The sequence below is a fragment of the Lolium perenne genome, chromosome 3 (assembly GCF_019359855.2).
Source record: "Lolium perenne isolate Kyuss_39 chromosome 3, Kyuss_2.0, whole genome shotgun sequence".
Taxonomy (NCBI): Eukaryota; Viridiplantae; Streptophyta; class Magnoliopsida; order Poales; family Poaceae; genus Lolium; species Lolium perenne.
The window spans coordinates 349,768,695-349,837,303 of NC_067246.2; the positions used below are offsets into that span (position 1 = coordinate 349,768,695).

Here is a 68,609-nt window from a genome sequence, read left to right on the forward strand (position 1 = left end):
TTCTACTTTCATGTTGAGTCAGTTTACCTACTTCCTTCCATCTTAGAAGCAAACACTTGTGTTAACTGTGCATTGATTCTTACATGCTTGCTTATTGTACTAGTTATATTGCTTTATGTTGACAAATATCCATGAGATATACATGTTACAAGTCAAAAGCAACCGCTGAAACTTAATCTTCCTTTGTGTTGCTTCAATGCCTTTACTTTGAATTTATTGCTTTATGAGTTAACTCTTATGCAAGACTTATTGATGCTTGTCTTGAAAGTACTATTCATGAAAAGTCTTTGCTATATGATTCAGTTGTTTAATCATTGTTTTTACCATTGCTTAGAATCGCTGCATTCATCTCATATGCTTTACAATAGTATGATCAGGATTATGTTGGTAGCATGTCACTTCAGAAATTATCTTTGTTATCGTTTACCTACTCGAGGACGAGTAGGAACTAAGCTTGGGGATGCTGATACGTCTCCAACGTATCTATAATTTCTGATGTTCCATGCTTGTTTTATGACAATACCTACATGTTTTGTTCACACTTTATGTCATTATTATGCGTTTTCCGGAACTAACCTATTAATGAGATGCCGAAGTGCCAGTTCCTGTTTTCTGCTGTTTTTGGTTTCAGAAATCCTAGTAAGGAAATATTCTCGGAATTGGACGAAATCAACGCCCAGCATCTTATAATTGCACGAAGCTTCCAGAACACCCGAGAGCCACCAGAGGAGGGCCCTGTGGGCCCCACACATGTGCCCGGCGCGGCCAGAGGAGGGGGGCCGCGCCCCCCTGTTGTGTCACCGCCTTGTCAGCCTTCCGACTCCACCTTTTTGCCTATTTAAAGGTCCCTGACCTAAATCTTCGATACGAAAAAGCCACGGTACGAGAAACCATCCAGAGCCACCGCCATCGCGATGCCAAGATCTGGGGACAGGAGTCTCTGTTCCGGCACGCCGCCGGGACGGGGAAGTGCCCCCGGAAGGCTTCTCCATCGACACCGCTGCCATCTCCACCGCCATCTTCATCAACGCTGCTGTCTCCCATGAGGAGGGAGTAGTTCTCCATCGAGGCTAAGGGCTGTACCTGTAGCTATGTGGTTCATCTCTCTCCCTATGTACTTCAATACAATAATCTCATGAGCTGCCTTACATGATCGAGATTCATATGATGAGCTTGTAATCTAGATGTCGTTATGCTAGTCAAGTGAATTTTACTTATGTGATCTCCGGAGACTCCTTGTCCCACGTGTGTAAAGGTGACAGTGTGTGCACCGTGTGGGTCTCTTAGGCTATATTTCACAGAATACTTATTCACTGTTATGAATAGCATAGTGAAGTGCTTATTTATATCCCTTTATGATTGCAATGTGCTTTGTATCACTACTATTCTATGTGCTACTCTAGTGATGTTATTAAAGTAGTCTATTCCTCCTCCACGGTGTAATGGTGACAGTGTGTGCATCGTGTAGTACTTGGCGTAGGTTATGATTGTAATCTCTTGTAGATTATGAAGTTAATTATTGCTATGATAGTATTGATGTGATCTATTCCTCCTTTCATAGTGTGAAGGTGACAGTGTGCATGCTATGTTAGTACTTGGCTTAGTTGTGTTGATCTATCGTGCACTCTAAGGTTATTTAAATATGAATATCGAATATTGTGGAGCTTGTTAACTCCAGCATTGAGGGTTCGTGTAATCCTACACAATTAGTGGTGTTCATCATCCAACAAGAGAGTGTAGAGTATAGCATTTATCTATTTATTCTGTTATGTGATCAATGTTGAGAGTGTCCACTAGTGAAAGTATAATCCTTAGGCCTTGTTCCCAAATACTGCTATCGCTGCTTGTTTACTGTTCTACTGCATCTGTACTGCCTGCAATATTACCACCATCAACCACACGCCAGTTGTAGCATCAAGCTATTTTCTGGTGCCGTTACTACTGCTCATATATATTCATACCACATGTATTTCACTATCTCTTCGCCGAACTAGTGCACCTATACATCTGACAAGTGTATTAGGTGTGTTGGGGACACAAGAGACTTCTTGCTTTGTGGTTGCAGGGTTGCATGAGAGGGATATCTTTGACCTCTTCCTCCCTGAGTTCGATAAACCTTGGGTGATCCACTTAAGGGAAAACTTGCTTCTGTTCTACAAACCTCTGCTCTTGGAGGCCCAACACTGTCTACAGGAAAAGAGTGGGCGTAGACATCACTTGCCCTGCTCCTCCTTGCAAGCTTGTGGTGCTTGATTAAGTGCTGTTGCTGTTTGAGCAGGTTGAACAGCAGTGGCTGTTCTTCCTGTTCTTGTGTGCTTGTGTTCTTGGTGACTTACCCAGTGAAGTCCTGTCAATGGAATGACTAGGGTTTACTGTGGAGGCTTTTATATGCCTGGCCCTTTTCTTCCCTGGTCGACAACACTGCCTGGCAACTGGTTGGTGACTCACTGGCTATGTGGTGCTGTTGTGCATGCACACTAGCTGTGTGAGCAGCTAGTGTGTGTGTGTCCTGGTTCTTGGGACTTGGGCTGTGAGAGGATCAGCTCGGCAGAGCTGTGATCATATCCTCTCCAATAACCATTTTCTTACTTACCTGCCAAGTGGCAATGCCACTTGGCATAACTTGTGATTTGCTTTGTTGGTGTGCAGGGATCAAGGTGATGGTCAAAATGAAGTTCAAGATCATTATGCACAAGCATTTCCTGAAGATTATTTTGTAGTTTAGGAATTTCATTAAATTGTAATCTTCTTTCTGTTTCTTTTTCCATTTTGCTGATTCTTGTAATGTGTTGTAATATCTTATATTCCAAATCTGAATATTGTAAAGACAATGTATCTTGTGTGATTATCAATAAAGCTCCAATTTTCTCTAATGAGCTTTACTTTATATTTGTATTGTTCATATTCTTTATTATTTATAATTTGCTTAATGAATTACCTCACATTTAAATTATGAGATATTCATTTGAGGTTTGAATTTGAAATTCAAATGCAACTTAGGTTTGAATTCAATCATGCAACTTAAGTTGTAATGCACATACTCTCCTCTCTTCTCAAAACCCTAACTTAGTTGAATGAGAAGCAAGTTTGTCGCACTCTCGAAACCCTAACCCTGTAAGGTGTCGATAGAGAAACTTGTCCCCCTTCGATGCAGTTTTGTTTTAAAAGCGCGAAATTTCCCCAGAATTTACGATGCAGTGCACATCCCTTTCTAAAATCTACCCCTCGATCGTCTCTAAACCTGGGACATTACAGATGGCATGCTGGAAACCTTCAGACCCTAGCCAACATGGCCATGCGACAATTAGATGCCCAAACTACCACAATTTGGTCAGGATCCCTTTAGCCCAGTCAGGACGGGCCCAGGCCCTCCAAGTCGGGCGAGTAATTAGATAATAAAAAACCAAACATACGCGACATGCGACCAAACAGATGGCCACATCAAGATGATGTGACCCTTCGACATGGCTACACCCTATAAATACCTCACCTCTTCCTCTAGGAGAAGGGACCGATCATTCTCACACGTGGAGATTATAGTCATTTTGCTCTCTTTCTACCCCCGGCATAAGAGAGATAGCCTAGAGGGCAGAGGCCAACTAAAATCACTAGTTGGCGATCCTTTTGTAGCACCGAGCACCTTACGTCGGTTGAATATATACATCCCACCTGATGTAAGTCTATTACCGGGGATATACCTTGGGGCATATATAATAAGACTATATAATATTTTTGTACCTAAGGTTATTATCCCATCTGATTGTGACCACACCCTGCATACTAAAAGATCACTCGATCAGAGTCAAAACCCCAATATTGACCACAATGTTTAATTAGGGAGCGGAGAACAAAATCTTACGTGTACCGGACTCCATCCTTGCCCTAACTTGACAGAGGATGAACAATGATGTAGCGTTGGTGGGTAAATGCCCAAGCCCCAAGAAAATCATTGAGTATGAGAAACTGAGGATGGAGAAGAGTCTCGAAAATCGAAGGGGTGAATATTGGTGGGTCCGGAAGCGCTCTAGGCAATGCTAAATACCTAGCTAGTTAATAATTTGATGTATTGGTACTAGTACTCTTCTTCGTCATGTGCCAAGTATTCGGAAACATTTTCCTTCTTGTTCTTTGCTAACTATCTTCATTATCCCACACTTAAATTCCCCACAAAGTTGGATGTGGCTACTATTCTACAATATCTAGCCTTAATTTTTTTTACAATATTGCTCTTTTGCATGCCCCTCGCCTTTTAACAATAGTACCCACCCACACTGTTTGGGCCGATGAATGATTTTGGTTGCCCAACAACTAATCTTAGCCACTGCATGCTAGTGCGTGTGTGTGTGGGGTTAGGGGGTATTTTCCAGAGGCATTGACGACGAATGATCAAGCCCTTGCATAGCCCGAGTCTATGTGAAGGTGACATATGAAAGAGATCACCTACTATAGCGTGACTAAGTGTTACCTCGGCACGCCGACACCAATGTTGCAAACAAAAAATAGGTTGAACCAAGAAAATACATGGAAACACTAAAAAGGGATAAAAATAGAAAAAAAAGTTCTTGAGAGTGGGACTTGAAAAACATATTTTGGAAAAATGATATTCCCTTCATCTATCGACACTTCAACTCAAACCTCCTGAATGAGTTGGTCGAAGCTTGGCATGATCTGGTAGGTTGATGGCAATCGATAGAGCATAACCTAGAGAGGTAAAGAGGAGTGACATAAGACAATTTTCATGGAGATATTTGTGATGGCGGCCTGAAACATTTGGAAGGAAAGGAATACGAGCGTTTGTGACCGACGATTTAGTCGTGTCTCAATGGAATACGAGTGTTCCATATAAAAAAAGTGTTGACACCCCCTCAAGAAAAAATACTAATCTTTGCCACTGCATGCTAGCACGGGTGTGGGGGGCCTTTCATAGCCCAAAGGTAATGTGAAGGTGACGGATAAAAGCGATCATCTACAATAGAGTGAGAGAGGTTTGTCTAGGCACGCTGACACTAATGTTGCAAACAAAAAATAGGTTGAACCAAGAAAAGACATGGAAAAACTCGAAAAGGGAAAAAAATAGAAAAAATTGTTCTTGAGAGTGGAACTTCAAAAATATATTTTTGAAAAAATGATATTCCCTTCATCTATGAACACTGCAACTCAAACCTCGTGAATGAGTTGGTTGAAGCTTGCCATGACCTGGCAGGTGTAATCGATAGTGCATAATCTAGAGAGGTAAAGTGGAGTGACATAAGACAATGTTCACGGATATCTTTGTGGTGCGGTCCGAAACATTTGGAAGGAAAGGAATACTCTTCCTTTCAATGGTGTCATACCGGATGTTATCTCTTGGCGACAAAGATTCAAAGAGGACTTTCTACTCCTAGTTCACAAAACTAGAGAACATCTTCATCCTTTTATTTCCGAGTTCACGGAAAACCTATAACTTTACCCTAGAGCCTTGCCTCTATGTCTCTACGCACATAACCTTGTTTATATGCTAATACATTAAGAGGCAGTAATCGCCTCAAAAAAACCTCCTAAATGAGCCAGAAAGAAGAGTGTTGGAACCAACCAATCAGGTAGGCCGGGTCGTCTTCTTCCTCAAACGGCTAGCTCGACTCGGGCCCGATTCTCATCAAAGGCGATGTTAACATTAGAGATCTCGTGAAGAATGTTGATGAATGGAGTTGGCTGCGCAACATGTAAGCGTGGCCACTACATGACAACACGGGAGAGTGGCGATTTCCCGAGGAATTGACAACGAGTGATCAAGCCCTTCCATAGCTCGAATCCATGCCAAGGTGATGGATGAAGGCCGTCACCTATTGTAGCGTGGCGGGAGAGTGTTTTCTCGACCGACACCAACGAAGAATCAACTGTAAAACCAAGAAAAAACATGGAAACATAAATAAAGAAAGAGAAAATAAAATAGGAACAATATATAGAAAAAAAATTCCTTATAGAAAAAATATATTCCTTATGAATTGTATACCATAGCAGAGAGAGTGTTGGAACCAGCTAGCTAGGTAGGGTGGGGTCGTCTTCTTCCTCAGACGACCATCCCCCCGACGGAACCACCTTCCTCCTTTCGTGTTGGTCCGATTCGAATCCCTGGAATCCAAGAGAAAAAGCTCACAGCCCCAAAACTGACACTGCCAGCCCCAGCCCCAGCCCCAGCCCCGAATGCTCCGCGCCTTCCTAGGGTTTCGCCACCCATCGGAGATCTCGCCACCGCCCAGATGCCGCTCCACGACGCGCCCTCCAAGCGGCTCACCAGCTCCCGCCACCACGCCGCGCCCGGCGGCGTGGGGCAGCCCCCGCAGCAGCGCCCGCCGCGCTCCATGTCCGCCGTCCCCTCCTTCTCCGCGCGGAAGCCGCCCGAGCCGCTGCGCCGGGCCGTCGCCGACTGCCTCTCGCCGCCCGCCCCGCACTCCCACGGGCCCGCAGCCGCCGCCGCCTCCGCCGCCACCGAGGCATCACGCACACTCCGGGTCAGTTGATCTCCTCCCTTCAATTCCTCATCACATCCTCCGGTTGTTGGTACATGTACTAGTCACACAACGCCCCCAGCTCGCTTGTAGCTCCGGATCATCTGCCCCTTCTCAACCAACTGCGAAATGCTAGATTCGGTAATGGTGCTCGACGCTAGGTGCTGTTCTGAATCCCCGATTGCACAGCCAGCTTATATTTGGTTCAGCTGTCTTCTCATACATCTCATGACAGTACTACCTAGTCGACTGATACACAAAAATGGAGCCTACATTATTATTAATTGAAGCGTGTTCCGGCTTATGTCGGTGGCACTGAGAAACGGTTCATCTCCAGCCTCCACGTGCTTGCAGCGTGCCGGCTTATAGCTCCGCATCATCACGCCGATTTGATCTGCCCCTTCAGTTGTCTTCTCGTATTTTACGGAAGTACGAACTCCGTAGCGTAATGAATTGAGTGATACACGGAATTGGCGCCTATAGTATTAATTGAAGCGTGTTCTGACTTGCTTCAGTGGCACCACGACGTAATTGCGAATGGTTAGGTTTGGCAATGGTGCGCTATTTGTCGTTCTGGAGCCCCAGTTGCGGTGTGTCCAGCAACTTATCTGGTTAGATTGTCTTGTTATATGTCACAGTAGCAACTACATAATGCATTACATGAAAATGGATAGATTAGGCAATGCTGCTCTGGCGACTTATTTAGTCCATGGATGACGTCACTGTGGCATCCGTGCTTGCAACGCCCCCAACTTATAGCTCTACATCATTCCGATCCCCCCTCCCGCCAAGAGAATCGCAAATGGATAGATTAGGCAATGCTGCTCTGGCGCTACGTGCTGTTCTGAGCCCCCAATTGCAGAGCAACCAACAACTTATATCTGGTTCACTTGTCTTCTCCTATGCCACGTCGCGTAATAAGGCATTGAATGATACGCAAAATTGGCGCCTATCGTATGTATTGAACCGTGTTCCGACTTATTCCTGTACACGTATGATGTCACTGCGTAATTTATCATGATCACGTTCTGGTGTGTATGGCTCCATGATTGATGAATCAAACACGTGTCACTTAAGACCACCGCTCGAAATAAAAGGGTGTAACCGTCTTACCTCATTGTTTTCGTGGATGATAGAATCTATCAGATAGATAAACATGTTGACTAGTCTGTTCGCAAGGCCACCTATATGAGGTATACCCAAGGTGTTCGCCAAAGAAACTACATGGAAGGTCCGCTTATTTTTTGGCACATCATGGCACGCAAGTTACACCAATATTATGTCGTGACATTTTATTTATCAATGCGCATCCCTAATGACATGCACGTCATCCAATCTGAAGTTTCTTTTGCAAGTAGAGAATTATCAAGTCCTTTTGACAGTTTGTTAATATCGATGTTTGGTTGCTCAATTTGTTAATTGTTTGATATATCTGCATAGTTTTTTATAGCCCTCTATAGCTCCGCTATAGCTGTTTAAGCATGTTGCCGCTAAATAAAATCATGTACAATTGTCTGCTATAGCTTCATTTAGCTTCGAGCTTCGCTATAGCTGTTTTGGAGGGCTGCCCTAAGTTTCCATAGCCAGGTATTTAAAACATTGATATCTGTCATGATTTATCGCTGCCCATCATGTTTAGCTTCTCTGCTTTCGCTGTTACCACTGTTCGTGTTGTTAGTGTTGCACTATTGGTAGCAAACAAAGTTTTGTAAAGCAACACGATTATTTTACCTTTGTTATCACCTCAACACAACTATTTCATATATATGTCATTTCTTAATGAGGTGATCATACGCTGGCAGGATTATATAGCCAACCCATCAACCATCGATATGGCTTACAATGTCCTGATTGACCATGCGCTTGCAGAAAGAGATCGCAGGTATGCTTTTAGCTTCCATATTTCAATTCCTTTCCTGGCTCTTTTCCCCATTTCCAGGTCAGAAGGGGTAAAGAACTTCTGATTGTTCAGCATAATGTTTTATGTATCTAGCTGCAGTGTTATTCTTGACAAACCTATCTAGCTCGTCTATCATAAGCTACACATCTTTCGCTTTTTTCTATACGACATACAGTAAGTAATTAAGTAGGAATGCGGATATTGAATACTCGAAATTATGGACCATTTCCTTGGTGCATCTTAATTTCTAGAGCTGTGTTCTCTACAGTGCCCCTTAAAATTGAATAGTATGATTTTTCAACCTGTTCCTAACGCTGACGATCTTTACAACCAGCCCAGCAGTTGTCCCAAGATGTGTGGCGTTGTTAAAGAGATATCTTATCCGGTAAGCTGAGTGTCACTTGTCAGCGTCTCGTACTTATTCTTGAAACTTGCTTGCACTAACACTAATACCCTATACAACTTTGCATTGTAAGGTATATCCCAAAGGTGCAAACACTACGTCAAATCGATATCTTTTGTGCAAACACGATAGCAAAGTATGACCCAGGGGCAAGTCACAGAGCATCGTCATTTGGCCAGAACTTTGGATCATCAGCAGCTTTGCCAAATTCCTCTCTTGTTGCCCCACCAATATCGAACTTTGCTTCAGCATCTCTTGTGAAGTCTTTGAACTATGTCCGCTCGTTAGTCGCAAGGCACATTCCAAAGAAGTTGCCATTCCACCCAATTCATCAACCTATTTCATCAACCTCTACAAAACAGTCACTTCCTTCTCTTTCATCGTTTTTAAGTAGGTCCCTAATTCCTCCATTGAATCCAGAAGTTGCTACCAATAGAGATCATCTTGAATCAAAGGAAAGCCATACTGCGCCTGATTTAATATCATCAGCAAGTGAAAAGGTTGACGGGGGAGAGCATGGATATGATATCAAGTATATATCCTTTGACATTCTAAATTGGAGATGGCATGTATACGGTGAACGGCAAGCATCAGGTTCTGCCAAAGAAAGGTATTTCTTTTGTGAACAACAAACATCAAGTTCTGCCAAAGAAAGAATGTTTTACCAGTAGAAAGTGCAATGTGTGCTGCACCTGTGTTTTTGTCATGCTGGAGCATCCCAGTCATTCTGGCTGGAATGGAATTAAAACGTATCATACTAATAGTCTTGCAAACACTGACTGCTTTGTTTGTTTCCTTTCTCACCAGCAGTGATTTTGCGGGCCTTCAAGATTTTCATACACAGGGTTTTCTTGAAGTTGGTGCTGCAGCTCTTCTAGTAGGGGATATGGAGGCAAAGATCAATGATCAACAATGGAAATATTCTGTTATACAGGAATTTCCTGATATCGATTTGTTGCAACCTTCAACTTCTACAGCTAGCACTTTTGCATCATCACAGGGTCATCTGAAAGCAATAACTGCCTCAAAACGCATGAAATCGGGCCCAAGCCAAGTTTGGTAAGTTCTTTTTTTCTTTGGGTTATCATGTCTATCAGTGCTACATTGTGGTGAAACCATATATTTCGTTTCATGCATCATTTTAGTATTTCTTGTGAATCACATTCTACTCCCCTTCCCTGCATTTCATTTCCAGTTTCACTGAGAAACAGTGTTCGGCATCTGTGCTGATGTTTACCATTTCATTGCGAACCAGCTCATTATTTTTTCTAGATTTTTTTGTTAAGATTATTGATATCAATAGTTCAAAAGGGTCTTATGTGTGGAAACATGTACTTTTTGTGTAGGATGAACATACCTGCAAACACATTCCAGCCTCGAGCACGTCCCCTTTTTCAGTATAGACACTACAGGTATTCCCTTGTTTCATTTAAGTACTTTGCGTATGATCTAGCATAGTTTTTTTCTACAGGAACGTTGTTGTACTTTTTAAGGTCACTGTTGCATGAAATATCCAAAGTTGATTGTGGCTGGATATTTTTCTATCACCATATCAAAACAAGATGAAAATAAGTAGACATGCAATTTGATGGGATTCTGACTAACATTACTTGTTTGCCAAAGCCATGAAGAGATTCCAAATTGTAATTTGGGAAGTAACTCTCATTCGCTTCGATGTTAAACATTTTCCTATTTATAGTATATCATACATTAATGCTCCTGTAGTCCTGTGTAAACCATATGGCTAAATAACACCGTGATTCAGTTTGAATTTCACATGCCTTTTGAATGTGTTGCATCATGCCTAACGATGTGCTCACTTGCATCTACTGTTCTTTTTGGTACCCTCTTTCAATAGTGAGCAGCAACCATTACGATTGAATCCTGCTGAAATTTCTGAAGTCATTGCTGAAGTTTGTTCAGAAACAACTTCAAATCAGTCCAATGCTCCATCAAGATTGACCACCCAGAGTCGGCAACCTTCAGCAGATGTGGCATTCAGTGTCCTCATTAAGCTTGTCATTGACATGTATATGATCTTACACCCTTTTTATTCTTTTGCCCTCCAGTTCATACATTGTGTTTGCAAATCTTTTGAGATTTTTTTTTTCTACTGCTGGCTCCATTATTGGTGGTATGGTTGCAGCGTGACTCTGTACTTTTATACCTGATATTGATATCAGGCCTGAACAACCTTTAATTAACTGACACTATATTTTCTATACTAATGGTTGCATTTCATGAGTAAAACATATGCTTTAATGCCAAATATTTTAGTACATGACTATCTTTGTGATCTGACCTGCCACATTCTCATTATTGATCTGAATTGCCTATTGTTCTGCTACTTTTTTTTTCCTTTTATAACCATGTCTCTTTTACTTGGGTTGTCAGCAGACTGCACGCTTTGCTTCTATGAAATGTACTTGTAGGCTGATGCATGCATACTAAATTTCCATGTTTGTCGTATTTCTGTTATCACATTAGTAGTTTGAGTAATGAGTTATGCGGCGTGAGGCTGCGTGCATCAAAGAACAATGACTGCAAATGTGAGCAAATATTTGTTAAAAAATGGAACTACACTTATTTTAGGCTTGGTGCTAATCCCTAAAGCTTTCCTTTGAAACCATAGAACTACAATTATTTAGCGTTTTGATGTTTTCATTTCTTTTCTTTGGTCCAGGTATATGATGGACTCTGAGGCTGCTGCTCCTCTGACACTTTATATGCTTGAGGTGTTATACTCTGCTCAGCTGTATCCGAACAGAACATGTGAACTATCTCTAACATTTATTTACGTGTCAGGGCATGTTAAGTTCTCAAAAATCACCTGCCAGAACGAAGGCTTTTGATCTGATTCTAAACCTTGGGATACATGCACATCTGCTGGAGCCTATGATAGTTGAAGATGCACCACCTGTTGAAAAAAGTGAAACTGCAAGCAACTCTTATTTGAACAATGAGTATGGACCAAGTATGGATGAACAGAAGGCAACAGAACCTGTAGAAGAGCAGAGAATTAGTCCTGCTATTGATCAGTTTGAGTCATGGCTTCTGAAAATACTATTCGAAGTTCTCCTTCTCTTAGTTCAGGTGGTTACTTACAGAATATTGAACTTGATATGCATTTTGGTAGTAATGTGGATCCTCATCTTAAGACCAGGGCAAATGTGTGTGCATTATATATTCATCTATGTGCATGTGGAAGCATCTTTACACTAAACATGTATGAAGACTGCTCGTTTTATGCTAGGCTGATACACATGATAGTTTTATTTGATATTGTCTTGTAGATGGAGGAGCGGCAGGAGATTGTGTGGGCGTCAGCTTTAAGTTGTCTATTTTACTTTGTCTGCGATGGAGGGAAAATCATCAGGAGCAGACTTGGAGGTTTGGACATAAGGGTAAAGACGTGTCTTTGTTCATTTATTCATTAATTTAGTGTGCTTGGACTATATTTGCAACATTGCCAATCCTTTATTCATGTGCCTTTGCACTATGTAACAGTGTTGAAGACTTCACTTTTAATATAGGAGTTGTAGTTGAAGTTGTACACCTATGTGTCCTATTAGTGCTAAGCATATATGAGTTGGGCATGTAGTATGAATTTCTGATTACTAGGCAAGATGTGCATGTTATTATTATTTTGTATTCACAAATGTAAAGTGTAAAAAAAATAGCAGATAGCAGCGCTGCTGAAAAGGTTGAATTTACAGGTTTGAGTATATTGCTGTAGGTGTTGATGTGTTTCTAATGTAGGGGTTTAGCCTGTTTGACAATGTAGGGATTTAGCCTGTTTGACATTCATCTGACATAGTATTTTTAGCATATAGTCTGTTTCCTAGTTTAGTGCAGCTTATGTACATTGTGCTTTCTCCTGCTTACAAAGAAAGGGTCTGAGAACCACTTGTGCATTTTGAAAATCCTGAACAGGTTGTGAAGACTCTTCTTGAGATTAGTGTGGAACACTCATGGGCAAAAGTAGTGCACAACAAGCTCATTTGCATGCTGGCAAATATGCTGTACCAAGTACCAGATGGAACTCAGAGTGGTGCACTTGATACACATTTTGTTCCTGAGCGGATTGATCTTCTTGGTGGAGTTGACTATATTTGTCTTGAGGTTAGTGTTACTCTTATGTTTAGAGAGACTATGCTGCTTCATGCATGGCTATTGATGACCGTTAACAACTGAGTTTCTGTCTATGACTGCGATATCGTAGTATCTTAGTATGCACAGAGTACAAGTAGATCGCTCAGTAGGTAAATAAACCCACTAGTGCATCAACTGTCACGTAGTTATGTAGATTGTTTCTAGGGACGGTCCTGAGATTTCGGGGGCCCGGGGCGAATTTAGGATCCAGGGCTCACAATATAACCATTACAATAATAATTAATAGTTTTTGTGTATACTATTTAAATCTTACTAATAAATATTTCAAGTGCATTCTAGCACATTCTTCGATATACTGTAATAGATATTACATTAAATTATTGATAAATATCTATGTGGCCCAATCAACTCTTTTTTAATTTCACAGCCGGGTTATTATTTAACGACCATGAAGAAATTTGTGAAGCCTAGACGGGCAGATGGTTGATGAAACTGAACTAATGATTTGTTATTTTTCCTTATTCTGGGCAATGGACAAATAACAAACCTTATCCTTCTTTAATCCATGCCCTATAATAAGCATAAAAATAATAATTTTATGCTATATGGAATTTTACCAATAAATACTTAAAGTGCATACAAAAAATATTGCTATCAAATAATTTGTACAAACAAATATTGAATATTTCTTCTAATATCATGTCAACTTTGCCTGGAATCGCCTTGGGCTCTTGTTTAAAAGACGATGAAACAGTGTCGCACACGGTGCCTTGCAGATGGGAAGCTAGACTCTACCATTAGAGAGATCAACACGCCATGGAAAAAGAAAGTGTGTTGACAATAAGCATCGGCTGCTGCCTTTCCTGGAAAGCCATGGTCTAACTACTTTACCCCAGCCCACTTAATCATTGTGCCTAGCTAAATGAAAACAAAAAATCCAATCTTATACCAGAGAAAAGGCCCAAAGCTAACCAAAGGACAAAAAGGCTCAAGCACCAGCACAGCAGAAGCAGCCTAGTGTGCTTCATCCATAACGTTTCGTCCCTGTACCTGTCGACCTGCACTAATGGTGATGTACATGAGTTCATCTGCAGCATAGCTGCTTGGGAATTTGGGGCCCCTTGATTTCGGGGGCCCGCGTCGGCCACTCCACCTGCCCACCCTTAGGGCTGGCCCTGCTTGTTTCCATCTGAAGTAAATCTTACCTATTCCATTCTGTTACTGCTGGAATGTCCCATTCCGTTCAATAAAACTGCCTATCAAAGACTCCATTTCATTTTGTCTCAAAATACTGGTCAATGAACGATCAGTGCATAGTCAGTACTGAGTGGCGAGCAACCTTAAGCTGATTTTCTTTTCTTGTAGTTCTAGGTTCACACTGAACCCCAAATCAGCATATTGCTATGCCCATTATTCCGAAATCCCGGTACCTCAGACAATACTTCAAGATAGATTGGATTTAATGTTTATCTGCATCTATTTTTCTTCAGCGTGGACGACAGGATGGGTAAGCCAGAAAATCTGGTCAGGCGTTGCGTCCTTTATCTGATACCAAAGTTCAGTCAGTCATAAGTCCTTAATATGTGTGCCAATGGTCACTACTACCTCAGACGTACAAATCTTACAAGATAACAGATGGTCCTTAAATCTTAATCTTAATCATTATCATGCAATGCTAATCCATTTTAGAATTCGTTCGTTTTTTTTTCGAGAAAACACTAAGGAATCTTTGTGTTTCATTTCATTGACGAGATAGAGTTTGTTACATGCCTCCTAAGAGGTTTACACATATTATTATTACAGAAGTCTTTCCTACTAGTAATGCTGTTATTTTTCTTCGCCTTAATTGATCAGTTTTCGGTTATGCTATTTTGTTACGTGTACTGTATTATACGTAAGTGCAGCTAATTTATCTGTATCACCTTTTCATTAACAGTATTCACGAGCCAACTCAAAGGAAGAGAAGCGGGATTTGTTTTTTGTTCTTTTTGACTATGTAGTGCATCAAATAAATGAGACATGCTTGTCTGGTGGCCTTTCAGCATATACTTATGATGATGCTCAACCCCTCGCTTCCCTTCTTGCATCTGCTGATGCTCCAGAGGCATTCTATATATCTGTGAAGCATGGTGTTGAAGGTGTTGGGGACATGCTTACAAAAGCTATATCAGCGTCATTATCACAGTCAGCAGAATACGAGCAATTAAGTGTGGTAATGTCTTCTACCCCCTGGTTGTCTTCAATAAGGACAACTATCTATTTTTACAAAGCTAATAGCAGACATTGTTTTGTACGTCAGAGTAGACAGTGTTAAGAGTCAAATTAGTAGTTAGTACAGCTGTGGAGCCTTTATTGATTGGTCTTTTTGTGCCACAAAATAGAACACATGTAAAACATCATGTTCGAATTTGCGCATAGTAAGTTGTATCTACAACATTGAGGGCTCCTGCAATCAACTCTGTAGTGTGTATCTCATGTGATGGTCCATACATGTGCACATAAGTAGCAAGTAGTCATCACCGAGAATCCCCATTCTAATTTTAATTAACTGCTAGATCATGCAACATGTTACATTTTGTATTTATCATGCTCTTTTGACTTCGTTCCATGATAAACAGTATGCAATATATGTCAAAGATTCCCTTCTCTAAAGCAGCACGGGAATTTGCATTTTTTCATTGAAATACTGTTTACTTTATTGTTTCTGATAAAAAATTCAATATTTGTAGCTTCTGGACAAGGTTATCAGGAAACTTGATGGAACTGTGAGCACATTTTCAAGGATTGACAGCGAGTTTGCTTATATGATCCAAGTAACAAAATCCTTCAAGGGTTTCAGCAGCATTAAAGATGGATCTGAAGATGGTGATGTTGCATGTAGAGCAAGGTTTTGCTGGGCTACTTTGCACTCACTTCTTCACTCGCAAATTTCATCATATAGGCACCATGGATATATTTGGTTAGTTGAATTGCTCCTCTCGGAAATCAGTGAAGAAACCGATGGTTCTGTTTGGTCTAAAATCCAAACGCTCCAAGAGGAAATTAAAGATGCCGGAAGCCAAGATATCTCATGTTCAGAAGTTTCACTGCCCGTTTGTCTGCTATGTGGGCTTCTGAAATCAAAATACAACTACATTCGTTGGGGATTTCTATATGTTTTAGAGAAATTTCTGATGCGCTGCAAGTTATTATTGGATGACAGTGACATGCAAGAACACTCAGTTGCTTATCATAGCAAAAACCGCCTGGACAAAGCTTTCGCGGTTATAGATATTATGAGTACTGCTTTGCTACTTGTGGTTCAAAATAACGAGACAGACCATATCAACATCTTAAAGGTAATTTTCTTTCACCCAAGTGCAAGCATTTGACCTTTGCGCTACCAGCTAGCACTATTTCTGAATGTTGAAGTTCCTTTCTTGAAAGTTAGTAGCGACAAACGAAAGGTTTACATAAAGTAACCTATGGTATTAAATCAAGTACTATTAATATCATGATGTGTCTTGATCATTGACAAATGATAGGCCCTCTTTGTTTTCTTTGTGTTAGACATCTTACAATTGATAGCAATGAACTTGCCTGGTTCTAAAGCTTATGCGGTTCCATAGAAATTAGGATTGCTGTGTAAATGTTCTTACATTTAAGAACTTCACAAATGTTTCCTGTGAATATCTCATTTTAAGGTACTCACGGGTAATTGAAACTGTACATCAAGCCTTAAAGTTAGATCTTGCAAAATTTGATGTTAATTTTGTACCTGACTCCCCTGATTAAAGATTATAGTGCTTTCTACATCCAATTAACTATGATCTACAATCATTTTTTAATTTCTGAAGATAGTCCTTGGATCCCCTGTTTAATGACATATGCCATGTTTAAATCAACCATTCTTCTTCTTGATTTTTATGTTTTTATCCTCTCTAATTCGAACTTTCCTCATACAGATGTGTGACATGTTGTTTTCACAATTATGTCTGAGGCTTCCGTCCACAAATGTGATGCAACTAGGAGGCCTTCAATCCCTTGGTCAACTTTTTGGTTGTACAACTAAGAACATGGAGAGCCATTTGGAGACCCAGGCACCACACCAAACTGTAGGAACCAAGAATTTTTGCAGGAGTGAGACATTGCAAGATACAAGCATTAATCAATCTACTCAATCGACTTTGCTTTGCGAAACATCAATGGCAGCACTACTTCTGAAAGGTCTCGCGATAGCTCCGATGCAGCTTGTAGCCCGTGTGCCAACTTCGTTATTTTTCTGGCCGTTGATGCAACTTGAAGGCGCTGCCAGTGACGATATTGCACTGGGTATTGCTGTCGGTAGCACAGGAAGAGGCAATATTCCTGGTGCTACATCAGATATTCGAGCGGCGCTTCTTTTGCTTTTGATTGGTAAATGCACGGCTGATCAGGAAGCACTTACCGAAGTAGAAGGCAATGAGTTCTTCAGGTAATCTTTTGTAAGCTGCATACCTTCTTTGTTTAAAGTGTGGCCCATAGCTAATGCTCGATGCTTGTCCCTTTTCCACTCGACACCAATAGGGGGCTTCTGGATGATACAGACTCAAGGGTAGCATATTATTCTGCAGCTTTTCTCTTGAAGGTATGCACTCGTTGCACTTGTTGATTCCTTGCTGATAGTTCCGTTGCACTTGGCCTTAATAAAATTTGGCTTTACAGAGGATGATGACAGAGGAACCAGAGATGTACCAAAGGATGCTTCAAAGTCTCATTTCAAAAGCTCAACAGGTTGATGCCCCTTTCCTTTCTCCTCTTTTCTGGGTGAAAATTTAAATATACAGGGATATTGTTTGTATGCAGCTGTTATCTAGATAAGTTCCTTTTGTTTTTTAACTGAAAACTTAGAGAGGCCACAAACACTATTTTTTTTGAAACCTTTACTGTAGGGGAAACCCCTACGGTGTAATCAAACAGTAATTTAGACTACTAGGCAGTGCAAGTCTGACAGTAAATTTAAGTTGGCACTGACATTTTAATTTTATGTTGTCTCCAGTGTAACAATGAGAAACTTCTGGAGAACCCATACCTTCAAATGCGAGGAATATTGCAGTTGTCAAATGATCTAGGAGTTCAATAGTCACCACCGGTTTGACATTCCAGTGTACAAAGCTTTCAGTGAGAATTGGTACCATCAATCATGTTTGTTGCAGAAGAAACTGTATGTGTATTCCTCTGCTCCTAATAACAATGAAAAGGTGCGTGCTGTTAACCCCCCTTCCCATCTTCACTCACCCATTCCGCACATTTTTTCTCCTACTTTGAGGTGGTAACAACTTTTGATAACTTTACAGGTGTTTTTTGAGTGGACCATGTAAATTACTGCTTCTCCCAGACGCATGACCATGCTTCTGAATTTCTTTATTCTTTATTAGATCTGAACCATTGGATCTATATCCATCTTGGGGTCACACTGTCATTTGCAAGATGAGTTGAAGATCATCTGGTTTCCTACCCTTGTGGCTATTTCAGCGAGGCGACGACTGAGTTAGGATGAGATGGTGTTTCATACACATGACAAATTGACAGCTGCAGTTTTCCAAAGCAGCATTGAGACCGAGCCGGCGCAACTTTTTTTGTGAGGCATGCTCGGTCCAATAATCGTAGTTCATAGTCTATGTGTGTTTACTTTGCCTGCCTCTCAATAACGGAAGGCATAGAATGTTTGTATGCTAGTGTAATTGCTATCTGGTAGTAAACTGACTGGAAACTTCTAGACAACTGTTGTTCTGGATTCATAATAGATTTGTATCGGGATAAGTGTAAATTGTAGGGTGAACAAAAAAAGATTTAACGTTAATTTGATAGCATCTCTTTTAATTACTCCTTGATGGTTCTGAAACACCCTTCTCAAATTTTTGGAGTATAACATCTTCCTGAACTGTAACTTTACTACTCTGTACATGTTCTAGGTACAAAATGGCGTTGGTTCTGGAATATTCTGATCAAACTTTTTCTTGGTGATCTTTCTTGAAAACTTCCATTCTTCGGCTTGGCGTCCTCTCTATCCATGCTTCTCCTAACCAGCCTGGGGGACCACCATTATCCTGATACCCCCATTTGGGAAGATATAGCTGCTGGGAATGGCGTCTCAACTGCTTTCTGGTTTAATTTCTCTGATCTTTCTGGTTTGACCTTTAGCTTGGGTCTACCCTCTCCATGTCCGCTTTTCCTGCCTCATCTTCCACTCCAACCATCCTCGGGTCAATCAGGTCAATGTTGCTACCATCCTCCACTCTGGTCTTCATGTGGCCCTTGGATCGCGCCTTTTGATCGCTGCTGTGAGCTCCGCGTCTTTACCTCCGAGCTTAGCTCCTTGGATAACCTGGATTTTCGTGATAGCCACCTCACTAACAAAAAACTTTCAAACAAAAATTTCTATGACAATTCTTTCAGGCATCTGCAAACTGATGAGCTGGCCACGGCGATCTGGAGGAGCGCTGCCCCTCTGAAGTGCAAAGTTTTCTACTGGCTTGCTAGGCGCTGGTGTCTCCCAACCAATGAGCGACGGTTCCGGCACAACCTCTCCCCCTCCGCCACCTGCCTCTCATGCCCCGAAGACGAAGACATCGATCACCTACTACTCTTATGCCCTCGAGCCAAGGAAGTTTGGAATTTCTTCCACTAGGACTTCGACACCCGCGTGCTCGCCTACTTTGCGGATATCTAGCTCGCGCACGACCATACCTACGAGGAAGCTACGATCAACACCGCCATCACTTGGACTATCTGGAAAAGGCGAAACACTCTCACATTTAATGGAATTGCGGAAGACCTCCCGCTGCATTGAGGATATCAGGCTTTGGGCCAACGTTGTAACACTCCCTCCTCTACCTATGCTCTTAATTATTGGTGTAACTATGAGCCCCCTGATCACTTCCTCACTTTCTTTCCCTCCACACTCTTAAATTGTTATAATGTTCCCCTGTTTCACTCCTTTTTGGAGAGCTTTAATATAATCGTTTAGCCTGGCGCAAGCCCGCCGTAGCCCAGGTAAAAAAAAACTTCCATTCTAGTTAGTAATTACCAGTAGTCCCCACATAAGCATATCCCGTCCCTAAAATGATGAAACCTTTTCTTGTCCCCAACCACAATCTCCCTCCCTGTCACCTTGGAGATGAACTTAGCGGCATTGTGGCAGTCATATTGCACATCCTGATGTTCTTGAACACCCTCACCATCGTCGTCCCGACCGTCCTCAGCAGCCCGAACGTGATGGCCTGCTTCTCGCTGTGCCATCGCAGCGCCTCCACCTTTTCTTCCTCCTCCAGCTCGTGGAGCACAACTGAGGTGTCAGGAACGTATCAGATCTCGCGGATCCTTTGTTCGAGACCATGCCACATCCTCCTTACCTCGTCCATCTCAGGGAGCAAGTTCTCTCTGGCGACGAAGCTAGAACATATAGAAATCTTGAGGGTGAAACTATGTACCCATCTTTATCGTTGATATAATTTTCATGTGCATAATATTTGTCTTCTGTTTTTTTCAATGGGCAAAACGTTTACACATGCATCCTTGCAGCTTACTTCCAGCTGCGCGCGGCCAGCCTGCAAATCTGTTGGTAAACTCACATGCCGAGTAATTACGTGGAAGCAAAGCATGCGGCGTGAAGGTGACGATGAGATAATTGATGACACATGCACGTTTAGGACAGTTAAACCGGGCGAAATTTATTTAATTTGGGGCGAACATATGCATGACCTGCTGCCGAGGCAGGGTAGGCGCACACATACACAGGCCCTTGATCAGGGTAGCGTTACATGGTGGTAGCAGGCGACCAGTGGCAACAACTGAGTGGTCGACGACCTAGCAAGTGCAGCAGGAGCATCCGCAGCTGGTGCCGCAGTTGCACTTGCTGCAGCTGCAGCCGCCGTTCTCCGCCTCTGCCGACATCTCCATCCCCCCGGCGCTACTGCATGCATCTCAATAACACTCGCGACAGTTAGTAAGTATCGATTAACATATAACTAATTAATGGAACTAGCTTAACACATCCAGTGCATGATTCAGGAAAGAGGTTGATGAGCAAGGACGTACGCCTTGTGGGTAGCGGCGGTGACGAGGAGGACGGTGTTGCTGCCGGCGGCCTCGACGTCAGGGTACATGCCGCAACCGTTGCAGCCGCTGCCGCACTTGCAGGCATCGCCGCAGCCGCACTTTCCTGAGCAGCACGACATTTTCGGTTCGAGCTTGAGACTGGACGACCGGAGATGGAGGCTTTGGTTGGCTTCTTGATTGCTTGCTGGCTTGAGGAACTATGGCAACGCAGCGAGGACTATTTATAGGCCGGCCGGAGGAAGAAGAAGAGATTGGGAGATCGAGTTGAGAGATGCTGCACGGAAACGCGCACTTTGGCAAAAGGATGGAGGGGAGCGACCTAGGGACCACCGCACAAGAGCGCTTTGGAAAGAGGAACAATGATAGGCTCAATTTGATTCTTTTGTTTCTTCTGCTAGCTCTACTTTTTTTTTTTACAATCAATACAATGTATAATTTTTTTGAGAGAATACAATGTATATTTAAAGTAGAATATATGGTATAAGTACATGAGCAGTCTCCATCTATTACAAAATAAACCCTAAAAGAAATGACTAAATCTTCTTTTAAGATATAATCTTGTACTTTTAAAAGGCAGTTGTAGAAAAATGACACCAAATAAAACACTTATTAATACAACTGAGGGCTCTCTCGTAATTTTTAACTCAAGCCACAATGCCAAGGCTACGTGCACACATGCAGTCATTAAATTAATCAACCAACATCGGCAAAAGCACAAACAACAATATTCCAAGAAAAAAGCAACCGAACATGATGGTTGGTGTCGTCGGGAGCTGAGAATACGAATGGCCATTATTGAGGACGTAGCATCCATGAGTAATATTATTCATCCGCCGGTGTCGAGAATACTATTCATCCGCTGGAGCGAGACCTCTTTGAAATCTAACCCCGTGACGTCGATGACGCTTCCCGCAACACCGAGCGGCGATGAATGCTCATCAAAAGGCGCGAGGTCGATGTAACCGAGAGTGGATTTTCAGTAAGGCATGATGCCGATGTGAGAGGCTGCTAGGGGGAAGATCATGCGAGGCATTTAATAGAAACGGATAAATGGTGTGAACATCGCATTTCGAACGAAATCATAAAATCGCGGAAATATATTAGGACCAAAAAATTCACCAAAAAATTGTAATAAAAAGTATTTAAGATGATGCAAAGAAAAAGGAACGATGAAGATAAAGTAATTAATCGCCGCAAAAATATTAAACATGACCCAGCCTTCGTTTTCCGTGTGAGATGACATGCGACAAGGATGATGGTTTTACAATCTTTGGGCCGTGTGTGATACTCACACAAGATTCCAGGATGCTTCCATGTGTCATGTACTCACGGAGAAGCCTGCTTAGGCCACGTACAGACAGTCGAATTTTTGGGGCGTCAACGATGTTTTTATACCGCACATGAAAAGGACCTTCCGTGTGCAATGGGGACTGAGATCCAGTGCCTTGCTTAAGACAAGGCACGGATGAACAGTATCATGCCTTGACCCCCTTTTTTTGCCACTGGATTGAGAATCAATGGCCAGATGACCGCACACAGTGCATAAGCTACAGTACTATCTACAGTGCGCTTGCTACAGGACATCTGCTACAGTATTGTGCACAGTGCACGCGCTACAGTGTGTTGCTGCAGGGCTCAGATCTTGTTCGTCCATTTTCGATCTAACGTCCAGGAGAGCAAGGCATGGTACTGTTCATCCGTGCCTTGTCTTAAGCAAGGCACCGGATCTCAGTCAATGGAGACTTTAAAGGCCTTATATATAGGACAAGGCATTTATGAACCTGGGTGTAGATGCTTTTGGTTTAATAAAAAAATCGGGAAAAATAGTAAAAAATCAAAAAAATCTGATTTTTTTTTTAGGAAACACAGTACAAACGCAGACGCTCACATACACACGCATACACTCACCCCTATGAACGTAATTTTTTTGGACAATGAACATGAACAAGTGTCATCTGCACCAAAAATCTTCGGAAAAAAACATATGTAGTGGTCTATGCAAAAAAGACAAATTAGAGTGATGTAAGAAACAAATCTAGAGGTTCCAAACAACACCCCATTTTGTCTTTTTTGCACAGACCAATATATATGTATTTTCTTGGGGATTTTTGATGTGCAGTTAGAACACTTGTTTATTTTCATTGTCTAAAAATTTCAGATTTTTTTGAATTTATTTACTTTTTATTTTTATTCAATCAGGAGCATCTACACCCAAGTTCAGAACTGGTTTTTCGTGATATATAAGCATACATATGCCATGAATAGTAGCTAGCTCAGCTTAGTATGCCTATTAAATTTTGAACCGGGTACTGTAATTGGATCTGTCTCCTATATATTGTGTGGTTGAATCCGTATTTGAAACTTTTGTGTCAGACATGGTGTGTATGTATCATGTTGGCGTTTTAAATTTGTTTTCATATTCGTAGAAGAATTTTAAGTTTTTTTTGTTGGTTGCTGCAATTGGCACAAGTAGCATGAAAAGGATTCCTCGATCAGATGTATGCATGTCGTTGTCCACTGAGGACTTTTCATTTGTGCAGATCTTCGAATTTGGCAATGCTACTGGCCATTTCCTAATTATTTGTACGCATGGGAAGTATCCATGAATCCATCACTAGTAGCAACTTTCAATCAGCTTTTTTCACAAGATCTGAAGCAGGTGACACTCTGTGCTGAGTTCTGAAGCAGGTGACACTCTGCGCTGTTCAACTCTCACGTGTGCATCGGTCGTTTCTTACATCTCAAATTAAGATCGACATGAAGATGATTAATACGTACGTACTGTAGTATGTAGTTAAACCTGGGGAATTTTATTTAGGCATACAAATCATGCGAAAACATGCAGGGGCGTACAGACAGGTCTAGCATGTGTAGCTTAGACCTCGACCAGGTAGCAGTACATGGTGGTAGTTAACGTAGACCGGCAAGATCAACTCCATGGTTGATGATCTAGCAGGTGCAGCAGGAGCAGCCGCAGCTGGTGCCGCAGTTGCACTTGCTGCAGCTGCAGCCGCCGTTCTCCGTCTCCGCGGCCATCTCCATCCCGCCGGCGCTACTGCAAATCAAGATTAAGTGATTAACATGCAGAATTAATACTTATTGCCCATATGTATATGATTGGCTAGTGCATGCATGAGTACATAAACTTAAACTACGTACGCCTTGTGGGTGGCGGCGGCGACTAGGAAGATGTTGCCGTTGCTGGCGGCCTCGACGTCGGGGTACATGCCGCAGCCGTTGCAGCCGCTGCCGCACTTGCAGGCGTCGCCGCAGCCGCACTTTCCTGAGCAGCACGACATCTTCGAGCTTGTTGGAGTTGGATGAAGGCTTTGACAAATGATTAGCTAGGAGATCTTGTGCTTCTTGCTGGCTTGAGGACCTATGGCAAGCCAGAGAGGGCTATTTATAGGGGAGCGACCTAGCAGAGGACGAAAAATGGAGATGAGTGATGCTGCACGTACGCGCGCACTTTGGGAAAGGATGGAGGGGAGCCAGTCAGGGACCACCGCCGCGACAGCGCTTGGGGAAGATGAATAAGGATGGATAGAGGCCTCTCACTCAATTTGATTCCTTTTGTTTCTTCTCCATGCTTTGCATCTTCTTAGAAAAACTTTTTTTTGAGATGTACAGGAAAAGCATTGAAAGAAAAAGAAAATGCAATCTGGTCTCGTTTAAGCCCTCAATCCTCCCCACTAGGAGACACATGGCCATGGTGCGTAACGTTGTGGCCGAAAAAATAAAGTCAAGAGTCAGGTTCACTAGTTCTCTGGTCGGACCACCAACTTAGCCGGTTCGATAGCGATAGAAAACCAGTAAAATTCGTTACTATTCAGTCTTTTTCCGAGAAAACTTGACCCAAAAGTCTATACCTACCATCAACTTCTATAATACCACAAAATAAGAAAGTCAACTTCTCATCCTTGAACTCTTGGGAGCGCTTTTCGTCTCTAAAATTATTTCTAGTTTACAACTGACCTTGAACTCTCAGAATAGTTCACTTTCATCCCTTTTCAGTTGATCAAACAATCAACCAACCGAATAGGTTTTTAACCAGACTCGGATTTCAAACCCAACATCTTAATGGAACCAGTTCGCTCAGTTTATCTCTCCCAAATCACTTGAAGTGTTGCGTCATAAACCCTCGCTGACCAAAACCCTAGCACCATTCTTGCCCCTCCACCATGACCCAAATCACGCAGGAGGAAGCCGAGCTTAAGTCTCATGCCGAAGCCCTGGACGTGCGTGAGGCAGAACTCCATCACCAAGCTAAATCTACCTTCCGAGAGGTCGATCTACGTTGTTAAGAAGCATAGCTCAATACTCCAGAGGCGGCGCTCGAAAGCTCGTCAGTCATCGGTGCCACTAAGGGCAAGACCATTGATAGCAAAACCCCACCTCTTCCCCTCCCAAATCAATCTACATATGCCACCTCCATCAAGTTGCATGTCTTGATCACCCTTGTTCTTACCACCCCAACTAGACCAACTAGTGCGAATTGTTTCTCGTCGCACTCAGTCGCTATAGCTCGACAAGCCACATCATCGGCGACGCCGGTGCTACTCCTTCCGACACATCACCCACGTCAGATTGGGGTTGAGATGACTTCAACGTGCTCTCCTGGATATATGGATCCATCGCCAGCAACCTCTTCAGCATTGTCATGCGCCTGTCTCGAGGCCGCACAATATTTGGGATTCCACCGAGAGCCTCTTCCACGAGAACAAGAAGCACTAGGTGATTCAGCTAGAGGCGGAGTTTAGGAACACTCCGCAAGGTGGCATGACCATCATCGACTACTGCACCAAGCTCAAGGCCCTTGCTAATACAAGACACACATGAACTAGACACTGAAACAACTAGACCCACTCGAACTTGATGTTGGTTCAGAAAAATAGGTAGACACAAGACATAGAGAGACACAAACTAATATGAGTCAATATCCAAATCGCTTCTGGTGTCCTCAGACGCGGTTGACTCGATGATATCTAGCCACCTCTCGGAATTCCGGTCGAGCGTTGATGACGGTTCGGTGGCGTACTCTGCCAGAATGGCGGCCTTCCTCATCCTCTTCTCTGCCCTATTCGCTCTACTCGCCGTCTTATGCGCCTTATAGAATTGGCGCTCATATTCCACGTCTTAGGGATGGTAGAGCCGCTACTGTGCCATGGCCCACTCGTCTGGCTTGGTGACGACAGGCCGCCACTGCCACCGCTGGTCCTCTTGCGTCACAAAGCGTGGTTGCGGAGTGACCGCATCGGCTTGCTTCCGAGACCCAATTTCCGGGAAGTTCATGTTGCGGGCGGCCTCATCCTTTGTGTTGAAGGTGCCGAGCCACACCCGCTCTCCAGCGGCGGTGATATCTGCCCCGAAATGCCCGCCCCCCCCCCCCCCCCGGCCACAAGCGGACTCAGTCGAAGCCCGTCGAGCTCAGATTGGCGCGGCGATGAGGAGACGTCTCGACGGCGGCTGGAAAACGGCCCTGCGGGGTCGGCGCTGGCGGGGTGAGGGGTTGTGGCGACAAGGAGCCAGTGGAGGGAGAACTGGGCTGTGAAACTTTGCGTTCGATACATGGCTTTATGTAGTGGCGCGAGGGCGAAACGGTGACGGAAAAATACGGCAAGAAGGAATTGGCGGGGAGAAAGTGGAGAAAAAAGTAGGCCGGAAGGACTTTGCCGTGTATGAGAGAAAAGCACATGCAAAAGGTGTGTCTTTGCCGTGTGTATTTGAAATGCACATGGCAAAGGCACACCTTTGCATGTGATTTTCCCCATTACACCGCAAAGAAGACATGGTAAATTCTCCCCTGCGCGAGCAACTTTTGGCGGGAAGAAACAGCACGCGGGGGAAGGGGACGTCGACGTGACCCTAATCCTATGGCATGTGTCCGTTAGAAGACACACGGCAAAGCCGTGCCCTTGTAATGGCTCCGCCAGATGCGGTACGTAGGGAAACATGGCACCTAGCTTTGCCATGTTTTTTTTTGCTCTTTTGTCCTGTACTTTTCTTTGACTTGCGTATTATGCATTTTTGTTGTGCATATATCTTTGTCGTGTGTTTTTGTGCTCTTTTTTTGCCGTGTATCTACATGTTCGGTACATGGCAACGACAAAAGAGTGGCACACGTCAATGAAGGATTTTCCTGTAGCAGAGATGAGCATCATCATGGAGATTGATAAGCTGCCACAGAGGAAGGAGAGCGTACTCCCCATTGGCATCGACATAGTCACCGCATATGTCGCAGGCCATCGCGAGTCACGAGAGCTCGTCAACATCGTCCAAGCGGCACCATGAATTTGTATTGCTTGCATCTTACCTCTGTTCACATCACAAAAGTCTCATTACTTTCTTAATTTGTATTGCACGGTGTATGTATGTCTATTATGTTGATATTTTGTACAAAAGTTTCATTATTTCCTTGGTTGTCCAGCTATGCAATGGCAGCACAAGTAGCTTGAAAATGAGTGGGCTAATTCCTCCATCGGATATATGCTTGTCGTCGTGCACTGAGATATATTTTTCATGTGCAGATCATTGAATTTCTCAAGATTAATTTCTTGAGCAAAACTAACTTCATGTTCCAAATTTTGTGTGTTACGCATGCCAATTACTTACTGTATGGGACAGATCCATCACTGCTGAAATACTGCTGCAACTTCTGTCTGAATTTCCTCAAGAGTTTAATTACTTTGCCGGCGTGACACTATGCGCTGTTCAAAGTGCTTCCGAGGTTTCAGACATCCCAAATTAAGATCGACAAGAAGATGATGGCAAAATTGACATGTAGTTAAGGCTGGGGTTTTTTATTTAGGACATGCATGCATGCAGATAATGCACACATGCATGCAGCTTGGGGCGTACAGACAGGCTTAGCATGTGTAGCTTAGCCCTCCATCAGGTAGCGTTACATGGTGGTAATTAAGTAGTGATGCAAGCCGCCAGATCAACTTGTTGATTGATGACCTAGCAGGTGCAGCAGGAGCAGCCGCAGCTGGTGCCGCAGTTGCACTTGCTGCAGGTGCAGCCACCGTTCTCCGCCTCCGCGGTCATGTCCATCCCACCGGCGCTCCTGCATACATCCCAAGATCAGCATACACAATTAGTTACAAAGGCCGCATGTGCTCGCTTGAAGTATGAGGTAATTAGTTAGTATAATTAACGAGCACGTACGCCTTGTGGGTGGCGGCGGCGACGAGGAAGACGTTGCCGGTGCTGGCGGCCTCGACGTCAGGGTACATGCCGCAGCCGTTGCAGCCGCTGCCGCACTTGCAGGCGTCACCGCAGCCGCACTTTCCTGAGCAGCACGACATCTTCGAGCTTGGTTGGGGCTGGATGGCCGGAGATGGATGCTTTGGTTGGCTTCTTGCTGGATTGCTTGATGGCTGGCTTGAGGAACTATGGCAAGGCGGCGAGGCGTATTTATAGGCGAGGCTGGGGTCGAGAGGCACGAAAAGGAATACGAGAGATGCTGCACGTACACGCGCACTTTGGGAAAGGATGGAGGGGAGTGAGCCAGGGACCACCGCCTGGGGAGGAGGAATAAGGATAGGGGCCTCACCCTCAAGTTGATTCCTTTTGTTTCTTCTAGCTTTCTTCTTTCTCTCTTCATTTCTTTGTTTCTTTGTTTCTTTCTTACAAGGAACTGCAAAAGATAAAGTAGTAATATTCTTGAAAAAAGATGATATTTCATATTACTAGTATCAAAAAGAAAGATAAGGGTATACATTGTATATATTTGTCGGTCATGTTATAAGCGGAAATATCTGAAGCCAATTAGCAATGTGGTACACATCACATTCTTTGTACTCCCTTCGATCCATATTCCTTGATACTAAAATGGATGTATGTACAACTAAAATGTGTCTAGATACATCTATATTAGCAAGTAATATGAATTGGAAGAAGTACTTTTATTCTTTATTTATTTCTAACAAGAAAATGTAAATATATTGTTACCTCACAAAAAAAAATATGAATGGTTAAATTCAAACAAGGGTGATATTATTTTTGGGTTATTATTTTACATGCTTTACACACAAATTAGGGATTGCTAGAGGGAATGGTATTTCTTTTTAAACTTTTGGTATTAAATTCAGTCAAAATTAAACTGAACACTGTAAGTTTCGCAAAAAGTACCCATGTTCCAAACATTCCCTTGAGGGACAGTGTTAGGGGAAAAGTATGTTGCTACCAATGAAATTGTAAAGCATAAGTGTAATTGTACTTTGTGCTTCAGGGCGGAAGGCCAGGGAAAAGTTGATGGATAAAGGCCACCACAAAAGCTTGGCAACCCTTGGTTGTGATAGGTCTGGATAACGCTAAAATTTCAAAAAATATATTCATATTTTATATATAGAATATTTTCAATAATTTTCACCCTTCATTGTCTTTAGGTGATCTATAATGTTTTGAAATCATGGACCTCTAGTTACCAATTCCCGAAGATCTTTGTATTGTTCTAACTGGATAGAGTATATCATCCGGTGCCAATAAATTCAAATGAGCTCTATCTAGGCCCTGTGAGCTCGGCAGCATAACATGCCGTTACATTTGTTATATGCGCCTCTTGGCATTTCTTCTATATGAGTAATACACCTCTCGGAGTGTATTTTTCTTGTAGACAGTGGTCACAGTGCTCATGTTCTTTTTATATTTTAATAATTTTATGGCATGTGTAAATAAATAAATGCTTAAATATAACACCCATGAAGATTCTTTGTTAGCCCCTCATTCTTTTCATTTAGTGCAGACCGAATACAACCTCAATTATTCACGGGATTTTGCACATGCAACAGTGTATTCCATCATGTGCGAGCTTTTTCTCAGAATATTTTGAAGCTTCAAACTAAACATTTTGAATTATTGTTTCGAAATGGAAGGAGTACATGCGCTTGTGAGTAACATGTATGTCCCGTTCAGCACATGAACTTTTGTTTTACATGTGAAAGCAATGATGCAATAAAGGTAAGATGGAAGTGAGTGGATGGCGCCAATTCTTGTCCACCCTGCCGAAAGCTCTATCTACGGCTACGAAGTTCTTGACTTAATTATTTTCTTACAGAAACGGCGCCTATGACTTTGTATGGAGATAACTATCGCCGATATTTCGCATGGCACCTACAGTGCTACAGGATAGCCGCATTTATATCTTTTTGTCATGGAGATAATTAAAGAAGAGAGGGATACGATAAGACCAATTACTTTTCATGAGATATGGTATCCGCTCGACACAAGGAATAAGATTTGGTTGTATCTAGTGATGCAAAGGCCCGTGGAGAGTGATTTTTCCGCCCGTAGCGCTTAGATGCAACCATAGACGTGAAAAGTCGGAGATGCCTTGAGCCATGTATATACAGCTCCGAAACCACAAATATGGCCCGAGCTACATGGTGGCCGGTTTTTTGAAAATTTTGGAATCGTCATTTTCAAGTTTTTTTTAAAAAATGAGAACAAAAATGCTAGGTGTAGATAATGTTGAAATCGACCACCATGCAAAATATAAAATTAAAATTACTTGTATTAGAGTAGACTATAAAAGGTTGATAAAATTGTTCACCGCATCCAGATCTACACATTCTTTTTATTTTTGCTCAGCCATTAATATAATGAGTTTTGAATTGATTTATTTTTGCTGACTAGTAGATTTCATCATTATCTACATCTATTGTTCTGATTTTTTTTTAATCTTTCAAATACAATTTTCGGATTTTTCAGAAAACAAACTCCATGTAGCTTGGGAGTCGGGAGGCATTTGTCCCTGCCTTTCCATTGTTCTCTTGCTTGCATACCGCTTTCCATTGTTCTCTCTGGTCAGGCCTTTCTCTTTTGATGAAATTAGAGTGGCTCTTTTTTCTATGAACGATAACTCCAGCCCTGGTCCAGATGGTCTTGGATCAGCCTTTTACAAACGTCATTGGGAATTAGTGAAGCACGATCTGCTTGAATCTCTCACTGCCTTCCACTCTCTATCCACAGATCTCAGGCCCATTAACAAGTCCCACATTGTCCTTCTTCCTAAAAAAGAGGGTGCTAACAAACCTTACAACTTCCGTCCCATATCTCTTCAGAACTGTTGCCTCAAGGTCCACATCAAGTGCCTTACTCTTCGCCTTCGGGAGCTTATTCCTTTCTTGGTTCACCTAGACCAAACGGGCTTCATTTCCGGACGCTCTATTGCTGAAAACTTTGTCTACGCTGCCGACATCGTCCAAGCTTGTCACAAGCGCAACGCCCCTGCCGCTGTCTTCAAGCTGGACTTCCGTAAGGCCTTTGACTCTATCTGCTGGGATGCTTTGGACAAAATTCTTCTGGCAAAAGGATTTCCTGAGATCTGGCGCTCCTGGATCCGGATGCTCAACGAATCCAGTCAAACCGCTGTGCTTCTCAACGGTATTCCTGGACGCTGGATCCAATGCCGCAGGGGGCTGTGACAAGGCGACCCCCTCTCCCCCTTCCTCTTTAACAATGTCGCTGATGTTCTCCAGCAAATGCTCCTTCAAGCCTCTCGCAAAGGCCCCCTTGTCGATGACCTGCTGTGCCATGTGCTTCAGTACGCTGACGACACCCTTATCATCATCAGGGCCATTCCTGAACATGTGGCCCACCTCAAGGCGGTGTTGGATTCCTTTTCTGCCGCTACAGGCCTGGTCATCAACTTCCACAAAAGCACCTTCGTCCCTATTAAGACTGACGATCAATCTGCCTCTCACATGGCTGCCACCTTCGGCTGCGCTGTCTCCTCCTTTCCCCAGACCTACCTCGGCCTTCCGCTATCTACTCACAAGCTTCGCCTTGCTGACTTTGCTCCCATTATGGCTAAAAGCGACATGCGGCTATCTGGGTGGCGAGGTCGCTGCCTTCCCATTGGGGGTCGCCTGCTCCTCATCAACTCGGTTCTGATGGCTATGCTTGCTCATGCTATGAGTGCCGGCATTCTGCCTGCTGGGGTGGTGGAAGCCATTGACAAGCGGCGCCGCTCCTTCCTCTGGACGGGTAAGGAGACTCGCAATGGCGGGCAATGCAAGGTGGCTTGGACCGACGTCTGCACCCCCAAAAAGTTCGGGGGCCTCGGGGTGCTCTCCCTGCAGGCCCAGAATGCCGCGCTCCTCTCCAAGTTCCTGACTAAGATGCACTCAAGCTCATCTGCGCCTTGGGCCTCCTGGTTCCGGCGTAATTATGGATGGAGCGCCTCTAGGGACCTTGGAGATCATCACTACCTTAACACCCCCATCTGGAAGGACATCGTTGCTGGCCTCAACACCTTCAGGGATATTTCATCTGTCACTATTGGTAACGGGCATGCTACGGCCTTCTGGTATGATCTTTGGTTTGAGACGTCCCCCCTCCGCCTTCGCTTCCCCCACCTCTTCTCCCACACCACCCGTCCTAATATTAGTGTGGCTACTGCTCTCTCCTCTAGCCTAAATCTCTCCCTTGTGCCACGCCTTACCGAGGTTGCTATGACCGAGCTTCGTACCCTCACCGCCGCCCTAGGCTCTGTGGTGCTTCGCCTCGACATCCCGGATTTACGTGTTAGCCACCTCACTAACAACTTGCTTACAAACAAGAGCTTCTATTCCAGTTTTTTCAGCAACCTGCAGATGGACGACATTGCGACGAAGGTTTGGCGGAGTGCAGCCCCCCTAAAGTGCAAGATCTTCTGCTGGCTCGCTAGGAAGAAGCGTCTCCCCACCAATGAACGGCGTTTCCGTCACCACCTTGGCAGCTCTGCTACCTGCCTCTCATGCCCCCAAGATGAAGGCACTGATCACCTCTTGCTTCACTGCCACAGGGCCAGCAAAGTCTGGAGGTTCTTCCACCGCGACTTCGACGACCATGACTACGCCACCTTCCCAGACTTCTGGCTCCTACGCTGCCGCACCTACGAGGAGACTACCATCAACACCGCCATTGCTTGGAGCATTTGGAAGCGGAGGAACGCCCTCACCTTCAACGGCGTTATTGAGGACATCTCCGTAGTTGCCCAGCGCTGCCTCGAGGACATTAGGCTCTGGGCTTTTAGATGCACTACCCCTGCTTCCTCTCACCTTCTTAATTCTTGGTGTAATGGCTAGCTACGACCCTCCCTGAGATCTTTCATCTCCCCTCTCTTGCTCCCTCCCCATCCCATACCTCCTTTACATGTAATGTTCCCCTGTACGATTTTGCTTTGATGATATGAAAAAGTTTAGGCTGGCGTAAGCCCGCCGTAGTCCAGGTCAAAAAAGAATCCAATGGCAACGACATAAAACAAACATGGACATGGGAAACGTAAAAAAAATAAAAATTTAGGCCACACATTTCAATTTCTGCTGCTCATCACATGGAACACAAGTTCGACTCATCCACGTCCATGCTTGGCTTTAATTTTGCTAACGTCGCCACCATTAAGACAAAGTTGCCCCCCAAAAAATGTTAAGACACAAGTTGGAAATCAATTAAAGAAGAGATTTGCTGGGCGTCAGGAGTTAACTGTTCCTGGGAGCTGATCAGCAATGCCCGAGAATCAACTGTTGGAGCTGATCAAGGACGATCTGCTTCTCCTGGAAGCTTATTTGCAAGAGGAAAACAGAGGAGAAGAGCAAGGCTCTATGCCTGATCACAGCGAGTAGTCTGCTTAGGAGTTAACCTTGCCATGTGTTTTTCTTTTTATGTTTTTCTCTGTGTCAGCTAGTCCCTCTCTAGCTTGTAATTGAACCTGTTTCTCCTCTTAATTGATTTGGTAGAACACCTACCGTTTACCCTAAAAAAATTAAAGAGGAGAGGATGATGATCAGGCTAATAGGTGAGGTGATTCAAGAACTGGGCGGCGGTGGCAATGGCTGCTCCTGTGATGGCATTACTGACGACATGCTTCCGGTCATCGCTGTTTGCTGCAGACACCTGAGCTCCGGTCACAGCACCCCCCAACATCGCATTCTTCTGCAAAATTCCATCTCAGATCATGAATCCAGTAGTGCGCGCAGACATTAACATCCAAAGGTTCAAAGATACTAGTGTACTGTTAGTACTTTACAGGTATAATTACCCAGTCTCGGTGACCACGGATCTTGTCGATGCCATACTCCACGCCCACGTACACGCCAGCAACACTACCTGAATTAATTGTATGTCGATCGCAGCATTGATAGATCAATATATAAATGGCAGAAACCAGATGCAGTAGTAGTACTACTGAATACTGATATGCAATTAGACATATAGATTACCCCAATATACGCCTTCCTTGCACATCTTCTTTAGCTGCAAATGCATAAATTCAGCAACGATTTAGCACTGCGAATTACACACCAACTTTTCTGAAGAAACGGTTCATTGAGTCCCTCAGAACTGTAGCGCAACTGCTTTGGACAGGGTTCTTTTTAGCGAGAGATTAGGTGTTGTACAAGCGATCTCAGCTAGAAATTTTTCTTAGTTATTATAGTGTCTGCCTCTAGGGTACAAAATAGTGTCAAGATGAGAGGAAATGGAAATGTGATTACGCGTAGATAAAGCAGTACTTACTGCGTGCTCAGCTTTGTGCTTTGAGACGTCCCGTGCATTCGCGTTCAGCCAGAGAGAGATTCAGAAAATCGTGTCTCACAGAGCACAAACTCGATCTTGTGCATGAAGTGGGTTTATGATCTTGTGCATGAAGTGGATTTATGATCTTGATTAACGACACAAGGACAAGATTACAATTTACAACCTACCTTTGTGTAGGCAGTGGAAGGTCTCCTCGGCGGCGACCCTGGAGGCACCGATGGCGCCGACCTTGAGGAAGCCGTCCGCAGTGCGGTTAAGGAACGGGTGGCCCAGGTCCACGGACAGGAAGCCGCCGTGACCCATCGATCTCTCACCGATCTGTTTTGCTTCTCTCGATGACATACCATTACATATGATTATATGAACTGTGGTCGTCTAATTTAAGCACATCGATCATCCTGTATTCCTGTACATGCGTGGACAGGAGTGATCAGGCATTCGTCATGCACGAAACGGTCACGATCCGCATGCAGCGCACGGCATGTTTTTCTGCTTCTTCTTCTTCTCTTTAGACAAAACGACCTATTCATCCATTCTGGATACATACATGTATATATCATGCTAACCAGAGACCCTCTGTCAGCATCCTCGTCGGTTTGAGAAATAGCAACAGGGAAAACAAAAACAGCAAGACACGAACACGATTAGAATAAATAATATTAATAAATATACTGCGCCGAGCGGCCTATTAGTTCAGCTGGTTAGAGCGTCGTGCTAATAACGCGAAGGTCATAGGTTCGAGACCTGTATGGGCCAATTTGTTTTTTTGTTCTGTATCATTTTTTTCATAATTCTTCAAAATTTATGCAAAACAAAAATAAATGTTTTGGCTTCGCCCAGGTTCGAACCGGAGACCTTCAGTGTGTTAGACTGACGTGATAACCAACTACACCACGAAACCTAGTTTCATCGAAATAACCAAAGAAACTATAAGATCTATTTGCTTTTAGATATCGGAGATGTCGTGTGCAACACCCCTCACTTTGTCCATGATGAACATTTCTGTTGAATTCTTACCCTATTTTCTTTTTTGCGTCTAGAACGTGCCTCTTTTTTTTTCCTAAAGACATCAGAGGTGCTCATTGTCATAGATGCGACAGAATATCATTTAAAAAAATTTGTGGCAAACTTAATTTTGTTCTTTTTTCGAAAAAATGCAAACTTAATTTGCTAGACAACGGAAACAAAGCTAGGTTGACAAGACCTCATATTCATTGTGTGTGTTTACTTGGTGGCACAAGAGCAAACGGGTTAGGGCAATTCTTTTTTTTTCTTAGCTCGGCACTCTTTATGGTTAGAGAGATGTACATAGAGTCAACATTCTTTTATTTTTTAAATATATACTACCTTTTTTTAGCTCACTACTATATATGCAGCAGTGAAGTTCAAGTTGTTCACATGGTTTGCGCCGCGTAACGCTGCTGGACATAGGATCATCTAGCTAGGCGTGAGTTGCTGCATCGGTAGACTTGTGTGTTCTTAGGTGGACGATGACGTGGAGCACATCCTAGTTAAATGCCCGTTCAAGCAGGAAAATTGTTTCAGGCGCTGAGTTGGATTGGTTTTTAGCATTTCACACTCCAATTGTGGGATACGCTAAAGGAATTGTGACTTCGTTGCTAGGGCAGATTCTGGCCAAGCTTCGCAGCGTGTTCAATTCAGCGGCGATGTGCATTCTTTGTTTCATCCGGCTCAATTGCAACAATAGTTTTTTGAAGCAACAATGTTTTCCCATCGGCAGATTGCGAGGAATTTTGTTTGGGCAGGGGGTGAGGGAGAACACGCCCCACAGGGAAAAGCGCTGGGGAAGATTGTATGTAGATCCAAGATTCTTGGGGGGCTCGGGATGCTGGATATTGAGAGATCTGGACGTGCCCTACTACGTTGGCCTTGGCTCCAATGGTCTAACCCCGAACACACTTGGGTTGGCTTGAAGCTTCCCTGCGATGGTGTAGATATGGCCCTTTTCAGGGCTTCTAACAAGATCATTATTGGCGACGGGGAAACTGCCTCTTTCTGGCACGACAACTGGTGTGACTGAGGCCTCTCTCTCAGTGGGCATCGGATCTATTTAAAATTGCTTCCAGGAAAAACCGCACGGTTGCAAAAGAAATGCGCAACAAAAACTGGATCCGCTCTGTCAACATGATTATATAGCTCGCCTATTCAGCTTCGAACACACTTGGGTTGGCTTGAACCTTCCCTGCGATGATGCAGACATGGCCCTTTTCACGGCTTCTACCAAGATCGTTACTGGCAACAGGGAAATTGCCTCTTTCTGGCAGGACAACAGGTGTGACCGGGGCCACTCTCTCAATGTGCACCGGATCTTTTTAAAATTGCCTCTAGGAAAAACCGCAAGGTTGTAAAAGAAATACGCGATAACAACGGGATCCGCTATGTCAGCATCATTATATAGCTCGCCTATTCAGCTGGTTACATGGAGGGATACTAATTTCTTTCTTCCCTTCCATTGAAAATGCAACCTTGTATGTTCCCACCAAGGCTTGAGGCTGTCGTTTTGATCAGGGGCTTGAATTTGCAGTTATAAGAGCATCTCTAGTAGATACTCCAAACCACAAACCCCAAAACCACCTATCCATGGCACCCCAACGTAGTTTTGGGGTTTGACAAACGTGCGGAGAGCAGAAACGGCAAACCAAACTGCATATTTTAAAAAATTGGCGTGCAAGGTTTGGCCCCCATCCGCCGCTGCCGACCGCCATATATGGGGGCATTTCACGGGTTTGGGCTGCGGCCTGGATCCGTTTTCCAGACCAGACTACCGATGCGGGGTCTAGTCTGGCTCAAAAAACGACCGAAAACCCCATATCAGCGTAAACTTCGGTTTCCAAATCGATATGGGGTATCTGCTAGAGATGCTCTAAGGCCTGAAAACACATAAACCAATAGACCCATTGCGGCAACTGATAGTCTACATGGTCTTCTTCTTGCAGACAGAGAAAATCGCCGTGAGCCATCAATCTCTCAATGGCCAGCCAGGATCTGTACCTGTCACTTACAAGTGGACGATCTTTTCTGCTTCTCGATCTCTAGCAGCACTTAGCCAAACTTATCGATCAATAGATCATGTATAGTATGTGATAGCACCAACTGGCTTTTTAATTTAAACAGTTGTACGAGAGTAATCCTCCAGGACGAGGTATTCAGTATACATGAAACGGCATGCTTTGCCTTTTCTTCTCCTTCATTTTCTTTTTCAGATAAAACGGCTTGATCAGCCAGGATACATCATGTTCAGCAGCCTCATTATTTTTTTAAAATAATACGAATTAATTATTTAATTCCAGGATTATCACGCGTTTTCAAAAATTTACAAAAGTGTGACTCGGTCGGATTCTAGTAGGCCGTTCGGACAGGGGCAAACCGACTGGGTATCGGCTGCAGGGCTGCACCACATGGCCAGACTCGTTGGTCGATAGCAGGCCAACTGGTCGATAGCTGGCCAACTGGACAGCTAGAGACCAATTGGCCTCCTACTAACCGATCGGCCTGCTGCTCCGATTATTTGCATGGATGTGTTTTGTTTTGTTTGCATCACGCTTAGGGTTAGCAGGGATATAGCTTGAGGCACTTATGGCGCCATTTTTAAACGCTACAACATACTGATACATAGTTCATACATAATGTCTGATACATAGGTGATGCAAACATAAATGTCCGATACATAGATACATAAATGTCTGAGACTATGGACGGCGTCTGGGGTTTCGTGGGGGCGGCGTAACACGGGGTGTCCAACCGAACCTGTCCGGGGCCCTGGTGATGCGAGCAGGGATCCAGGACCCGGACTCGGGGTCGTACTGCGTCTCCTGTGTGGGCTCTGGTGGAGGAGTCTGCATACCGACATAGTTCTGCTGCGTGTTGTAATACTCCATGTGCTCAGGATCCTGATGACTAGCTCCCCATGAAGGATTGAACGCAGTGTGCTGCGTGTATCCTGTGCCACGAAACATAAGTGATGTCAAACTAAGTGGAGTATAGTCTATATGGAACACAATAGCTAGAATAGTACATACCCTGCGTGTATCCTGCTCCTCCCATGAAAGAGGCCTGCTGCAGCTGCCACTCGTCGAAAGCAGCTTGCTGCTGATAGTCACCGAACATACCGTGCTGCTGGTACTGATAGTCGTCGACGGAAGGAGTGTGCTGCTGCTGCTGCCACGACGAACCTCCTGCATGGTCAGGAGGTGGTGGTCTGGGTGTCACCGTCGGTGTGAGACGTGGCCGTGATCCGTGGTGCTGGTACTGAAAGTCGTCGACGGAAGGAGTGTGGTGCTGCCACGACGAACCTCCTGCCCGGTCAGGAGGTGGTGGTCTGGGTGTCGCCGTCGGTGTGAGAAGTGGCCGTCGCTGCTGCTGTGTGGAGGGCCGCGGTGGAAGGAGGTGGCGCTGAACGACATCAGAACTACGGCTGCACGTGATAGCCGAGTAGATCCCGCGTAGCTTGTCCTCGAGACGCCTCAACCAGGACACCTGCTGGTTGCGTGGCTGCAGAAGAAGCCCACTGGACACTTGACGTGTGTACCGAGTGACTTCATCCTGTAAGTATGAAGTCATCTGGCCCTGAAAAATCATGGTAGCATATAAATCGTACAACCCAATAGATAAACGACAAGTATGATGGTGGAATAGAAAGTAGTACGTACCGCGTGCTGTCGACTGCCGGCTGTGGACTGAGTCGGGTACATATCGTGCATAGACGCATGAGGCGCCTCGGCTGGATCAGTCGGCGGGATGAGGCGCACTCGCGTGGCTGCAGTGTACCTCTGCAGATATGCGTCAAACTCCTGTGGATCAAACTGCTCATCGTTCGGCCAGACGTGTGTTGTCGCACCATCCCACTCAGCAACATACGAGCCAACGCGCTGAAGCCACCATGTCGAGGAGTGATTAGTACCCTTCCTATTGTACCTGCAGAAAATAATTGTGTTAGTTAGCCGAACCATGATGAACAATCTAAAACTTAGCGACGCTCAGAACTTACTTGTGGACGTAGGCAGGGAGAGGTGCTATCGGTGGCGGAGGATCGACCAGCTGCTGAGAGCCGAACTGCCTCATGATCATCTGCTGGGCCATTACCTCCACGGACACATCGAAGATGATCTTCGACTGTGTCATCCAGTACGCACAATCTCTATAGCAGAGGTTAGAGATCCCGCCGGGGTACCTTGCATGCACGGCGGCCGCCATATAGGGCTCCCAGATCACCGCCCTATCATCGAGCACGTCGAACTGCTCGGTGAACGCAGGGTAGCAGTTCTTGACCTGGTCGCGAGCAAATCGTCTCTGCGGAGAGAAATAGTCAGTACTCGTGCAATACTATAAATTACGAAAGAACTATGTTCGACAGTGTACATACCTCGCGACGTGTCCAAAGTATGCCGAAAGTAGGCATGTCGATGTGGTCTGGATCATCCAATTCGTTTGCCCCGAAAGGGCGGTCAGCATCTATGTCTGGCCGACCAATCGGGAACCTCTCCCAGGACCACAGCTGCAAGAACAGTGGGCAGCCAAGAAGGCCAGACTTGGGGGAGACAAGTGTACAAGCATTGCACAAACCTCGGTACGTTGCTGCTAGAACCGCGGAACCCCAACTCCGCTGTATGATGTCGTCGGCGGTTTGTGCCTCTGCTATCTCCAGTGCAATGGGGATGAAGCGCCTGCTGATGGTGGTCTGATGGTTCTCTGTGAACATCACCTTCCCAAGCAGCCACAATATGTACGCCTCGAGACTCCTAGTGATCTGTGCCTCACTCATCGGCGGTGTGAACTGCGAAACCTACAACAATGAAAAAGATGTTAGTTTTAACAATGCAATAACCATAAATAAATTTGTTATAACAATGGTTACCTCGAAGTTGAGTAACCAGTCACACTTTGGACCGTGGTCCTCACAGAGAAAATCAGTCTGGCCCGGACGAGTTCCCTGAAAACGTGCATGCATTTCTTCATCCCAAAGCATAGGTTCTGCCAGCGGGCCTATGGGCTGACCCGCCAACGGTAGGCCTAGTAAGAAAGACACGTCCTGGAGAGTAGGGGCCATCTCTCCCCACCGAAAGTGGAACGTGTGTGTCTCGGGCTTCCACCGATCCACCAGGCTGGTCAGCAGGGAGTTGTCCTGCTGAAGGCGCTTGATCGGCGTGCCTACTCGCTCACCGATGACCTCTGACCTAGTGGCCTCAACCAACCGTGCAAAAGGAAGAAGTCCAGCCCACTTCAACCTGCAAATTCATATAAGAATCCAATTAGTATGTGCCAGTACTTCAAATTGAATATACCAAATAAATCCCACATACCTCTGAACCCAACCGGGGTGTATCTGCCAATTCTGATTACCCCCGCGTGTCACCATTGGTGACAGGCTATTAGGGCTGGCCTCTAGCTTGGCCGCACGGTGCGCCCTCTCAATGTCCCTATTGAGCAACGATCTTCCTGCCATTTCTGTAAACAAAAAAATAGTCGTTATTACTCATTACAAATGATAACATAGTTGCAAAAGTGAAACGACATAATACGGATATAAAATATTGTAATGTACATGATCACAATAAAATTGGAAAGTAGTTCCATACTTATTACAAATTCATTGTTCACTACATAAAATTGGAAAGTAGTTCCATACTTATTACAAATTCGTTGTTCAATACATAAAATTGCAAAGTAGTTACATACTTATTACAAATTCGTTGTTCAATACATAAAATTGGAAATAAGTTCCGAAGTAGCGTCTCGCCGCTTAGTTTCTTCCCCTCCCGCGTCGTCCCCTTGTGCCTCGCTGCCCCCTTCCTGCTGGGCCAATGCCGAAGGTTGGACAATTAGTGTCCCAATGACCAAATTGATTGCATAGGAAACATTGTCTCGTTGGCCCTCCAGCTTCAGATTCATCCATATCATTCCGGATGCGCTGCGAGGGACGTCTGCCGATGCCTGTCCTCAGTAGCGTCGGGTCTGGGATATATCGCCTTTCACCAGGGTTTACAGTGTTGAAATTTCCCATCGACCGAAATCCTTCCAGCTCACCGGTCCAAGTGTTGAGCACGGCCTCCTTCAGGTAATACGGAGAGACGAACGAGATTTCCGACATCCCCAGGACACCACAAACAGCTAACACATGTGAGCAAGGAAGATGAAGCAACTTTGGTTTGTTGCATGTGCAATCGCAAGTTGGCCATTCTTCATTGCCAATTTTCACATCATGCGTCCGCTGCGGATTCCCACACCCGAACCTATCTGTAGGTAAGCGGACTTTGAACCTTCTTTCCACATTCCCAATTTGAACAACAGCGAGATGCTTAGCTTTCTCCTTCTTCTTATGCATGTACTCCATAATCTTCGAACAATATGGTGTGGTTGGTTTGTTCACCATATGCATCCGAGCCTTCTCACGTCTCTCTTTGTAATATTTAACTGTGCCCATGAAAATACCCTCTACTATAGCTGTAAGTGGCAAAGCTCTGTTGCCTCTCAGCACAAAGTTATACGACTCTACGAGGTTGGTTGTCATGACGCCGTATCTAGCTCCATGTGTGTCGTGCAACAAAGACCACCTCTCTGTAGGCTCATGCTCTATCCACTGCTCAAAGTTTTTAATCTGTCTTCCCTGCCTTCTCCTTGTTCCGGGCGGGTCAAATCCGGGCAAGTCGCACAGACCTTCGGGTGCATCATAAACTGGTGCTTCTACCGTTGTTGTTCCTGCTGCAACTGCCTGAATATGTGTTGCTATGTTAGCATCTCGAGCTGCTTTCCTCTGCACAACTATTTGCTTCATCAACTCCTGCAGTTTGCTACGCAAAAAATTATACTTCCACTGCTGGTTCTGGATGCACAGCCTCTTGAAGACATTCATAAGGTTCTTGTTCCTGAATTGTGTGTAAAAATTGGCCCCAGGTGGCGCATGCACCAACGGCTCTCAATGTCAATCCATGGCGTTTCTTGCCCAGGCTCTTTGAGTGTCTTAATAGCTTTCAGTATACCTGCATGTCTGTCATGAAGGATGCAAACATTCGGCTTCTCCTTTACAATTGAAATCTTCAGCTGCCTGAAGAACCATAACCAGCTTTCGGTGTTCTCACTCTCCACGAAAGCAAAAGCGAGTGGCACGATTTGATTGTTTTCGTCCATTCCAATGGCGGTCAAGATTTGACCCTTGTACTGACCGGTGAGAAACGTGCCGTCGACACATAACACGGGTCGACAGTGTCTGAATGATTCGATGCATACACCCAACGAGAAATAGACTCTATGCAGAACCCTGTAAGATGACTCTGGCAAAAACAAGTCCTGGATGTTCACATATGTGTCTGGATTCCTCGTCTGCAGCGTCTGCAGCAAACGCACAACAGCATCGTATGCGTCTCGAAACGAACCAAACCTCATCTCCAGCGCCCTCTGCTTAGCCCTCCAAGCCTTGCCATAAGAAATGGTGTAAAAATGATGCTTCTTAACATTCTTTTGTATGGCGTTTACTCTCATGGCTTGCCCTTCCACTATTTCAGTGTACAGCAGCCGAGCTATGAGATCAGACGACAGGTTGCAATGATCGTTGCGGATACTTGCAAGCTCACAACTGTGCGCCGCAAAGTCGCTCACACGCCATGTTGTGTCATATTTAGGAACATACCCATGCACCCTTCCGGGACAATTGATGTCCACGCATTCCATCGTCAGGTATTTTCCAGATGACATAGTTGTTCTGAGCTCCCTCTGGCTCGCCATTGCCCACTTAATTATTGCATCCTGCATATGTCGCTTCGATGGAAATATGGCCCCTACGGCGACATTGTTCTGGTGATACTCCCAGTTAGAATCAAGGCCATCGTTGATTGTCATTGCAGACGAAAAGTTATGATTCCATCTGCCAGGAATAGGCACCTCCTCCCCATCATCAGACTCATCGGAATCATCAGCATCACTTTCACCTTCTGTATCTTCCTCTTCCATCTGGTTCTGCATGTATCCATTCTCTTCGTCACCATCAACCTCACCGTCTTCTCCTGTGTAACCATCACCCTGACCACTATAAACATCTTCCGCATGGCTGCTCTGTCCAGGCTCGTAACCACCGGCACCGTCAGGTGCTTGACTGCTTTGGCCTGATTCGTAACCACCTCCTCCACTGTAACCGCCTTCAGGAGGCGCTACCTCCTTCGCCACCGGTAGAACTAATGCCACAGGGTTAGTTCCTCTCCTTTCAGACCCTTTTAACCAGCTCACCCACTTAGAGGTATCATCTACGGGCCTCAGATACCATAAAATGTTTGATAACGACTTAGTCCATAATGCATGCACACCCACTGTATGCACTTCAGGATTAAGCCCGAAACATTCTATCAACCAGTCCTTCACCTGCTCAATTGTCCATGTTCAAGGGGCAGTCAAATTCATCTCTACATACTTGAACTCACTCAGATCAACTCCCATCTCATTTGATCGGACACTACCCAAACCATAGTAAAATACTATCTTCACTACATCTGTCATCTTTGCTCACCTAAAAAAAATTCCATCCGCGTCAACAAACGTAACTACTACACAGCACATAAATACACTAACACCAACAGCACCCCACATTAACCTACACAGTTAACACTACTATGCAAAGATTAGGGTTTACCCTTGTAGCGTGAGCAGCCTCTCCAACTGCAGCAGCACGAGCAGCACGAACAGCACACAGCAGCTCAGCACCACCACGAACCAGCAGCAGCTCAGCCCCTAACACCACCACCAACCTCCACCACCAACCTCCACCACTTCATCACCATTGCTGCTAAATAGCACCACCAATCTTCTCCAAAACCTAACCCATCTGTAGATCGGGCTTCCCTCAACTAATAGCAGCAAAATGGTGAAGTTTTATCGGCTAAATCACTAGGGATCTGCGAAAAATGGTGAAGTTTTGAGCTGTTCTTGCGTGCAGGAAAGAGAGTAGGGAAGAAGAGAGGAGGAAGAAGAGAGAAAAGGAGGCCGGCCCGTGTCTCTGCGGCAGCGCGTGGAAAGGCAGCGAGCGTGGGACTGCGCCGCGCGTCGAAAGGAAAGGGTCTGCGCCCGCGCGTGTCCGGCCATGCACAGCTTTGGATGCTGCCGTCCGATCGGCCTGCAGCGGGCCGACAGGGTGCTGTCGGCTGGGCGGGTACAGCGTCCACCTGCAATCGGCCTGCTACCGTCCGATTGGCCCACTGCTGTCCGATCGGCCTGCGGTAGTCCGACCGGGTCACACTTTTGTAAATATTTGAAAACGCGTGATAGTCCTGGAATTAAATAATTAATTCGTATTATTTAAAAAAAATCGCATAAGCTGTTCATCAATAAATAATGAATAAACCGAACAATTTACCAAGGCCTATTAGCTCAGCTGGTTAGAGCGTCGTGCTAATAACGCGAAGGTCACAGGTTCGAGACCTGTAAAGGGGATCGGGGCCTGACACACTAGTAGAAAACTGGGCTTCCGTCCGGTACTAAAGGTTGCATTAATACCGGTTTCACTGTCCAGGGCGCCGGCAACCTTTAGTACCGGTTCGTGTCTTTTTTAGCTCTGCAAAATAAAAAAGAAAATGATAAAAAATTTAAAAAATAAAATGTTTGGAGATTCCTATATGTTACGCAACCTACTATTAGAAAAAATTAACAAATTTGAATTTTGACTCTTTTTGCATAAAAAGTTTAGAAAAAGGTAAAATGGCATTAAATTTTGCCTACGACGGTCAGAAAAAAGCGTATAATATATCAAAATGATAGTGGAAAAAAGTTACATCCGATTCTACCTAGGTTTACCCGGTTAGCTAATTTTTAGATTCTCAAAATTCCAAATGGAAATATGAAAGCAGGAGTATTTTAGTTTTCGCTAGAAATTTAGGATTTTATATATTTTTTTTAAAAAATTAAATTAATAGTTCCTTCCTGCATAAAGATTACTATTACTTAACCATAAAGGTTAGTAAATTTTTAGATTTACAAATTTTTAGGTTTTAGATTTTGCAAAAACAAATTAAAATTTAAAATATATTTAAAAAGTAAAAATAATTAAAAATTTATTGTTTATTTATTTATTCAATATTATTTTTACATCTTTACTTTTGTTTATTAAAATAATCATGTGGAATTCAAACAATAAAGAAGTATGATATCCTGACCAACATGTTAATATGATTGATATGATACTACTATCAATAACATGCGCGCGAAGCACTTGGGAGTGAGATGGAAAGGAACTCGGCAGTTAAGCGTGCTAGTGTTGGAGTAGTGGGAGGATGGGTGACCGAGCTGGAAGTTTGACCACGAGTAAGTAGTTTGACTAGAGATAAGTGCAGTTAGAGACTAAACTTATCAAATAACTAAAATATTAGAAATTATGAAAAAATAGATAAAAAGAGGGAGCGAAAAAATAGATAAAAAAAATTTGATAAAAAAAATAGCACCGGTATCCTTTAGTACCGGTTCGTAACACGAAACCAGTACCAAAGGTCTCCACTCCCGTGGGCTCCTCCGTGCCCACGTGGAGGCACCTTTAGTACCGGTTCGTAAGGAACCGGTACCAAAGGGGGGAGGCTTTAGTCCCGGATCTTTAGTACCGGTTCCAAAATCGGTACTAAAGGTCCTCTGGAACCGGTACAAAAGGGGAGTTTTTCTACTAGTGACACAGCCTGAAGCGCTCTGCTGCAACCCCTTTAGTCCCGGTTTGTAATACAAACCGAGACCAAAAGCTCCAAACGAACCGGAACCAGAGGGTGGCGTCGCGCCAGGCGCCGGTCGACATGAAGATGATTAACACACGCACTGTAGTATGTAGTTAAACCGGGGGAGTTTTATTTTGGCATACAAATCATGCGAAAACATGCAGGGGCGTACAGACAGGTCTAGCATGTGTAGCTTAGACCTCGATCAGGTAGCAGTACTAACGTAGACGGCCAGATCAACTCGATGGTTGATGATCTAGCAGGTGCAGCAGGAGCAGCCGCAGCTGGTGCCGCAGTTGCACTTGCTGCAGCTGCAGCCGCCGTTCTCCGCCTCCGCGGCCATCTCCATCCCGCCAGCGCTACTGCAAATCAAGATTAACATGCAGAATTAACACTTATTGCACATATGAATATGATTGGCTACTGCATGCATGAGAAGATAAACTACGTACGCCTTGTGGGTGGCGGCGGCGACGAGGAAGACGTTGCCGTTGCTGGCGGCCTCGACGTCGGGGTACATGCCGCAGCCGTTGCAGCCGCTGCCGCACTTGCAGGCGTCGCCGCAGCCGCACTTTCCTGAGCAGCACGACATCTTCGAGCTTGTCGGGGTTGGATGGAGGCTTTGACAAATGATTAGCTAGGAGATCTTGTGCTTCTTGCTGGCTTGAGGAGCTATGGCAAGCCAGAGAGGGCTATTTATAGGGGAGCGACCTAGCAGAGGAGGAAGAATGGAGATGAGTGATGCTACACGTACGCGCGCACTTTGGGAAAGGATGGAGGGGAGTGAGCCAGGGACCACCGCCGCAAAAGCGCTTGGGGAAGATGAATAAGCTGGATAGAGGCCTCTCACTCAATTTGATTCCTTTTGTTTCTTCTCCATGCTTTGCATCTTCTTTCTCTTTAAATTTACCCAAGGAGCCGAAGCATTATATTTATCAAACACTGCAGAAAACTTCTTTTTAGATGTACAGGAAAAACATTGAAATAAAAAGAAAATGCAATCTGGTCGCCCTCAATCCTCTCCAACAGGAGACACATGGCGATGTTGCGTTGTGGCCGAAAAAATAAAGTCAAGTGTCAGGTTCACTAGTTCTCCGGTCGGACCACCAATTTAACCGGTTCGATAGCGATAGAAAACCAGTAAAATTCATTACTATTCAGTCTTTTTTGAGAAAACTTGACCCAAAAGTCTATACCTACCATCAACTTCAGTATAGTACCACAAAAGAAGAAAGTCCACTTTCCATCCTTGAACTCTTGGGAAAGTAGGCTTTTCATCTCTAAAATTAATTTTAGTTTACAACTCACTTTGAACTCTCAGAATAGTTCACTTTCATCCCTTTTCAATTGATCAAGCAAATCACTAACGATGGAAAACACTGCAGAAAACTTCTTTTTAGATGTACAAGAAACACATTGATGGAGACGGCGCGGATGACACGGCTTTGGCTGAGGGGGAGGACGGGTCCCCTTCGCCCACGGCTGGCATCATCGACTTGGACGCGGCAGCCACGTGCATGGAGGAGGTCGGCCTAGTTGGGGCGGCGGTGCAACCTCCTCCCGACCAGAGGCTGGCAGCCTCGGTGGACGCCGACACACACGGGGGAAGGGCTGCGACGCCACCACCTTCCCCTGTGGGTGAGCGGCACCGGCGTCGGGTACCGGCGACCTCTTCTAGACGGAGTGCTCGCCACGCCGCTGGGCTAGATGGGGCCATGGACACGGACGAGGACACCATGGCCAAAGCTATGCGCCGCAAGGCCGAGGCTAACCTTGATCCACCTGGTATAAATTCCAGTACTAAGTCTTTTTTGTGTTTTGCTACACCAGTTATTTCGGCTAAGATGAATAGTATTGGTGTATCCTTAGGCAATTCTTTTGATGCTATTTCGGTCTCGACTAAAGCTCTAAAACATATGGAGTTTGACAGAATAAAATGCTCTCCTAATGTGTTGAGTAAGTCGAGTCATTCTTTAATTGATGATGATGAAGAAGTGTACGCCATCTCGGATGGACAGCTTCTTTCTCATCTGGTAGGCGACATTTCAGAGATGGGTCTAGATGAGACGCCTGCTGGGTTCATGCTATGAACTACAAGCATCGGATCGAAAGTCTAGATCTTCATCTCTGAAGCGGAACCGCTCTTGGCCGAACAAAAAGGCTAAGAACTCTAAATCTTCAATTGTTTCCAAATGAATGGTATGTTTAGAAATAGCAGAGGTCTACGAGACTTGGCTAAACATCTACACATAGCAGAATCTATTCGGGACCATTTGTTAGATTTTATTGCAATTTCTGAGACGGGGAAACGAGATTACTTGAGTAGCTTTCTAAACCGCCTTTCTGGTGGAGAAGATTTCGAATGGGTATCTCGTCCACCTCATGGACCCTCTGGTGGCCTTTTAGTTGGAATCCGAACTTCAACAATGGAAATCCTTGATAATTCTGGTGGTGATTTTCATATAAAACTCCACATTAGGAATAAATCAGATGATTTCATTTGGAGCTTGGTTTCCATCTATGGGGCTACCCAAGACGCTCATAAACCTGCTTTTCTTAGGGAGATGGTAAATCTAGCAAAGAATATTCCGCATCCTATTATCATAGGAGGTGATTTTAATTTGCTTAGATATCCTCACGAGAAGAGTAAAGGGAGATTCGACAACCACTGGCCTTTCTTATTCAATGTTGTTATTGACAGTCTAGATTTAAGAGAGGTTGCGATGGTCGGAAGACAGTTTACTTGGGCAAACAGTCTTCCGGATCCAACATATGAGAAGCTAGATCGCGTGCTTATGGATTCAAGTTGGGAGATAAAATTCCCCATGGTTTCTGTATGCGTCCTACCTAGGATTCAAGGTTTGACAGATCATGCTCCTATACTTTTGACCACTGGAACACCGAATCCACAGCGGAAGCGTCCGTTCAAATTTGAACTTGGATGGTTATGCTGGGATGGTTTTTCAGATATGGTTAAAAAGGTATGGGAGAAACCGGTGGCTGGGTCGACCCCCATTCAAAGGTTGAAAGGATCGTATGCCGCACCTAGGGGGGGGGGGGGTGAATAGGTGCTAACCATTTTTTAGTTCTTTTTCAATTTAGGCTTGACACAAAGGTAAATTCTCTAGATATGTAACTAAGTGAATTTACCTATATGACAAGATCAACTACTAAGCAATATAGCTAGACAATATATATGGGAGATAATGGGATAGAGGTAACCGAGAGTGGAGCACACGGAGACACGGAGATGATTCCCGTAGTTCCCTTCCTTTGCAAGAAGGTACGTCTACGTTTGGAGGAGTGTGGTCGCTACGAAAGCCAGACCAACGCCACGAAGGCTTTACTCAGGTCTCCTGTGAGCAACGCCACAAAGGCCAAGCCCACTTCCACTAAGCGATTTCCTCGAGGCGGAAACCGGGCCTTTACAAGGTTCTTGGGGCACACATCCACAACCAAATTCGAGGCTCCCAATATCTGTAACAATACAACAACAACAAGAACAAATCAACCACAAATAACTAGGGTTTCCAAAAGAGGAACACTAGCAAGGGGGCCCTCAACAAAATGAGGGGGAAATGCAAATTGCTTCGGTGAGGATGTAGATCGGGGTCTTCTCCTTCGATTCTCCAAAGCTCAAGAGATTTGGGTGGTTGAGGGAGGAGATCTGGCGATTTTGGTGTTCTTGGTGGCTCAGCAATGGTGGAGCAAGTCTTGAGGGTTTGAGCCCCTTTCCAAGGTAGGGGGAAGGTCCCTTTTATACCCCACCAACTATTCTGCCCGTTGGAACGACATTGGCGGTAGTGCCGGCCATGGGACGGCGGCAGTGCCGGCCCCTTGACTTGGGGCACAGCTGGTCGACAGAGCTGGCCGGCAGTGCCGGGGAGGAACCACCGGCAGTGCCGGGGTGCATCCACCGGCAGTGCCGGCCCTTCTCCACCGGTAGTGCCGGCCACAGGTAAGCTTCAGCAAAACTCTTTTTTTTTTTTGAGTTGATCGAGATTATCAGATGTGATACCTTTTCTTTATCTGTCACTCACTTAGCACACAGTTAGATTGTCACCGGTGTTGTTAACAAACACGCAAAACCCTAGAGATCATGAAATGCTCTTTCAATCTCCCCCTTTTTGGTGTTTGATGACAATACCGGGATTTCGCAAAGTAGAGAGCAAGAATAGCAAGGTGTTTCAAATAAGAAAGAAACTCCCCCTAGATGTGTGCATACAAGAATTTTGTGTTTGAAAACAAATGCACATATTAGGTAGAGAGCAACTCTAATTATCAAGTTATAGGCAACACAATGCTAACAAGACATATGACAGATAATAGATGGAGGGATATAAAAGTTGAGATGTAGAGACCATACCCTTTCATAAAGATATACTCAACTATGTATAATCTCGAACTCCAAGTCTCATAATCATATCATGCATCAATTTGAGATATATCGATAGACAAATTGAGATATATATATTGACCATACCATTGCATAAGGACAATCTCAACCATATTGAATTCCGAAAACCATAACAATATGACACACACTAATATGTCTTGCCACCACACAGAGAACAGAGTTTTAAACACCAAGACTCAAACGATAAAGTTCAACAAAACATAAGCACAAATGATAAAAGGAGGACACAAGCTTTAAAGAAATGGTAAACGCATATGCTTGTGCCTCAACCCGAGCAAATCCCGTGCAAGTCCTAATAGACCTTCTTCTCCGCCTTTGGCATTAAAACACCAAAAAGGAGAAAAGAAGTGATGCTACAACGTCCCATGGAAGCTCAGATATCCTCGGAACCGTCTTCGGACTCGGCGGGCGCAGGCTCACTGTCTTCATCATCACTAGCAGGACGCTGTCGGCGAGAAGGACTGGGTAGCCCAAGCTGCTCAAACTCAGTCACATTGCCATGCTTTGACAGCCACTCTTCCTCAGGAGTAATGACCTCTTCTGACCCACTCTCAACAGGAATGTCCAATTTACGCATAATGAGCTTGGTGTTCCTCCTCTCCATCTTCCTTTCCCTATGAGCTTGGTATTGTCGCCTGTTGATGTCAGACTTGAGACAAAACATCTTGGCAAGCTTGGCCTCAATACGAGCAAACCATCCACTATCAGCAGGGGGAACATACTCCATATCTGAGTCCTCTTCAGCAGAATCATCGTTACCGGGAAGACGAGGAGGAAGGGGATGAGCCTTGATCTTGAGATCCTTGTGTTTGTGAGGCAGATGGTTAACATCATCAAGAAGTCTGCCAAACCCAGCATTGGCCCAGCGAGAGCAAATGAAACACATGAAGTAGGGTGCAAACACCGGAGACTTGCGAGACATGATGCAAGACCAAAACTGATTCCACAGAAAATCCATCACATCAAGCTGAAGGCCGGAGTCACGGTGCTGGTGAATGAGATACAGAAGATTTCCAAGATAGCCATAAATCTGATCAACACAACCAACCTTGGGATTGAGAACCTCTCTGAAAATGCGAAGAAGGATGTCATAAACTGGACGAAGAAACTTCTGAGAGCCATACACCACTTCTCCTTCAAGGTATAGATCCGCCAGAAGAGCCTTATCAATGGGCTTTGGAGTGTTGTGTGCCCGGAAGTATCCTTCCGTGTCGTCAGAAAGCACTGGATAGCCAAGACACGCTGCAAATTGACCCCAGGTGCCATGTAACATGCGACCCTCGGTCATCCAAGTCATAGTCTTCATCATCATTGTCAACATACACCGTGGCAAAGAATTGTCCAATAACATCAACACAGTAAGGGTGATGGAGCTTCATCAGGGGGAAGAGACCAAGTTGCTCACAAACCTCCTGAGCTTCTGCAAAATACTGAGCATGCTTGTCCATGTGAGAAAAGTTAATATGGTTCATAGGAGCAACTCGATAGGTAGCCTCAGCATAGAGATCAAAATAGGTCTTCTCTTGATATTTAGCTCAGAACAGTTGGTGGCCTTGGGTGTGACATAGATATTTGTTTGACGCAGCCGAGCATACTCATGATCAGGCCATTTCCCAATGGGTGTGCCTCGCAGACTTTTGATGATGAGGTGGCGAGGTTCTGTTTCAGCCAAACCCTTCTCCCGACGAGATGCCTTCTTCACCGGTAAGATTTCAGCTTCAAAATCCGCAGGAATAGCCCGTTTGCCCGAGTTCGATCGGTGTGGACCACCTGCAGCTGAGATAGCAAGGGATAGAGGGAAATGATGATAGGGTACACTAAACGAAATGAAAAAAAAACTTACAGTCAAAGCATTACGAATGAATCGTTCAAGATACAATATAGAGGCTAAGGTGGATCTGGCAGCACCATCACCGGCAGTGCTGGGGTGGTATGGGCGGCAGTGCCGGCCCAACCGGTAGTGCCGCTGAATATTGGCCGGCAGTGCCGGTCGAACCTGAAATGCTCCAGATCTACTGCAGACTCATACATTGCGTCTCAAAATTTCATCAAGCAATGCACGAGACTGTCCTCCCACATGGTAAAATCTTCGGGGCAAAACATCCATCTAACTTCTATCTTTCTTCTAGTCAGGTCAACCCAGCCTAGAGAGGGAGAGAGAAGGAGGAGGAGCGTACCGGAGGAAGAAGCCATGGGGAAGGGTGGCTAGCCCAAGATCCGCCGACCAGGGGAGGAAGGAGGACTCGGAACGGCGGCCGGAGGGCTGGGGCGGTGTCGGCGGCGGCTGGGGCGACGTGTGGGAGGAGAGGGACGCGTGGGAGAAGTGAGGTAGTTGCCCTAACTCCCCCCCGGGCCCGTCACTTCCCACGCGACAGCGGCAGTGCCGCTCAACCGAGGCCGGCAGTGCCGGGGTTCCACCACCGGCAGTGCCGGGGTGCGACCACCGGCAGTGCCGTGGTTAGACCACCGGCAGTGCCGGCAAACCAGCCCCAAACCCCAAAACCCCTTGAATTTTTTTCCAGATACTTATTGTATAAAGATTGGAATGGTTTCTTAGGTAAGGTGGGGCTTAGGATAGCAAGATCACACTGTTGATGGTACATTATCACCCATATTCGCAAAAATTGCAAATAAAGACCAAACATGAGTGATTTCCCATAAGAACAAATGAAAGTCAAATAAAATCCATGAAAGATCCAAATAACTCCAACTCTTCACAAAGAAGAGTGTGGTGGCCTAGGCCACCATGTTTGAGTGTTATGGTATGGCACCGCGAAGATATATCTTGGTCCCAAAACCAAGACTCGTCATTGAAACTCACATATCAACACATGATATAAAGAGAATGATTTCTTACTATCGGTATTATGGGGGGGAGGGATAGCTCAATAATTTAAACCGCACTCCCCCTATTTCCATACCCACATCTAAACCAAATAAAGTTTTGAGAGGAAGGTGTGTTTGCAAGATGGTCAAGCTATACTCCTTGAATCAATGATATTTAGCTCATTCCTCAAATAGCAAAACCTTGCTTCATCAAGAGGCTTCATGAAAATATCGGCAAGTTGATCTTTGGTAGGAACATAGCATAGCTCAATATCACCACGGGCAACATGATCCCTAATAAAATGATTCCGGATCTCAATATGCTTCGTTCTTGAATGTTGCACCGGATTATAAGCAATCTTGATGGCACTTTCATTGTTACATAAAAGAGGCACTTTGTCACAAGTGACACCGTATTCCTTTAAAGTTTGCCTCATCCATAACAATTGAGTGCATCCACTTGCGGCGGCAACATATTCGGCTTCGGCGGTGGAGAGAGATATACAATTTTGCTTCTTAGAAGACCAACACACCAATGACCTACCAAGGAATTGGCAAGCCCCAGAGGTTGATTTCCTATCATCCTTGTCTCCCGCCCAATCCGCATCGGTGTATCCATTGAGACAAAAGCTTGAGCACACAGTTATATTGTCACCGATGTTGTTAACAAACACGCAAAACCCTAGAGATCATGAAATGCTCTTTCAAAGGTGGAACAATAAACCGCGCTCTATGCGTAGATACCATGGGGGGTGGGCGCGGCATATGATTGGGCAGTTGAAACAAGAGAAGCTCAGCCTGTCAACTTTTATTGATGACTTAGAGGCTATCGCGGAAGTGAGACCTTTGACGATGCATGAAATTGATCTTAAATGTCAATACAATGCAAAGTTAGCTGGTCTCCTCCACGAGGAGGAACTCAAGTGGTACCAACGATCCAAGGCTCAGTTCCTGCTTGAAGGGGATTCGAATACGAGATACTTGCATAGTGTCGCTAATGGCCGACACAGAAAGAAACATATCCATTCCCTACTTCAGGACGAGGGAATGATCGAAGGACACGAACATCTCAAATCTTACATTACCTCTTATTATAAAGGCTTGTTTGGCGCAGCTGAGGAATCAGGTATATCCATGGATGAATTCAGGATACATGATATCCCGCAAGTGTCCCAAGAAGAAAATTTTATCCTAACTAATCCGTATACGGAGGAGGAAGTCAGGAAAGCGATTTTCCAAATGGAACATAACAAGGCGCCAGGTCCCGACGGCTTTCCAGCTGAGTTTTACCAAACTTTCTGGGAAACCATCAAAGGTGACCCGACGGATTTGTTTGCGGAATTACATGCTGGACAGTTGGAACTATTTCACATTAACTTTGGGGAGATAATATTATTACCAAAGGTTAATGAAGCGGAGCGGATTCAACAATACATGCATATATGCTTACTCAATGTATGTTTTAAAATTTTCACCAAGGTTGCGACTATAAGACTTAATTCGGTGGCTGATCATGTGGTGAGACCTACTCAGACAGCTTTCATGCAAGGACGTTAAATCCTTGACGGGGTTGTGATTTTGCATGAAACAATTCATGAGTTGCACCGCAAAAAGTTGAATGGAGTTATACTCAAAATCGACTTTGAAAAAGCCTATGATAAAGTTAAATGGTCTTTTGTTCAACAAACATTCAGAATGAAAGGTTGTTCTGAAGAGTGACATGCTTTAATAAACAACTTTATTTGTGGGGAAAGTATTGCCGTTAAAGTCAATGATGACGTAGGCAAATACTTCCAAACAAAGAAAGGCTTGAGGCAAGGCGATCCTTTGTCACCAATGTTATTTAACATAGTGGCAGATATGCTAGCAATTTTAATTGACCGTGCTAAGGTTGATGGTCAGATTGAAGGAGTTGTTCCCCATCTGGTGGATGGTGGATTATCTATTCTTCAATATGCGAACGATACGATTCTATTTATGGAACATGATCTGGAAAAAGCAAGAAATCTGAAATTGATACTTTCAGCCTTCGAGCATTTGTCGGGTCTTAAGATAAACTTCCATAAAAGTGAATTGTTTTGTTTTGGGTCGGCCCAAGACGATGCCAACCTTTATGCCGAATTATTCGGATGTGGAATTGGCAGTTTTCCTATAAGCTACCTGGGTATTCCTATTCATTATAGGAGGCTTACATTGGCAGAATGGAAAATAGTCGAGGAAAGACTACAAAAACGTCTTAGTAGTTGGAAAGGAAAGTTGTTATCTCTAGGTGGAAGATTAGTTCTCATTAATTCAGTACTGACAAATATGGTACTGTATATGATTTCTTTCTTCCAACTTCGTAAAGGAGTCTTGCAAAGATTGGATTATTTCCGGTCTAGATTCTTTTGGCAAGGAGATAGCGAGAAGAAAAAATACCGGTTGACTAAATGGAGCGTTGTTTGTCATCCAAAAGATCAAGGTGGACTTGGTGTCTATGATCTTGAGGTTAAGAACAAGGCCCTGCTAGGAAAATAGCTGGCCAGGTTGTTAACCGAGGATGGAGTGTGGCAAAATCTATTGCGGAGAAAGTATGTCGGTTCAAAGGCAGTGTCGCAGGTATATTGGAAACCTGGGGACTCGCATTTTTGGGCTGGAGTCATGGCGACTAAAAAATATTTCTTCCCACATGGTTCGTTCTCCATTAGAGATGGATCAGAAATAAGGTTCTGGGAGGATAAATGGTTGGGAAATACCACTCTCCGAGAACAATATCCAGCTTTATACAATATTGTACGTCATAAAGGAGACACCTTGCTTCAGGTGATGGAGACATCCCCTCCTTCTATAACGTTTAGGCGAAATCTTGTTGGACCGAGATTGGCCTCCTGGAATGAATTGCTACAGAGATTAGCTTCAGTCCATTTGGCGCAAGGGTCTAATATTTTTCGCTGGGGACTTACCAAGAATGAAGTATTCTCGGTAGCATCCATGTATAATGCATTAATACAACCCATTCAACCTGTATTAAATAATAAATCTATTTGGAGAATGAAGATACCTCTTAAAACTAAGGTGTTTGCTTGGTATCTTCGTCGGGGTGTTATTCTTACTAAAGACATCCTTGTTAAGCGCAACTGGCATGGTTGTACGAAATGTGTTTTCTGTCACGAAGAGGAGACAATAAAACTCCTTTTCTTCAACTGTCGGTTTGCGAGATTTATATGGTCAATCATTCAGATGGGTTCTACCTTATATCCACCTCATAGCGTTGCAAATATTTTTGGCAATTGGCTAAATGGGGTGGATTCTCGGTATAAGATTCTTATCAGAGTGGGAGCGATAGCCGTAATATGGTCGCTCTGGCTATGTAGAAATGACAAAGTTTTTAATGATAAAAATTCTTCTCTAATTCAGGTTATCTACCGATGTACGGCTTTGCTCCGTTTATGGTCGTCGCTGCAGCGCTTGGAGGACCACGACCTCTTTACGGAGGTGTCTACACGGTTGGAGAATACGGCCAAGGAGTTTATTACCAAACATGGCTGGCTGCATAATCGTAGGATTGCGGCACCGTTGGTGTAATTAGCTTCGCTTTCGTTGAATTTCAGAAATATTGTATTTACTTTTTTGAGAACTTGTACTATGTTGGGATGGCTGTGTGCATCTTAGTTATGCAGAGGCCGGGTGTTTCGTAATAAAGCACCCTTTATCGAAAAAAAGGAAACACATTGAAAGAATAAGAAAATGCAATCTGGTCTCCCTCAATCCTCTCCACCGGGAGACACATGGCGATGGTGCGTTGTGGCCGAAAAAATAAAGTCAAGTGTCAGGTTCACTAGTTCTCCGGTCGGACCACCAACTTAACCGGTTCTATAGCGATAGAAAACCAGTAAAATTTGTTAGTATTCAGTCTTTTTCCGAGAAAACTTGACCCAAAAGTCTATACCTACCATCAACTTCTATAATACCACAAAAGAAGAAAGTCAACTTCCCATCCTTGAACTCTTGGGAGCGCTTTTCGTCTCTAAAATTATTTCTAGTTTACAACTGACCTTGAACTCTCAGAATAGTTCACTTTCATTCCTTTTCAGTTGATCAAGCAAATCACTAACGATGGAAAGAAGAAACAATCAACCAACCGAATAGGTTTTTAACCAGACTCGGATTTCGAACCCAACATCTTAATGGAACCAGTTTCGCTCAGTTTATCTCTCCCAAATCACTTGAAGTGTTGCCCCATAAACCCTCGCTGACCAAAACCCTAGCACCACTCTTGCCCCTCCACCATGACTCCGGATGAAATCACGCAGAAGGAGGCCAAGCTTAAGTCTCACGCCGGAGCCCTGGACGTGCGTGAGGCAGAACTCCATCACCAAGCTAAATCTGCCTCCCGAGAGGTCGATCTACATTGCTAAGAAGCACAACTCAATACTCCAGAGGCGGCGATCGAAAGCTCATCGGTCATCAGCGCCACTAAGGGCAAGACCATTGATAGCAAAACCCCACCTCTTCCCCTCCCAAATCAATCTACATATGCCACCTCCATCAAGTTGCATGTCCTGATCACCCTTGTTCGCACTCAGTCTCTATAACTTGACAAGCCGCATTATCGGCGACGCCGGTGCTACTCCTTCTGACACATCACCCAAGTCTGATTGGGGTTGGGATGACTTCAACGTGCTCTCCTGGATATATGGATCCATCTCCAGCGACCTCTTCGGCAAAGTCATGTGCCCGTATCCAGGCCGCACAATATTTTGGATGCCATCGAGAGCCTCTTCCACGACAACAAGAAGCACTAGGTGATTCAGCTAGAGGCGGAGTTTAGGAACACTCCGCAAGATGGCATGACCATCAGCGACTACTGCGCCAAGCTCAAGGCCCTTGCTAAGCAAGACACACATGAACTAGACACTGAAATAACTAGATACACTCGAACTCGATCGACGTTGGTTCAGAAAAATAGGTAGACACACGACATAGAGAGACACAAACTAATCCGAGTCAATATCCAAATCACTTTTGGTGTCCTCGGACGCGGTTGACTCGATGATATCTAGCCACCTCTCGGAATTAGGGTTGAGCGTTGATGATGGTTCGGTGGCGTACTCTGCCAGAATGGTGGCCTTCCTCACCCTCTTCTCGGCCCTATCCGCTCTACTCGCAGTCTTCTGCGCCTTATAGAATTGGCGCTCGTATTCCACGTCTTAGGGGTGGTAGAGCCGCTACTGTGCCATGGCCCACTCATCCAGCTTGGTGACGGCAAGCCACCGCTGCACCCGCTGGTCCTCTTGCGTCACGAAGCGTGGTTGTGGAGTGACCGCGTCGGCTTGCTCCCGAGACCCAATTTCCGGGAAGTTCATGTTGCGGCGCGGACGACCAAACCTCCATGCCGCAACGTCGTATAAGCGGGCGGCCTTATCCTTTGTGTCGAAGGTGCCAAGCCACACCCGCTCTCCGGCGGCGGTGATATCCGCCCCGAAATGCCCCCCCCCCGGCCACAAGCGGACTCGGTCGAAGCCCGTCGAGCTCAGATTGGCGCGGCGACGAGGAGACATCTCGACGGTGGCTGGAAAACGGCCCTACGGGGTCGGCGCTGGCGGGGTGAGGGGTTGTGGCAACAGGGGCCAGTGGAGGGAGAACTGGGTTGTGAAACTTTGCGTCTGATACATGGCTTTATGTAGTGGCGCGAGGGCGAAATGGTGACGGAAAAATACGGCAAGAAGGAATTGGCGGGGAGAAAGTGGAGAAAAAAGTAGGCCGGAAGGAGTTTGCCGTGTATGAGAGAAAAGCACACGCAAAAGGTGTGTCTTTGCCGTGTGTATTTGAAATGCACATGGCAAAGGCACACCTTTGCGTGTGATTTTCCCCATTACACCGCAAAGAAGACATGGTAAATTCTCTCCTGCGCGAGAAACTTTTGGCGGGAAGAAACACCACGCGGGGGAAGGGGACGTCGACGTGACCCTAATCCTATGCCATGTGTCCGTTAGAAGACACACGGCAAATCCATGCCCTTGTAATGGCTCCGCCAGATGCGGTTTGTAGGGACACATGGCACCTAGATTTGCCGTGTTTTTTTGCTCTTTTGTCCTGTACTTTTCTTTGACTTGTGTTTTATGCATTTTTGCTGTGCATATATCTTTGTCGTGTGTTTTTGTGCTCTTCTTTTTTCGCCGTGTATCTACATTTTTGGTACATGGCAAATGCAACCTTTGCCATGTATGTGCTTTTTAGCACACGACAAAAGAGTGGCACACGTCAACGAAGGATTTTCCTGTAGCAGAGACGAGCGGCATCATGGAGATTGATAGCTGCCATAGAGGAAGAAGAGCGTACTCCCCGATGGCGTCGACATCGTCATCGCATATGTCGCAGGCCATCGCGAGTCACGAGAGCTCGTCAACATCGTCCAAGCGGCACCATGAATTTGTATTGCTTGCATCTTACCTCTGTTCACATCACAAAAGTCTCATTACTTTCTTTGTATTGCACGGTGTATGTATGTCTATTATGTTGATATTTTGTACAAAAGTTTCATCATTTCCTTGGTTGTCCAGCTATGCAATGGCAGCACAAGTAGCTTGAAAATGAGTGGGCTAATTCCTCCATCGGATATATGCTTGTCGTCGTGCACTGAGATATGATATATTTTTCATGTGCAGATACTTGAATTTCTCAAGATTAACTTCTTGAGCAAAACTAACTTCATGTTCCAAATTTTGTGTGTTACGCATACCAATTACTTGCTGTATGTGCTCATGGGACAGATCCATCACTGCTGGAATACTGCTGCAACTTCTGTCAGAATTTCCTCAAGAGTTTAATTACTTTGCCGGCAAGACACTATGCGCTGTTCAAAGTGCTTCCGAGGTTTCAAACATCCCAAATTAAGATCGACAAGAAGATGATGGCAAAATTGACATGTAGTTAAGGCTGCACTACAGGAATGGACGCATACGCCGACGGCCGGCTGCCCTCGGCGTAGCCACGCCTGGCCCTCGGCGTAGGCTACGCCGACGGCAGCCCTCGGTGACATAGGCATCCCCAATGGGTCTGCCAAAGATGGTACCCGGGGTTTACTGAAGGCCCACGACTCGATGAGTATGAAGATTCGGAAGCCCAAGTTAGTATTAAGGAAAGCTAGAAAAACATACTTGTAATCTTTCGGGATGAGTTAGAAACCTTCCCGGACTCTGTAATGTGTGTACTACGAATCCCTCGACTCCACCTCCTATATAAGGGGGAGTCGAGGGACAAAGAAAGGATCGATTCATTGTCTCACGCAACCCTAATTTTTACATCGTCGAGTACTTTTCGGCTGAAACCTTCGAGATCTACTTGCCCTCTACTTCCGCTAAAACCCTAGTCTACAATCCGTAGGCATTGATAAGTTAATCCCTTGTCAATTGGCGCCGTCTGTGGGAATTGGAGGTGTCAAGGATCTGATCTCGATGGCACGTTCAAGATCGTCGACTTCGTCAACTGCAAGCAACGCAATGGACAGAGGTAACAGATCGAAACTGGTCCAATTGATTTTGTTCCTTACCCGCCCTCCCGTTTGGATGCATATGCGTATCTGGAGGAGCCCATGAAGATGACGTTCGGAAAGTTCCACTTCCGCGTCGAGAAAGAAGGAGCGTATCGTTTCGAAATTCCGATCTCGTCGGGATTATCAGCGGTCGATCCCGATCTTTCGAGTTCTGCATCGTCAATCGAGTCAGGCGACGAGGAAACTTCGTCGCCACGCTTCGTCAGTACTGTGGCAAGCGAAAAACTCGCCAAGATCTTCAGCGACATGTCCTTCGAGTCATCCGCGGACTCTGATATAAGCGATGACACGAGCAATATAGACAGCTTCAACTTCATCGACAGATCTAATGTTGTGGGGAAGGTCTTCACCACTCTTTATGATGGTGTCACCAAACCTGACAAAGTTCAGAATCCAACATATCATCAGATCTATGCCATTGGAGAAACAAGTCGCCCACAGGAGGAGACGTCAGAGAATTTCGATGATGCGGGAAATCCGTATGTCGACCCTGCAGATCTCACTCGAGGTTTAGGGACAAAATATGTTGGGCCTGGAGTGCAGCAGATGATACAATTTCCGCAGGCAGTATGGGATAGAGTGGCGAGAGCCATTAATGGCACAGAACCAATGACTGTAACGGCGACACCTGAGGAGTTGCAGGCATATCAATATAAGCTTGCACGTATCAGGCGGGAGCTCGAGAAACAAAAAAACGAGTTGGATAGGAGGCAGGAAGCGGCTTCCGCGTCAAGCAGGCGAAGGGCGGAGTTGAGTCGACAATCTGGTACTTCAGGAGATAGTCACAGAGCAGCTCGAAATAGGGCAAGATCGCGGCTGCAAAATATACCTGAGGCAGATAGGGAGAATTTGGTTCAAAACCTCGACATGTCCTTTATGTCGATAGACACGAGGGGGAACATTATCCCTAAGACACCAGAAGCTGGGTACATGGCGACGCAGGCTTTCATCCTCGCATCCAAACCACCTCCCGGAGATCCAAGAGAGGCATTGTACAATATGGCCATGGCAGGAGTTGGTGCCATGGGAACGGCGTTTATAAATTCGCCTCCCGAAGGATCAGCAAGGCAAAATAGTCCACGACCTACTGCAGCAGCGCCAGTTCCCGAGAGAACAAGTGGGCCAAGAGATACAGCAGCACAAGCACGGGTAGACAGAGCACGACAAAATAGAAGGGAACATCGGCATTCCCGTAGATAGATGACGAGGATATGTGTGGGCTACCGTGTTTTACAAGGAGGGTCCGGAAAACTCGGGTTCCTTCAGGGTTTAAGTTACCCGATAATTTCAAAAAATTCGATGGCCTGCAAGATCCCGAGGATTGGCTAGTCGATTACCTTGAGACGGTGAAGCTGATAGGTGGAACCAGAGCGACAGCCATGCAGAGTATTCAAGTACACCTGAGCGGAGCCGCAAGATCTTGGATAAAGAGGCTTCCTCCGGGTTCCATCGACAGCTGGGATAGTTTTGAGGATGTATTCGTCAAGAATTTCCGATCCACCTGCAAAAAACCCGCATCACTGGAAGAGTTGAGATCGTGTCGACAAAAGCATGATGAATCAATGAGAAAGTACATCCAGAGGTGGAACATCATTAAAAACTCGGCAGAGAACATATCTGACGAGAGAGCAATAGATGCGTTTGTAGCAGGAATTCGACGAGGAGATTTTGTCGAAGACTTGGGGAGAACTAACCCAAGGACAGTGTCGGCATTGATGGAGATAGCAAACAGATGGGCAGACGGAGAAGATGCTGTCCACAATAAGCGACACAGGTCACCGGAGGAGGACCGTGGTCGAAATTTTCAAAATAGACGGCGATTCCCTCGGCAATTCTCGAGTTATGATGCTCCTGATCAAGTATCGGCTGGCTTTCGGGGAAGCACTGGAGGAAACAATAGAGATGAATATCAAAGGAGTAACGAGCAGCGAGGCGACAATAGAGATGACTATCGGAATAACAGACAAAATAGTGGACCAAGGTTTCAGAGACCTTTTGTATCCCCTGAGGATATGATGAACGGCCCATGTCAGATGCACTTCTATGTCGACAATAATGGGAAGAGGCAGTCAGGACATCTACAGAAGGACTGTCGAAATTTTCAAGCAATGTTGAGGTTTGCAGGGCAAGCCAATGCTCAGGCAACAAATAGAAACCCCCAGGGGCCCAGGAGTGAGATCCGCCTACCATCTCCTCCCGCAATTACGGATGAAAATAGACACCAGCTCAGAATAGCGGCAGCACCACACCCACCTCCATATATCGACCCCAATTCCAACGGCGCGGTTTTGATGATTCAGAAAGCTAGTCCATCTAACAGGGCTCAGAAAGTAATTTCGCGACAAGTGTTCATGGCAGAGAAGATGCCTCCACCAACGACGGAGTACCTAAATTGGTCGGGACAGGACATTGGCTTCACAATAGTAGATCACCCACAGCAAGTTCCTCGACCAGGGCAGTTAGCACTTATCTTACCAGCTGTGATTGCAGGATTCGACGTATCTCGAGTATTCATAGATGGAGGCAGCAGTCTAAACCTTATGTATGCAGATACACTAAGGAAGATGAACATTTCTCTAGCAAATTTGAAACCAACTGATACACGTTTTCATGGTATCACGCCAGAAAAGCCAAATTATCCGTTGGGGAAGATCAATCTCGATGTTCAGTTTGGGACCCGAGAAAACTACAGGATAGAAAGGTTGGAGTTTGAAGTCGTGGATTTCCCGTCGCAATATCACGCCTTGCTGGGACGACCAGCATATGCCAGGTTTATGGCGGTACCGCACTACACGTACCTGTTATGGAGGCTACCTGGGCCTAATGGACCAATTACAATCAAAGGAAGTTTCGCGTTAGCTGATAAATGCGACAAGGACTTTCATCGACTGTCAGAAACCTTCGGGATGCAAGCAGAATACATGGCGTCAAAGCTCACAACTGATTATGATGTGTTGCCAGATGTAGGAAGGCCTCTTGGGGAGCCAACTTTTAATACCACGAAAGACTCGAAGGAGGTGCAGATTCACCCGACAGATCCAAAGAAAACGACGTCCATTGCAACAAATATGGACCTCGCATAGGAAAGCGCGCTCGTCGAGTTCCTCCGTGAGCACTGGAAAATCTTTGCATGGTGTCCAGCTGACATGCTAGGAGTACCCAGGGAACTTGCCGAGCACCATTTAAACGTGGATCCAATAGCGAGACCAATTAAACAACCTTTGCGGCGTCTTTCGGAACCAAACCGTAAAGCTATGCTGTCAGAAATTAATCAACTCAGAGAAGCTGGTTTTATCAAAGAACTACATACAGAGGCCACGTGGGTAGCTAACCCAGTGCTGGTGCCGAAGAAAAACACGAAAGTCCTTCGCATGTGTGTCGACTTTACGTGTCTCAATAAACACTGTCCAAAGGATCACTTTCCCCTCCCAAGGATCGATCAAATCATCGACTCCACGGCAGGATGTGAACGTCTTTCCTTCCTGGACGCATATTCTGGTTATAACCAGATTAGATTAAAAGAAGAAGATGAGGTCAAGACAGCGTTCATTACACCTTATGGCGTGTTTTGCTACAAAACAATGCCCTTTGGTTTGAAAAACGCGAGAGCAACATATCAGCGGATGATGCAAAAATGCCTAGCAACACAAATTGGAAAAAACGTACAAGTATACATTGACGATATCGTTATAACATCAAGAAAGGGGTCAACATTGATCGAGGATTTAAAGGAAACCTTCGACAATCTTGATAAGTTTCGCCTCAAGCTAAACCCGACGAATTGTTCTTTCGGCGTCCCTGCGGGAGAACTTCTCGGATTCCTAGTCTCAGCAAGAGGGATTGAAGCCAATCCAGAGAAAATTCAAGCTATCGTAACAATGAGGAAGCCAACAAAGTTAAAAGAAGTACAACAGCTGACTGGGCGAGTCGCAGCTTTAAGCAGATTCGTCGCCAGACTAAGAGAAAAAGCGTTACCGTTATATGCTTTAATCAAGCAAGGAGAGAAATTCCAGTGGAACGAAGAGGCCGACAAAGCTTTCGAGGATCTCAAACGCACAATTTCGACACCACCAATCTTGGTGGCGCCCAAGGAGAAGGAACCCCTCTTATTATACATTGCAGCCACGCCTCAGGTGGTCAGCACAGTACTTGTAGTTGAAAGAGAGGAAGAAGGAAAACTCCATGGAGTACAGAGGCCAGTATACTTCATTAGTGAAGTTTTATCTCCCTCAAAACAGCGATACCCGCAGTACCAAAAGCTAGCATATGGAGTGTTTACAACCGCAAGGAAATTGCGGCACTATTTTTCGGCACACCCGATAATAGTGGTCAATGAGGCGCCTTTATCCAATATACTGAACAATCTAGAAGCTACGGGTCGTGTCTCCCTTTGGGGAATAGAGCTTTCCCCTCGGGACATCACGTATGAAAAAAGAAAAGCAATAAAGTCGCAAATTCTACCAGACTTCATCGCAGAGTGGATGGAGTTACAAAATACAGGACCCCCGGATTTATCGAGAACCTGGACTATGAATTTCGACGGGTCCAAGAGATTAGAGGGAGCTGGAGCAGGCGTGATACTAATATCACCTGAAGGCGACAAATTAAAATATGTCTTACGAATGATGTTTCCAAACGCATCTAATAATGAGGCAGAGTATGAAGCCCTCATACACGGGATGAAGATGGCGAAGGCTTGTGGTGCAACTCGATTAAAAATCTTTGGCGACTCACAGTTGGTGGCTCAGCAAGTCATGAATCAATGTGATGCAGTCAACGATAGTATGATAGCATACAAGGAAGTTTACAACGAGCTGGAGAAGCTGTTTGATGGGTGCGAAGTAAAGCATATCAGCAGATTAAGCAATGATGAAGCCGACGTTTTGGCAAACATTGGGTCGCAGTGTCTCGCGATACCACCAGGCGTATTTTGGGAAGAGATAGCCGAGAGATCTACAAAGTCGAAGAAACCAAAGAAGAAGGAGAAGGACGAGAAACCCTCGGGGGCTATAAAAGCGACAGTAGAAGAAGAGGAGGAACAGGACCTAGTTTTGATGGTACAAATTCCATGGATGCAAGTATACATATCATACATCCTAAGGAAACAAATACCCGACGATCCAGTTGAAGCAAGGCGAGTTATTAGGCAGTCCAAGGCCTTCACTGTTGTCAAAGGGGAGTTGTACAAGCGAAGTATTTCGGGAGTGTTACAAATGTGCGTTACACCCGAAGAAGGAAGAATAATTTTGAAGGATGTACACGAAGGAATATGCGGTCATCATGCAAGCAGTCGAGCTATAGCAGCCAAGGTTTTCAGAGCAGGATTTTATTGGTTGACAGCAATAGAGGACGTGAAAGAAATAGTTCGTACTTGTGACGCGTGTCAGAGATTTGCCGCAAAACCCCATTCTCCGGCAGCAGAGTTGATGCCAATACCGTTGTCTTGGCCCTTTGCTCAGTGGGGTCTCGATATGGTGGGAAAATTGCACAAGGCTTCGCCAGGAGGATACGAGTACATGCTCGTCGCTGTCGACAAATTCACTAAGTGGATAGAAGCAAAGCCGATAAATTCACCAGACGGAGCATCGGCAATCAAGTTCGTGAAAAGTATCGTTTTTCGGTTTGGAGTACCTCATAGCATCGTCACGGACAATGGTAGTAACTTCACATCCAAGGAATTCAAGGCATATTGTGCAGAGGTATGTATCAAACTACACTTTGCATCAGTTGCGCACCCGCAAACCAATGGCCAAGTCGAAAAAGCCAATGGAATTATCTGCAATGGTATCAAGAAGCGTTTGCTGGCGCCTTTGCAAAAAGCTCGACATACCTGGCCTGAAGAGTTGCCCAGCGTGTTATGGAGTATTCGAACAACACCAAATATGGCGACACAGGAAACCCCGTTTTTTCTGGTCCATGGAGCTGAAGCAGTACTGCCGATAGAAATAGAACATGATTCTCCAAGGGTCACAGAATATGACGAAGAGGCCTCAAGAAAAGCATTGGAGGATGATGTCGATGCACTTGATGAAGCTCGAGATGAAGTGCTATCACGGGTCACCAAATATCAGCAGGACCTGAAGAACTACCACAGTCGACATTTACGACCAAGATCCTTTCAGGTGGGCGACTTAGTTCTTCGGCTCACTCAAAAAAGTCATGAAAAACTCGAGTCGCCATGGCTTGGCCCTTACATCATCACAGAAGTAATCGAAGGAGGAGCATACAGGATAAAGGACAAGAAGACAGGGGTTGCAGAGCCAAATCCCTGGAACGTGGCGCAACTCAGGCGGTTCTACGCTTAGAGTTGAAATATAGTCCTCCTTTGTAAAAATACAATGTACTGAAATGCCCGCGAGCTTTCAGACGCACTCTTTTCCTTTTCAGGGCACCGAGTGGGGCTGGAAAGGTTTTTAATGAGGCGGGCTCGCGGTGCTGCAATATAGAAAAGATATTGGTGATATACATCTTCTTTATCGACACGCTCGGGGGCTTGCACCCAGCAGCTACCATATATAAACTACCGACAAAATAGAACTTGCAAAAAAATAAACTTCGCTTTGGTGCAACACACCTCGCAAAACAATATAGAGACACAGGAAGAACCAATAAAAGGCTCGGGGGCTCGTTGAAACAAAAATAGTTCGAGATACTTGACAAACATATATGTTATTTACAATATACAGGCGTTCTTCGACAGAGAAAAAACAACAAAGAAATTCTTCAATCAGTATTCAATATAGCATATATATTGATTCCCTCGTTATTTGCAGCACCAGTGCTATGTTCAGCATAACTACCCCTTACAAAGAATTCTGCATCCAGCCGAAGCAGTTCGTCCATCATCTTTTCTGCTACAGGGCGCACAGTGTCATCAATTTTGTCAACGTTTCTCCTTCGCTTCGCCTGTTTGGCCAGACACTTGTCGACAATTTGAGTAAGATCTAACTTTGGGTAGTAGATCTGTATCATAATCATGGCGAATCTTGCCCCAGCTTCTAGTTGAGCTCGCACAAATTGATGAATACGAGGAGCATCTCGAAATTTCTCCATCAAAGCAGGAAGGGTGTCTGGGATTTTGTTGCGAGGAAACATGGTGCTATAGACTAAAGACAAGGTTTTCGTGCAGAAGTCGAGAAAATCGCGGACCTGACTCGCTCGATCTTGAAATCTGACTATTTGGTGAGTACGCTCAGGGGTAACCCAGAAATTGGCACCATGCTCACGGGCAAGCCTGACAAGCACATTGGTTCGGGCTGCAACACGCTGATCTTCGGCAGCAGTATCCAAGAAAGAACCTGTTTTACCGGAGACTTCAGCAAGGAGTAAAAAATAGTAAGGTTAAGCTAATATATGACCAAGTTTTGTGGAGCATACCCGCCATATCCAAGCTAGCATCATTCATCAGCTCAAGCATATGATTTTCTCGGCGCGTAGCTTCGGCAGCCTCAGCAACTGCAGTTTCCTTCAACGCCATGGCTTCTTGAGCTTGTTGAATAGCTCGTTTCTCATTCTCAGATGATCTTCGAGACTGCTCCACGATCACAAGAATTTGTTTTTTCTTCGACTGTAGTTCTTGACGGAGTTCGTCCAAGTCCTCATTTTGAGCAGCACTCGATAAACCTTCAATAT

The 68,609-nt window shown here is 44.9% G+C and overlaps 7 protein-coding genes and 4 non-coding genes across 14 annotated transcripts; 3 read left to right on the top strand and 8 right to left on the bottom strand.

Annotated features, from left to right (window-relative positions):
• Positions 1–6,072: 6,072 nt before the first annotated feature.
• On the top strand, positions 6,073–18,748 carry LOC127346179 (uncharacterized). Of its 3 annotated transcripts, none has more exons than XM_051372726.2 (18): positions 6,074–6,491; positions 8,291–8,370; positions 8,723–8,773; positions 8,865–9,401; positions 9,599–9,850; positions 10,138–10,203; positions 10,650–10,820; positions 11,475–11,526; positions 11,597–11,884; positions 12,085–12,195; positions 12,725–12,913; positions 14,841–15,116; positions 15,634–16,242; positions 16,849–17,357; positions 17,450–17,510; positions 17,588–17,656; positions 17,922–18,123; positions 18,220–18,748. In XM_051372726.2, the coding sequence occupies exons 1-17, from the start codon at positions 6,240–6,242 to the stop codon at positions 18,003–18,005; spliced, it is 3,657 nt and encodes a 1,218-aa protein (XP_051228686.1). In that variant the 5' UTR covers positions 6,074–6,239; the 3' UTR covers positions 18,006–18,123; positions 18,220–18,748. The 3 variants fall into 3 exon arrangements, with proteins under 3 accessions (XP_051228689.1, XP_051228686.1, XP_051228687.1); XM_051372727.2 differs by having other exon boundaries at positions 6,075–6,491; positions 9,602–9,850; XM_051372729.2 differs by lacking the exon at positions 10,650–10,820 and having other exon boundaries at positions 6,073–6,491.
• Positions 18,749–20,569: 1,821 nt separating this feature from the next.
• On the bottom strand, positions 20,570–21,305 carry LOC127346180 (uncharacterized). The gene is made up of 2 exons (XR_011756524.1): positions 20,963–21,305; positions 20,570–20,837 (listed from the first exon to the last, which is right to left on the bottom strand). It is a non-coding gene; the product is annotated as an uncharacterized protein (transcript).
• Positions 21,306–23,774: 2,469 nt separating this feature from the next.
• On the bottom strand, positions 23,775–24,370 carry LOC139829752 (metallothionein-like protein 2C). Of its 2 annotated transcripts, none has more exons than XM_071828787.1 (2): positions 24,143–24,370; positions 23,775–24,035 (listed from the first exon to the last, which is right to left on the bottom strand). In XM_071828787.1, exons 1-2 carry the CDS (start codon positions 24,280–24,282, stop codon positions 23,933–23,935), a joined length of 243 nt encoding a protein of 80 aa, XP_071684888.1. In that variant the 5' UTR covers positions 24,283–24,370; the 3' UTR covers positions 23,775–23,932. The 2 variants fall into 2 exon arrangements, with proteins under 2 accessions (XP_071684888.1, XP_051228693.1); XM_051372733.2 differs by having other exon boundaries at positions 23,775–24,038; positions 24,143–24,369.
• Positions 24,371–27,762: 3,392 nt separating this feature from the next.
• LOC127346182 (metallothionein-like protein 2C) lies at positions 27,763–28,384 on the bottom strand. The gene is made up of 2 exons (XM_051372732.2): positions 28,151–28,384; positions 27,763–28,049 (listed from the first exon to the last, which is right to left on the bottom strand). Exons 1-2 carry the CDS (start codon positions 28,288–28,290, stop codon positions 27,944–27,946), a joined length of 246 nt encoding a protein of 81 aa, XP_051228692.1. The 5' UTR covers positions 28,291–28,384; the 3' UTR covers positions 27,763–27,943.
• Positions 28,385–33,251: 4,867 nt separating this feature from the next.
• Positions 33,252–34,724, bottom strand: LOC127346185 (outer envelope pore protein 16, chloroplastic-like). The gene is made up of 5 exons (XM_071828788.1): positions 34,672–34,724; positions 34,484–34,501; positions 34,189–34,222; positions 34,008–34,075; positions 33,252–33,901 (listed from the first exon to the last, which is right to left on the bottom strand). Exons 3-5 carry the CDS (start codon positions 34,211–34,213, stop codon positions 33,758–33,760), a joined length of 237 nt encoding a protein of 78 aa, XP_071684889.1. The 5' UTR covers positions 34,214–34,222; positions 34,484–34,501; positions 34,672–34,724; the 3' UTR covers positions 33,252–33,757.
• Positions 34,725–35,186: 462 nt separating this feature from the next.
• TRNAI-AAU (transfer RNA isoleucine (anticodon AAU)) lies at positions 35,187–35,260 on the top strand. Its single transcript has one exon. It is a non-coding gene; the product is annotated as a tRNA-Ile (tRNA).
• A 71-nt stretch (positions 35,261–35,331) lies between these two features.
• TRNAV-AAC (transfer RNA valine (anticodon AAC)) lies at positions 35,332–35,405 on the bottom strand. Its single transcript has one exon. It is a non-coding gene; the product is annotated as a tRNA-Val (tRNA).
• Positions 35,406–38,090: 2,685 nt separating this feature from the next.
• Positions 38,091–45,460, bottom strand: LOC127346181 (serine/threonine-protein phosphatase 7 long form homolog). Its single transcript, XM_051372731.2, has 9 exons — positions 44,862–45,460; positions 44,142–44,775; positions 40,825–40,969; positions 40,380–40,749; positions 39,888–40,307; positions 39,513–39,814; positions 39,175–39,439; positions 38,545–39,091; positions 38,091–38,465 (listed from the first exon to the last, which is right to left on the bottom strand). The coding sequence occupies exons 3-9, from the start codon at positions 40,965–40,967 to the stop codon at positions 38,215–38,217; spliced, it is 2,298 nt and encodes a 765-aa protein (XP_051228691.1). The 5' UTR covers positions 40,968–40,969; positions 44,142–44,775; positions 44,862–45,460; the 3' UTR covers positions 38,091–38,214.
• Positions 44,865–44,941, top strand: TRNAI-AAU (transfer RNA isoleucine (anticodon AAU)). The gene has a single exon. It is a non-coding gene; the product is annotated as a tRNA-Ile (tRNA).
• An 848-nt stretch (positions 45,461–46,308) lies between the features above and the next one.
• LOC127346183 (metallothionein-like protein 2C) lies at positions 46,309–46,879 on the bottom strand. The gene is made up of 2 exons (XM_051372735.2): positions 46,653–46,879; positions 46,309–46,562 (listed from the first exon to the last, which is right to left on the bottom strand). The coding sequence occupies exons 1-2, from the start codon at positions 46,790–46,792 to the stop codon at positions 46,457–46,459; spliced, it is 246 nt and encodes an 81-aa protein (XP_051228695.1). The 5' UTR covers positions 46,793–46,879; the 3' UTR covers positions 46,309–46,456.
• Positions 46,880–58,650: 11,771 nt separating this feature from the next.
• On the bottom strand, positions 58,651–58,983 carry LOC127340556 (ethylene-responsive transcription factor ERF071-like). The gene has a single exon (XM_051366294.1). It carries the CDS (start codon positions 58,981–58,983, stop codon positions 58,651–58,653), a length of 333 nt encoding a protein of 110 aa, XP_051222254.1.
• Between the last annotated feature and the right edge of the window lie 9,626 nt (positions 58,984–68,609).

What these genes read in the sequence shown, in the direction of transcription:
- LOC127346179 (XM_051372726.2), top strand. Translation starts at nt 6,240, where the DNA reads ATGCCGCTCCACGACGCGCCCTCCAAGCGGCTCACCAGCTCCCGCCAC. An exon ending in ATTAAGCTTGTCATTGACAT is followed by an intron (nt 10,821 to 11,474) that starts GTATATGATCTT and finishes TCTTTGGTCCAG; the next exon opens with GTATATGATGGACTCTGAGG. An exon ending in AATACGAGCAATTAAGTGTG is followed by an intron (nt 15,117 to 15,633) that starts GTAATGTCTTCT and finishes CAATATTTGTAG; the next exon opens with CTTCTGGACAAGGTTATCAG.
- LOC139829752 (XM_051372733.2), bottom strand. Translation starts at nt 24,282, where the DNA reads ATGTCGTGCTGCTCAGGAAAGTGCGGCTGCGGCGACGCCTGCAAGTGC. An exon ending in GCCGCCGCCACCCACAAGGC is followed by an intron (nt 24,039 to 24,142) that starts GTACGTAGTTTA and finishes CTTGATTTGCAG; the next exon opens with TAGCGCCGGCGGGATGGAGA.
- LOC127346182 (XM_051372732.2), bottom strand. Translation starts at nt 28,290, where the DNA reads ATGTCGTGCTGCTCAGGAAAGTGCGGCTGCGGTGACGCCTGCAAGTGC. An exon ending in GCCGCCGCCACCCACAAGGC is followed by an intron (nt 28,050 to 28,150) that starts GTACGTGCTCGT and finishes GGATGTATGCAG; the next exon opens with GAGCGCCGGTGGGATGGACA.
- LOC127346185 (XM_071828788.1), bottom strand. Translation starts at nt 34,213, where the DNA reads ATGTGCAAGGAAGGCGTATATTGGG. An exon ending in CAAGGAAGGCGTATATTGGG is followed by an intron (nt 34,076 to 34,188) that starts GTAATCTATATG and finishes CAATTAATTCAG; the next exon opens with GTAGTGTTGCTGGCGTGTAC. An exon ending in TCCGTGGTCACCGAGACTGG is followed by an intron (nt 33,902 to 34,007) that starts GTAATTATACCT and finishes GGAATTTTGCAG; the next exon opens with AAGAATGCGATGTTGGGGGG.
- LOC127346181 (XM_051372731.2), bottom strand. Translation starts at nt 40,967, where the DNA reads ATGGCAGGAAGATCGTTGCTCAATAGGGACATTGAGAGGGCGCACCGT. An exon ending in CTCCCTGCCTACGTCCACAA is followed by an intron (nt 39,440 to 39,512) that starts GTAAGTTCTGAG and finishes TATTTTCTGCAG; the next exon opens with GTACAATAGGAAGGGTACTA. An exon ending in AGGAGCAGGATACACGCAGG is followed by an intron (nt 38,466 to 38,544) that starts GTATGTACTATT and finishes TTCGTGGCACAG; the next exon opens with GATACACGCAGCACACTGCG.
- LOC127346183 (XM_051372735.2), bottom strand. Translation starts at nt 46,792, where the DNA reads ATGTCGTGCTGCTCAGGAAAGTGCGGCTGCGGCGACGCCTGCAAGTGC. An exon ending in GCCGCCGCCACCCACAAGGC is followed by an intron (nt 46,563 to 46,652) that starts GTACGTAGTTTA and finishes CTTGATTTGCAG; the next exon opens with TAGCGCTGGCGGGATGGAGA.
- LOC127340556 (XM_051366294.1), bottom strand. Translation starts at nt 58,983, where the DNA reads ATGTCTCCTCGTCGCCGCGCCAATCTGAGCTCGACGGGCTTCGACCGA.